Raw genomic sequence first — 72,089 nt, 5'->3', positions numbered from 1 at the left:
CTCGCCATTGCCTAAATCAAGACAAGGGCAACGAGGTGAGGCATAATGGCCCTTACCCGAGAAGCAAGGGTGGCTGTCATGTTGCTCCTCCTCTCTCCCCCTCTCTAAAATTTTTATATTAAGTTTTTAGGCAATTTTTATTGACATTGCACCTGCTTGGCATTATACTAGCGTTGCAATTCTTGAAAATTTTTACAAGAAGCCTTGTTAGGTTGTTCTATTGGTCATAATTGACAAAACTAATTACATTACTTGATCGTACTTGATAGTTAATTTTTAGGATTTAATTAAATTTACCTTAAAAATATTATAGTTTCTCTTGCACTTATTTTTATTCCATGTTAAAGCATTTCATGCATAGAGTAAAAATTCATAGTATGTACTCCATTTATGGACAATAAAATCACACAGATTCAAGAATTGCATAAATACTTGCCTTGCCAAAATAATGAGATGTATGTCATGTGATTGAAAGATATATAGTCCAAATACTTTGTGATTCTCCTTGGATGAGCTAAAAACATAAAAGAAAAAACATTATGTAGTATTAAATTATGTAGATATTTGATTTTATTAATCGCTTGGTGTAACCAATGTATGGTTTTCTGCGACAGTATTGCCAGATTTTTTTGCCAATGTTATATCCATAATTTAGGTTTGAAAACATGGTGTATCCAAATTTATGTTTATATTTGATGGATGAGTTATGAAAACTAAGTCTACTTGTACAGGGCTATTGTACGTAACCTGAATGTTACTATTTGTCCAGTATGTAACTTAGTGACATAGCTATTACAAAACTGATATTTTAAAATTCTCATACATTTTCTAATGGCTAAGATAATAAAGGAGCGCACACAAGTGCGCAGGGTTCTTGTACATTAGGTTAGACTTTTTAATTTGTTAGGAAGACTAAAGCTCCGTTTGTTTTGTGAAAAACGAATGGTTCCCCATCGATCTATATACCTTGGAATTTGGAACGAGACAAATTTCCCACCGGTCTGGTTTTAGGTTCTAGATTCTACTGAGGAACCATCCTAACCCCTAGATAAAAATTTTATATAATAGTATAAAGCAAATGGAAATTATATTAATAGTTGCCTAGAAGGATGAACTCATCAATGAACGTGTCTATGTGGTTTTAATTTACACACACGATTCTACCAAACTTAACGCAATCAACATGCCTAAAGTAAAACCGTATTAGCATCCATAAAAATAATATTACAATTATCAAAAACTTCTATCATTTGATGATATCATGTGAATCGATAGATACATGTGAACCGTATGACTAACCCAATATCGTGTTGTACCTAGCAATATCACCTAGAGGTGTGAATAAGTTGATTCTGAATAATTTGGAAACTTAATGCAAATTAAAATAGTTTTGAAACACAATCCGAATAGAATTAGTAAGAGAATGTGCAAATGAACTAAACACGGTAGTAAGACTTTAGGGAAGAGAAAACTGCATGCAGTGTTTATAGTGGTTCAACTTAGCAAGTCTACATCCACTCTCCCACGGTGACGACCTATTAGCTGGATTCCACTATATGAATGAATAGAGATTGCAAGCGATATCATTCTCAATCACTCTTACAAAATCTCTCAAAGATAAAACGTTTAGCTCTCTAGAAGTATGTGAATTTGAATAACTCAAGAACTTTTGAATTGTATGTCCTGATCTCCCTTTGCTGGTCTAATAGATTTTGAAAAAGAATTGTGAGTAGAATATAAACATAGAAAAGAATTCACAAGAATGTTAACTTTTAATTTGAGTGAATCTCATCGAAAAGATAAGCATCTGAATAAAATGTAGAAAGTAAATGATATCACCAAGTAAATTTGCAAGTGAATTCCTCAAGTAAGTTCATGTAAGATACTTCACCATTTCACCATTGTGTATGCTTCTCTAAGAGGTAATAGTGGATTGCGTAGATCCTGCAGTTCTGCAATAAAATAGAGACTAGCTACTTCTCCCACTTTTTGTCATCAGCAAGAGAGATAAACAGATAATATAGCATACAAACCATACTTTATTTAAGAAAAACTATCAACCCATAACAAGGACGTGATAGAGATAGTCATAATAATCCAAAGATGTTCAATTCAAAAACAAAAATAACTCAAACACTGACTTTTGAAAAACAATGTCAAATAGACGGAGATGGAGATGGTTTTGTTGAAGAAGGAACATCCAAGTGCTCTTTATCACCCTCTTGAGCACCTTCTTCAGGCTGATGATCTTCATGATCCTTGGCAATTGTAAGAATGAAATCTCGTAGAGCCTATAGATGAAGGAACTCCTCAGTGATCTTATCATCCCGAATCAGCGTGTAAGTTCCTAGGCTTGCCATCTCTGAGCAGAAGAGACGACAATATTGATCGAGCATATTATGGAATCTGTTCATCCTCTTTAAAATCGAGCTTTCCAAAGCATCCATCCTCTGAAGTACTTCCATCTGAAGCTTCTCCATGTCCTTCTAAACAACATTCTGAGAAGATTTCGTGTCCAGTAGTTCTCCAATGAAAGCATTCAAAGTTTCTGCTAGTGATAACTTTCTTGCAGGAGTTGTGCTTGTTCCTTTCTCAACTGCTAGTGCCTTGCCTTTGTTAGAGAAATCTATAACTCATTGTAGATCAATCTCCCCCTGAATCTGAGCATGGTCTGCATATGAAAGTTCTTTTACAAGCTCAACTACAACTAATTCATTCCCTTTCTAACTCACTTCTCCAGCAATAGCAAATTCTTTTAGCAAAGCTTGCTCCCCTAGAACATTTGCATTTTTGCAACATCCTCGGCCTACATCAGAGTGCATTGTTCTTGGGCAAGTTTTCTATCTCTTTCTACTTTCTCAGCATATGTCTCTTCCTCAAAAACTTCCTTACTCTGTATACTAACACGAGTCTTATGGAGGTCATCTTCTTTTTCTTTATGGTCCTCCTGCTCATGTAAAATCCCAGCATCTCCAATAACATATGCTTCTCTCTTATCAGTAATAGTAGCAATATCTGTTTGATCTCCAGGTATATCTTCAGATGAGACTAATAGAGTGCCTTCAGATTCCGAATCTTCTTATTCAACTTCCTCTTCTTCAAGATCATCTTCCTATGAGGACTCAATTTCCTTTCCCTTACTTGCAGCAGTCTTCCTTCTCTTAGCTAATCTTTATATCTCTGCATTCTCCTCCTCTAGTTCAACCTGAATAATTTCTCTATTTTTGTTCAGCTACCCTCTAGCAGTCAGTTTAAATTCCATTTTCTATATCATGGGTTCTCCAGCCACCATGACTTTTGAGTCTCATTTTGAAGAAGAACATCTAGGATTTTGATGTTATGAAAGAACAGAACTCAAGAGACTAAACCTGCGTAGGGTAATTGTCCTTTCGACTTTTGTATAGTTCTATACATGTGGAGAAAAACAGTGTGAACCAAGGAGAATTTATAACTAGTCAGCAGACCCCACATCAACTTGGCTTCACACTTACAAATTTTTGTTTTTGATGTAGCCTTTGGTCTCAAACACTATTACAATCTTGTGCATTACAATGTGCTTCAGCAGGAAGTCATTGTAAGCAATGTGTGAGACCAAAGGCAAGAAACATCACCATTGCAAGCAATGTGCATTACAATGTGCTTTAGCAGGAAATAATTGTAAGCAATGTGTGAGACCATTATCTTTGAAAATAAATTAATTTTAAATAAAAAATATCAAAAACTATATTCGCATATATCATACCAATCAACAATACATGATTAGATTTTAAGGGAAACTTACCTCAAATCCTTGTAAGAAACATCACAAAATTTAATCCATTAACAATAATAAAACAATTGACCTCTATTTCTGAACGAATATTCTATGAATTGTGCTTCCGAACGTAAGTTTTGCAGATTTGCTTCTGAACTTTTGCTTCTAAGCAGTTGTGCTTCTGAACTTTGTTTCTGAGCTATGTGAGTAATCTATTCTCAAAACACTTCAGGATAAGGGATTAGTAATAGCTAATTCATTTCGAATAAAATTAAAAGTCTCTTTATCAAGAGGTTTGGTAAATATATCTGCGAGTTGATTCTTTGTATAAATATACTGAATGTGGACATCTCCATTCTGAACATGTTAGGAATAAAATGATGCTTAATCTCGATGTGTTTTGCTCTTAAATGTAGAATGGGATTCTTGGTAAGATTAATGGCGCTTGTGTTGTTACATCCGATCTCCACATTAGAATCTTCAACTCCATAATCTCTTAGTTGTTGTTTTAACCATAGAATCTGAGCACAACAACTTCACAAAGATATATATTCTGCTTTTGCTGTACTGAGAGCAACTGTGCTTTGCTTTTTGGAATACCAAAAAGTAAGGATATTTCTCAAAAGTTGACAAGTTCCAAAAGCGCTTTTCCTATCGATCTTACATCCATCGAGATCCGCATATGAATATCCCCTCGTAATGAAATTAGATTACTTAGAATACAATAAGCCATATTTGGGATATGTTCTAATATACTGGATGATTCTTTTGACGGTTGAGAAATGCGATTCTCTTAAACTAGATTGAAATCTCGCACATAAGTAGACACTATATAATGTATCGGATCTCAAAGTTGTGAGATAAAGAAGCAAGCCAATCATGCTACGATAAAGTTTAGGATCAAACTTTTTTTCCTTGTTCATCTTTGTGAAGTTTGGAGAAATGAGACATAGGAAGTTTTCATCTTCTTACAAATTTCCAAACCACTAGTGCATATTTCTCCTTATAAATAAAAATTTCTATCTTTGTCTGATGTATCTAAAGTCCAAGGAAGAATTCCAGGTCTCCCATCATGCTCATTTCAAACTCATCTTGCATCACTTTTGAAAATTTATTTCACAAAACTTCATTAGAACAAAAAAGAAATAATATCAACATAAATAATTACCAACAACCACCAATAAATTCACCACATCCGACATTGTTTGACGTAGGAATCCCTACTCCCAATATTCTCAGAAGTAGGTGAATGAAGATCTAGGGTTGTACAGGCTCGACGACCCACTGTCTGGCATTGCCTAAGGTCGCCTAGGCCCAGCGACTACCTGCAAGGCGTCGCCTAACGTCTCCTAGGCCCGGCGATCCCCGTCAGGTGTCGTTTAACATCGCTTAGGCCCAGCACCATTTTTCGCATCTCTAAACATCACTAATCGAGGAGCAACTTCTTCTTATGGTTACTAGTTGAGATGCGACCTGCCTTGGTGGTCACACAACTCCGATGGTTGCTATTTGAAGCTAGTCGACTCTGATAGTTGCTGTCTAAAGTTGGTCAACTTTGATGGTTGCTGTATGAAGCTAGTCAAGGCACGACCGACCTTGATGGTTTTTGTTTGAAGCTGGTTGAGGCACATTGGAAGGTCCTGTGAGCCATCGCTTTTTTTAAGGTCCTGTGAAGTGAATAAGTACTCTGCAAGTTATGCGTAGCTACTGGTGTGTTTGAGGAAGGAAGAGCAATATTGCTTATGATGTTACGTGTGTTGGTGCTGATTTGTGGTTGAGAATGTGGTGATTCAAGGTTGTTGGTTGTGAATTTTTTTTTTTTAAATCCTGGATTCTGTTGTTACTCTTTTGTTGATGTTTATTATGTGTATCGAATTGTGGGGTCTTGATTATTGATTTTGGAGTCCTCGCTACTGGTTGTTGGTGTTGGCTATTCTGATTTATGCGAGGCTGAAGAAAATTAGTAGTGTTGTGATAGTTTGGGGGGTTATATTTGGTAGGAGTTCTTTGATTTCTAATTTACTGGTCCCAAGATTGTTCTGAGGTTTGGGTTTTGGTGGATGGCAAAGGAGTAGTGACTAGGGTTGTGTCTGCATCCTCTAGTCATTTAACAGAGGAAAAGTTAGCTGGTGTCACCAATTTCCAGCAATGGAGGAGAACTGTGGTGGAGGTATAAGTTGGGAGAAAGCAACATCATCATCTAGCAGGTGAAAAATCTAATGATGATACAAACTAAGATACAATGGATGCTAGAATTCTTGGGGAAATATGAAACTCTATGGAATCTCATGTGCCTGCCCTGGTACATGTTACTACAAGTAAGTATATGTGAGGTTACTTGAATGTCCTATATTCTAGACAAAATAACCTTTCAAGGATTTATGAAGTTTCCTAGGATTTCTTTAGAGCCGACGAAAAGGACTCGCCTCTTACTTAATTGTTTGCTAATTTTAAAGAAATGTATGAGGAACTTAAGTATATGTTGCCAATTACCTCTGATGTTAAGAAGATGCAGAAGCGGCGAGAACAATTAGTAGTTATGGGATTTTTTGGAGCAATAGGACCGGAGTTTGATGTAGTTTGTTCACAGATTATTGGAGGAAACATTATGCTTCACTAACGGAGACATTTTCTCAAGTCTTAAGGGTTTTGCATGAATTATCTGAATATATATCATCTACGGGTGATAGCTCTGCCTTGATAGTCTACGGGAACCGAGGTGGTGGTCGAGGTCGCGGTGGTGGTCGTAGTGGTTATGGCTTTATTAGTGGTGGTGGCCATGGGTTTGGTTGGGGCCAACCACGGTCATACAGTAGTACCTCTAGTGACACAAGGAGTAATACTAGATTTGCATGGAAATGTCGTCATTATATCTAGACATATTCAGCGTTTATGCTATAAACTTCATGGAAGACCCCCTCATTCGGCTACAACAAATGTAGCTAGTGCGGTTGAGTCTAGTATTCCTTCTCGATCCTCTAAAGGAGGAACATTGATTATAATGTCAGAAGAGAAACTTGTTAAGTACAATCGGTTCTAGATTTCTCAACTGGTTTCCTCCTCCACAATTACTTTCACTCGGATAGGTAATGCAATAGCGTGTCTCTCATCTACCTTTTGCTCCCGGGTCGTTAATTCGAGTGCTACGGATCATATGATTGGATCTTCATGTATCAATTCTACCTTTCATGAGTGCCCAATGTTACATTAGCCAACGGCCTTCTATCCATTGTAAAACGAATAGGCATAGTTCCCCTAACATCATATCTTTATCTTTTGTTATGTACCTCCCACATTTTTCGTTTTAACCTTATATTTGTAGGTCATCTCACCAAAGAATATAACCACTATGTAACCTTCTATCCCGATTTACGTGTCTTTCGGGATTTGAAGACAAAGAAGATGATTGGTAGAAGACATATGTAGGGGGGCTATATGTGTTTGATGATACTACCAGTGTTGCTTGTTCAACGGTTTCTTCACATCAAGTTCATTGTCTCTTAGGACATCCCTCTTTGAGAAGTCCGAAGAAGTTAGATTCCCGTTTTCATTCTTCATCTCGTATTGAGTGTGAGTCGTGTCGGTTTGGAAAATTGCACCGTATTAATTATAGTCCAAGAGTCAATAAACAGGCTTCTTGGCCATTTGCTTTAGTTCATTCCGATGTTTGGGATCCATGTCCTACTACTTTAAAGTTGGGTTTTAAGTACTTCGTTACTTTTGTAGATGACTATTCATTAGCCACTTTACTATATCTAACGAGAAGTCTTTGCTTGTTATTCTCTATTTTTTGTGCATTTGTTAATGAAGTACAAGCTCAATTTTCAACCTCTATTTGTATTCTTCGAAGTGATATTGCCAAAGAGTACTTTTCTAAGACTTTCTTTGAATTCATGTCCCAAACAGGATATTCTTCATCAATCTTTTTGTTTAGATACACCACAACAAAATGATTATCGTAAAAAAAAACCGTCACTCGTTAGAAATTACTCATTCTTTGATGTTTGAAATGAAGATAGACTAATCCTTATGAGTTGATGCTGTTATGACTACGTGTTATCTTATCAATCGCATGTCGTCCTTCATTCTTAAGGGTGCAATTCCCCACTCTCTTCTTTTTCCCTTGACCCCTTATTTCATTTGCTACATTGTATATTTAGTTGTGTCAGTTATATTCGCGATCATTATCCACGACTTTCTAAACTTGATCATCAATCTCTTAAATTCATTTTTATGGGGTATTCTTGTACACATAAGGGTTATCGATGCTACTGTCCCTCTTTGCATAAGTATTTGACTACCGCAGATGTTTCCTTCTTTTAGTCTAATATTTATTCGGATAATCCAAGGGAGCCTCCTACATTGGATGATGATTCCTTGGCGTATGTTATTATGGAATCAGCACCCACTTTGGAACCTCCAGCTCGGTCTCCACCTATCCAGTATGTTTACAATAGACATCCTCGTCAACATGTGGAGCCCCCTGCATATGTATCTCAAGCTATCTCGTCTTCTTCGTCTTTTGAACCCGAGGTAAGTCCATACTGATCTTGATATTCCTATTGCACATCGCAAAGGAGTTCATAATTGTACGCCTATTGCACAACTTGTCTCATATTCTGGTTTATCTACCTCTTGTTGGGCTAGTCTAATGGCCATCGATACACATCATATTCTCAAATCATTTGCTGAAGCATTATCTAGTCCAAGCTACGGGACGGCTATGGAAGAGGAACTATTGGCACTGGACCAAAACTAGACTCGGGATCTTGTTCCTTTACCTATAGGAAAGACGACCATTGGTTGTAATCGGGTATTTATTATCAAGACTAAACCTAACAGTTCTCTCGCTTATCTCAAGGCCAAATTGGTTGCTAATGGGTAAGCATAGGTTTATGAGATCAATTATGGTGATATCTTTTCTCCGATGGCTAAGATGACCTCCGTTCGTCTTTTACTTTCTTTGGCTACTTGTGCTAGTTGGCCTTATCTCAACTCGATGTTAACAATGTCTTTCTTCATAGAGATTTACAAAAAGAGGTGTATATAGAAACCACCTGGGTTTGTTGCTCAAGGGATTGGCTATGTCTATCGTTTAAAAAATCATTATATGGTTTGAAACGGTCTTCCAAAACCTGGTTCGGGAAGTTTATCGGAGGTAGTACTCCAGTTTGGAATATGTAGATGTACGTAAGATCATTTAATGTTTTACCAGGCTTTCAAAGCTGTTCGGATATTTTTTATAGTTTATGTGGGTGATATTGTCATAACTGAAGATGATTCTACATGGGTTAAAAAGTTGAAACCGTATTTACAACAGCAATTTTATACAAAGGATTTTGGATCACTTAGATATTTCTAGAGTATCGAAGTGGCATGGGTGAAGAAACGTATTCATATCTCAAAATGGATGTTTTGGATTTGCTTACTGAGATAGGTATCCTAAGAGCTAAACCACTAGATATATCAATGAAAGTGGGCTTGAAATTGATGGCAAAGGATAGTGAACTATTAGATGATTCGAAAAGGTCTCGAAGGCTTATTGGCAAACTAAATTATCTAAACTATCACTCGACCTAATATTTTCATTTCGATGAGTGTTGTGAGTCAATTTATATATTCCCCGTACGTTACATTGAGATGCCGTAATAAGAATTCCGAGATACTTGAAGAAAGCTCTAAATTGTGGTCTCATTTATAGTGATCATGCCCACAAAAGGGTGGAAGCATTTCTCAAATGCTGATTGGGCAGGATCTCCTCTAAACAGAAGATCTATATTAGGTTATTGTACCTTTGTGGAAGGAAACCTAGTATCTTGAAAGAGTAAGAAACAAAGTGTTGTAGCTAAATCAAGTGCAAAATCAGAATACAGAGCTATGACTCAAGCTACTTGTGAGTTAATCTAGATGCGTCGGTTATTAGTTGAACTCAGATTCAAAGATCCTATACTAATAGAGTTGTGTGATAATCAAGCAAATGTCCATATTGCTTCTAATCCAGTATTCCTTGGCGTACCAAGCATGTTGAAGTTGATTGATATCTTGTCTGTGAAGCTCTAGAAATAATAGGAATTGGTTGATCTATTTCTCAAAACAAACAAAAAAGAAACGAAAAATGAAACATAAATCATGGATCAACTAAGCCCTCTCGGGGCTTGCTTAAGAATAAAAAAGAGAAATCCCATGTAAATACCATGAAATAAGGTTTAATAAAAAAAAATATACATTAGTTCCCGAATAATGCCACGTTATCCCTATGAATATAGGAAAGAAGAACAAGATCCTTTTTTTTTTCCGTTCCTATTCTTCTTTATGAAAAAGGGGGGTTTCAAAAAAAGGATTGTACAAATGGTACTTTGAACTTAGAATGAGCATGAAGAAATTAACGATATTTTTTCATCTTTTGAGTTGTTCTCGCAGATTGATCGCTTAAGACCTTTGGTCTCTACGCGGAACCAATGGAAAAAAATGAGATCACTTCTTATGGACTCGTTGAGAATGATTCCGATCTCGGTCATGGCCTATTAGAAATAGAAGGCGCATCGGTGGGATCCTTGCGGACAAAAATAGATTACAGTCAATTTGATAATAATCATTGAGAAACACACGAAATACGTGCAAGATCATTATTAGAACCATCATACTTGCTGCCCATCGATGAACCGATCGAATTAACCAACCAAAGTTAGCTTCAGTCATTATGTTTTGAACAGAGCAAAAAGATTCAATAACAGTTGGACAAGAATAAAAGTCATAGCAAACCCCGTAGTTACTTGTACTAAAAAACAAGGAAGAGTAATTTCTCCCGCACAATAAAATATAAACCAGTTCACCAGTCATACAATAACTATCCTAGCTCTACCATATCCTTTGTTTCATTTCTTCCGGAACAATCACAAACACTTTTTTTTGTTATGGATCTACTACTAGAAATTCAATGCGTAATCTTAGCAATCAATGTGTTTTCCCGAATAATCTCATTTTTTAATTATTCAATCATTTCATTTTACCAAGTTCAATATTAGCTAGATTAGTCGGCATTTATATGTTTCGACGCAACAAGATGTTATTTGTAACAAGTAGTTTTGTTGGTTGGTTAGTCACATTTTTTTCATGAGATGGGTTGAATTGATCAGAAATTTCTCGAATTGGTTTGCCATTTCTGTAAACAATATAATTAACTCGAAGTTGCATATTATCCCTTTCTTGTAACAGATCCGGGGGAAAGAGTGTTGCTAAATTTATACTGTCCTATATTTCATGTCACTACTGGGTCGAACTAAAAAATATATACTTTTTCTTAGTTAAAAGAGTTGAATAGGATCCCAAATAAGGAAAGATATTTAAAAAGCAAGTCCGACTACGCCTATTCCTAATCCTAAATGGAATGAAACGACATAGGGATCCATATGTAAACATAGTATCCATTTCGATACGCTCAAATGACCCCTTCTCATAATGAGAACGTATATAACCCTATTCCGGGCAAGTCCTGGGTTAGCTATACACTTCACATGTTTCTAGCGATTACATGGAATTATTAAATGATACAAGTGGGACCGGTGAACTGGCCAATAGTTTCACCAAATCACTTTAGTAGGATTGAATATATCTATAGCAAGCTAGGCATGCTTGATATTCACGCTCCAACTTGAGGGAGAGTGTTGAAAAAGGGTAAAATGATCTTTGTTGGTTTGTGGATTTCGAAAGTTCACCCTAGTATGTATATATACGATGTTCTCTCCATCAAATAAAATGATTATTGTTTACAACTTATAACAAGTTACTTTAATGACGTAGATCTCGATATTTCATATTCAATGAAGGTGGATTTAAGATGACTAATGAGGCTTCATCATGGTCCCTACGACTTCAAGTCAAACAAAGAAAACTTTGTTTACTATGTTTATGATGAGTAAGGTTGCTAACGAGACTTCACCATGATTGACATTCTTGTCTTACATACAACTCCCTATTTAGTTTCTACCAACCTTTTCTCTACATTAGGATAAGAAGTTCACCTACTACTACAACAATAGATCTTCCGGGTTCTTTCATGTAGGCCACACTATCAGTGCTACATATATATACTAATGCTGGGAGCATTCACTTCTCTTCAAACCATGTATTTCAAATACCCCTAAAAGAGATGCATTGTTATAAAGCACAAAATTAGGGAAAAGGACACTTTTAGTATCAAACTTTATGTACGGTAATCACTTTAATGTTAAAAATTTCAAAATGATCATTTAAGTGCCAAATTGGAAACAAAATGATCACTTTGGTGCCTCGGACGAAAAATTCCAATCATATGTAATACGCGGTATTTTTAATTAATTTTTAAATTTGATGGCATTTAAAACAAATAAAGTCCACGTGGCATGTGGACTTCAAAATTTAAAAAAAATTAAAAAAATTAAATAAGATTCATAAAAAAGAAAATTTAACAGAAAATGTTTAAAATAAAAATTTTATTTAAAATAAATTGAAATAAGCTAAAAAAATTACAAGCAACCTCAAAAAAAAAAAAAAAAAAAAAAAAAAAAAATAGTAGGGGCAACAAAGGTTTGTTGTAACCCTCGTTGTCACTGCCCCACCATGGCCGGTAATGGCCAGTGAGGGCGGGGCATGGCCAACGGGAGTCACCAAGCCTCGGCCAAGGGCCAGCCACCCTTGCCGGCTGCAGGCGAGGACCGCCAGGATAATCAACAAAGAGATTGCTAAGTCTCAATGTCATAACATGTACACGAAAAACATTGCAACTCTTTTTATGCCATATCCATATTTTCCTGCAAATGCTCACTTGCATGTTACTTTCCTAGGTGGTTTTGATATCAAGCCAATGATGTACAAAGTGAATTACAACAGCCAGTTTATTGGTTCAACCAGGAACCAGACCAAGGTCCAGACCTCAAAGCAGCTAGGGTCAGGAACAGGTTCATGCACATCAACTAAACCAAGAACCTTTTTGGCCCTGTTCATCAGAGAAGAAAAGCAAAAAGAAATAGCAATAGCAATGGAGACAATTCAAACCAATAACAGTACTAAAAACGTAGTGCCCGTCTAGCCATGCGTCACCTTCACTAAGGTATCAACTAACTTAATAGATGACCAACAAGAATGTGAGTCGCATGCGTCAGAAGCTCATCAAAGGCTTGACTCTGAACATTCCCTGTTCTTTACAGGTCTTCTGCTCTTCATGTTTTTACTTGACTCTGTTTTCTCTATCAATTTCTTTTCTTTTGATGATTTCACTCAATAAATTGAAGACAGGTTCTTTAGATTCTCTTTCTTGAAGTAGAGTTTTGATGGAGCTGGTGATAGTGAGATAAACACAATGGAGCAGAAATTCCGAGCATTCGAGGGGAGAAATTAAGATTTTCCTGTATTCTGCCGTCTTAAGTAATATACCAACAAGTCAACATAGGTCCTCCTTCCACTTAAAATAGCAGGTGATTTCTAGGTCAGATGACTTCTAGCAAATACGTGGAGGAACTTTTCAATACAAGTATGTGACAACATTTTAACATGCAAATCAAATTTTAATTAGGACAAGCCAGTCCTGTATGTCCTCCGAAAATGCAATCATTTCCATAGCAACAATAGATTTGAACCACGAAACCGATACACACCATAAACTTGCAGTCCTCACAACCGATTTTAGTGATGATACCCATTTTTTTTTAGATGAAGATAATTAGTGGACAGGCACAATATTACTGAAAAACAGGGTGCAAAACTGCAGATATAAATATTTCAGACCAGGTACCAACATTTGCTGAAGAGAAATAATCTACTGACCTTGTATTTCTGCCTTTTCTTTCAACTCATGTTCCTTTCTCTGGAAGAACTCTCTGCATCTTTAGAGAGCTCTACACCAGTAAATTGGTAAAGGTAGACCACAATAAATATCTCTGCCATGCTCTTCTCCATTCATTGCGAGTAATTCCTCCATGAGATAATAAACATCCTTAATCCATTGATGTGAAAGTATCGATGTAAGATTTTTTATAACAAAATAAGAAGATCGCCAAAGGAGCACCTGCTATTCCATGCATAGAAGTCCATGCCCCCAAAAATCTTTCAGGTTGATTAGCTGCGATTTTAAACATGTAATATCAGTAGCACTACTTACAAGTAACCAACCGCCCATCCAAAATCCACTCAAGATGTGCACAGATGGTAACGAACCCTAAGTTCATCACTTATACAAGGTTAGGTCATAACCTCCCAATTCATTGGATGCAAAGTGAATAGTTTGTTCATAACGAGTGACTTCAGCGACGATGGTCCATTGAATGTGAGGATTGACTAAAGAATTACGTTCATTTTATCTGGTTTTGTGTTCTTTATAACTAAAAATGCGTTTTAGTTAAGGCCAAAGTATATTAACACTAGATCTTCCTATATTATTGGAAATGTGGACCATGGAAACCAAAGTCACAAGAACCCTAGGTTCATCACTTATCCAAGATTGGGTCATCACCTCCCAATTAATTCGATGCAAAGTGAACAGTTTATTCATAACAAGTGACTTTACTAACGTTGGTCGCCACACTTCCTAATCATTGAAGGGGGGATGGACTAAAGAACTACATTCAATTTATTTGATTTTTGTGTTCTTTCTAATTAAGAATTCCTTTTACTTAAGGCCAAAACAACTTAAGACTTCTTACAACCGAAACCAAAGTCACAAGAACCCTAAGTTCATCACTTATCCAAGATTGGGTCATCACCTCCCAATTCATTGGATGCAAAATGAATGGTTCATTCATAACAAGTGACTCCGGTGACGTTGGTCTCCCCACTTCCTATTCATTGAAGGGGGGATTGACTAAAGAATTGCATTCAATTTATTTGATTTGTGTTCTTTCTAACAAAGAATTCTCTTAAGGCCAAAAAATATTAAGATTTCCTATCTTATTGGAAATGTTGACTATCGAAACCAAAGTCACAAGAACCCTAAGTTCATCACTTATCCCAAATTGGGTTATCACCTCCCAATTCATTGGATGCAAAGTGAATGGCTCACCGAAAATAAGTGACTAGTGATGTTGGTCCCCACACTTCCTATTCATGGAAGGGGGATTGCCTCAAGAAACTACATTCAATTTATTCAATTTGTGTTCATTCTAACTAAGAATTCTCTTTAGGCCAAAATATAAGACTTCCGATCATTTTGGAAATGTGGACTATCGAAAGTAGAGTCACAAGAACCCTAAGTTCATCACTTCTCCCTGATTGGGTCATTACCTCCCAACTCATTGGATGCAAAGTGAATGGTATATTCATAACAAGTAACTTTAGTGACGCTGGCCTACACACTTCCTATTCATTGAAGTTGGGGACTGACTAAAGAACTACATTCATTTTATTTGGTTTTTGTGTCCTTTCTAGCTAAAAACGCATTTTAGCTAAGGCCAAAGTATAATTAACAGTAGAGACTTCCTATCTTATTGAAATTGGGGATCATTGAAACCAAAATCACAAGAATCTTAAGTTCATCACTTATCCAAGATTGGGCCATAACCTCCCGATTCATTGGATGCAAAGTGAATGTTTTATTCATAACAAGTGACTTTAGTGTTGTTGGTCCCCGCACTTCCTATTCATTGAAGGGGATTGACTAAAGAACTACATTCAATTTATTTGATTTTTGTGTTCTTTCTAACAAAAAATTCTTTCTACTTAAGGCCAAATTATATTAACACTAGAGACTTCCTTACAAATCGAAAATGCGAATCATCGAAACCAAAGTCTCAAGAACCCTATGTTCATCACTTATCCAAGATTGGGTCATCACCTCCCAATTCACTGGATGCAAAGTGAATGACTTATTCATAACAAGTGACTTTAGTGACCATCGTTTATTGAAGGGGGGATTGACTACGGAACTACATTCATTTTATTTGGTTTTTGTGTTCTTTCTAACTAAAAATGCTTTTTAGTTAAGGCCAAAATATTAACACTAGATTGGAAATGTGGACCATCAAAACCCCCATCACAAGAACCCTAAGTTCATCACTTATCCAAGATTGGGTCATCACCTCCCAATTAATTGGATGCAAACTGAATGGTTTTATTCATAACAAGTGATTTTAGTGACGTTGGTCGCCACTATCCCTAATCATTGAAGGGGGGATGGACTAAAGAACTACATTCAATTTATTTGATTTTTGCGTTCTTCCTAATTAAGAATTCTTTTTACTTAAGGCAAAAATATATTAAGACTTCCTACTATCGAAACCAAAGTCACAAGAACCCTAAGTTCATCACTATCCAAGATAGGGTCATCACCTCCCAATTCATTGGATGCAAAGTGAATGGTTTATTTATAACAAGTTACTTTAGTGACATAGGTCTCCATACTTCATATTCAATGAAGGTGGATTTAGGATGACTAACGAGACTTCATCATGGTTCCTAGTAAGTCGAAGAAAACTTTGTTTACTATGTTTTAGATGACTACTAACGAGATTTCACCACGATCGACACAGACTATTGTATTGCATACAACGCCCCATTTAGTTTCTACAAACCTTTTCCCTACATACCTTCCAAGGGAAAAAAAGTTTATCGACTACTATAGCAATGGATGTTCTGGGATCCTTCACGTAAGCCACCTTATTAGTGCTACATATATTTCCCAATACTGGGAGAATTCACTTCTCTTCAAACCACGTATTCAACTACACCTCAAAGGGATGCATTTGTTATGAAGCACTAACTCACAAGGATATCTGCAGGCGCACGGTGGATAAATAGTCTCCTTTGCGAAGCCATTCAACTGAGGTCACGGTCTGCACAAACCCAAGAAACCACCACCCATGACTTTACTGAAAAGGTCTGCAGATAACGACGACTAGAGCACAAAATAATTTGAATAAATCCTATAAGGGTACCTTCAAATGTCTAAATTTGATTGCCTCATGCTTGTGCCTATCATCTCGAAGCCAGCTCACCAAGAGCTGCTCAATTATGCACAGCCATACATCCGACAAAGTGAAAATTAACTTCAAACGAAACTTTAAACAAACTTGCCGTAGGAAGATGAGTTCCAAAATAATGAGCCCAAATTTTTTTAGAAGAGTGACAACGAATGATATCTCAAAAGGATTACCACTGGGTTTATAAAGCATTTATTGCATCACATGCTTCCAAAGAAAATGACTGCTAATATTCAAACCAAATTGAGTAGAATATGTCTCCACAATAGAGCATGTGTTTACATACTATTAAATGCGATTTCAAGTTAGGGTAGAAAACCTCTAAAGAACAAGCGATCTAAGTAGGAAATGTCTAAACACAAAACAAAATGACTCTATTAATAATAGGAAAAAGAAACTTAATGAATTCACACAAAAATTTAAAACTAAGAATACTAATTATTCTGAAAATATCAACATCAATATCACCTTTATTCCAAACTAGTTGGGATCGGCGATCGATGAACCCAAAAATAAATAAAATAAAAGCAAGACCGATTGAGGAAAAACAAATAATTATATAAAAATAAATATATATAGGAAAAAAAGACTAAAAAGAATAGTCCGGAATATAGGAATTCTGCCTCTCCACAATGCTAATAGCTTTCCTCCACTCCGTCCAAAGACAAACCGTGCCAGCCTATTTCCCACTTCATTAAATTTTGTTTTACTACTTTCCCCCAAGTAAGTTTCGGCCGACCTCTTCTTTTCTTCATGCCATGCTCTCGATAACAAACTTCTGCTCTTACCGAAGCATCTAAGGATCTGCAAAAATTATACCCAAACCATCTCAATCTATGTTCTCTCATCTTTTTGCCACCGATTACTACTCCAACTTTTCGTCGAATATCTTCATTTTTTATCTTATCCATCCTTGTATGACCCCACATACACCTTAACAACCTCATTTTCGCTATTTCCATTTTATGCTCATGTTGCCTCTATGCTGGCCAACATTCAGCTCCATATAGTATTGCGGGCCTTACTACTGTTCTATAAAATTTTCCTTTTAGCCTAAGAGGGATTTTGCAATCACACATCCAACATGTTCTAATTCTATGGCTTACATCCTCATCAATCCCTCCCCCTTTTTGCAACATTGATCCTAGATATCTAAAAGCATCTTTCTTGGGTACCTCCTATTCTAGTATAGTCATAGATTCTTGATCTCCTCTTTTTGCCGTGTCGAATTTACACTTCATGTATTCGGTCTTACTTCGACTTAACATAAATCCTCTGGACTCCAACGTGTTCTCCATAATTCTAACTTAGCGCCAATCCCAGCCCTAGCCTCATCAACAAGCACAATATCATCTACAAATAGCATACGCCACGACACCTCATCTTGGATATCTTTTGTTAGCTCATCCATAACTGGGGCAAAAAGATAAGGACTTAAAGCAAAACCTTAATGTAAGCCTACCGTGATTGGAAAATAACTTGATGTGCCATTACAAGCCTTCACACATGCAATAATACCATCATACATATCCTTGATTGCCTTTACATACTTTGAAGGTACTTTTTTCTTCTCAAGAACCCACCATAGAACCCTTATTGAAGCCCGGTGATACGCCTTCTCGAGATCAATAAACACCATATGCAGATCATTCTTTTCTCGGTATCTCTCCATCAACTGTCGTATCAAGAAAATAGCTGCCATGGTAGATCTTCTTGGCATAAATCCAAATTGATTTACGGAGACCTTGGGCCCTATTCTTAAACGATGTTCAATAACTCTCCCACAACTTCATTGTATGGCTCACAAGCTTAATACCTCTATAGTTGGAACAATTCTGGATATCCCCCTTGTTCTTGTAGATTGGCATAAGCATACTCTTCCTCTATTCTTTAGGCATCCTATTAGTTTGGAGAATCTTGTTAAAAAAGTTAGTCAACCAACTTATTGCCACATCCCCTAAGCATCTCCACACTTCAATAAGGACACCATCGGGTCCCAAGGCTTTATTAGTCTTCATCTTCTTTAATGCCTCCTTAACTTCATGCGCTCTAATTCTACACACAAACCTTCTGTTTACATCATCAGAAGCGTCCTCCAAATCCACCTCACTTATATCGCTCTCTCCATTAAAAAGCTTGTTAAAATAACTCATCTATCTTTTCTTAACTTCTGCATCTCTTACTAAGAGTTTTTTATTTTCATCCTTGATGCATCTAACCTGTGTCAAGTCTTTACTTTTCTTGTCCCTTATCTTTGCAAGCCTACAGATACCTTTTTCTCCCTCTTTGCTCCCAAGTTTTTGAACATATCGGAGAAAATCTTGCCTCTAGCCTCTTGCACAGCTTTCTTAGCATTTTTTCTCGCCAATCTAAACTTTTGCAAATTCTCTTCATTAGGACATTTATGCAAACACCTAAAACACTCCTTCTGTTTAAGTGCCTCCTGCACCTCTTCATTCCACCACCAAGTTTCCTTTGTTTGATGTCCGTTCCCTCTACTTTCCCCTAACACCCCGCTTGCCACTCTCTGGATGCAATTAGACATCTCGTTCCATATCATATTTACTTTGTCCTCTAGTTGCCACGGTCCTTCCTGAAGCATTCTTTCCTTGAAATATGTTTTTTTTTTCCTCTTTTAACTTCCACTATCTTATTCGGAGGTTTTGAGCACTTCTCTGCATTTTTTTGTACTTTGTTATACCGAACCTTCAAGACCACCAACTTATGCTGCATAGCCACACATTCTCCAACGTAGACTTTGCAATCTACATGCGTGGCTCTATCCTCTTTTCTAGCAAGAAAGAGAGTTACTATAGGACACCAAGGGGATAAAACTACTCACTCATTGTGGGAAAGAATCCCAATCCAACGAGGACTCCTCATTGAATTGTTAAATCGTGCTGAGCTCAATCTTCACCAAGTCAAAATGTCAGCAAACATGTCTGAACTTCAGAGTTGCATAAAAATGGTAACAAACCAACCAAAGTCACCTGCTGTCCCAGATACTTCAACCTGGAGAAGTTCCTTAATCTTCTCCTGATCTTTTTCATTACCAGTCCTGTGTTAGGAAGTAGGATATCTTGGCCCCTGCAGAGACAAATAAGGCAAAAGAACATCAGCATAAACATGTGAAGCTAGGACAAGGATAGGAGATCAAACACCAAATTGCTAAAACTCACGCAGCAATTGCCAAAAATTGGAAGCTTGGACAATGGATTCCAGGATACACACTGGACCAGTTCACCTATAGTCCACACCCCTCGACATATGCCAGTTTCAAACCTCCCAAATACGAACAGTTCCATCAGCAGAACCTTCATTTGCCACAATAGAAGACGAGAATGAGATTTGGTGAGTCTAGAAGTCATGAAATTCAAAGAAAGAAGAATATGTGAGATCACATGCACCTGAAGCAATCCACTGCCCTGAAGCTTCAGTAGAAATTGACACCACTGCACCCTCATAACCTTTGCACTCCAGATAACATGTCACTTGACAAGGCTTAAGATCCTTCCGGCTAGGTAACCTGGGCGTCAAAGACTCGGGCTCAATGTTAAGCTGAGGCATTACATTGCAAAAATCAATTCATTGATGAATTTTGAATTGCAGTTTCTATTTGCTAGAAAGTACATAATCATACCCAAAGGCAGCATTGGTCTCCTCTCGTATCATCCAGGCCAGCTATAACGATTTACACATTTTTTCCAAGGCCTATACGACATGTAGAGATCCATACATCGCTGAAAAGAGTCATTAACAGCATTTTCATGAGCTGGTACACTTTTGAGAGATCCCTACCTAGATAGAAAGAGAAATAAATGAATAATCAGGAAGCATGACAAAAAGAAGGCCAGCCGAGAAAATGGGAAATTGGCGCATTTACCTTCCAAGAATGAATTTAGGGCTATCTTCCTCATACATAAGCTGGCAGGAATTTATCTCTTCCTCTGTGGGTACATATTCTAAAGAAGGATTATAAGATTCTTCATGCCCTGGCAAAGAGGACAGAAGAAAGGGGTATTACTAGTGTTTCAAAATGAAACAAGACATTAAAAAAATACCAGATTGACTATTATGAACTGTGAAAGACGGATCACCTGGTAATTTGGGATTTGGTGCAGGGATATAGGCTAGGCTTAGATGATGATCCCCGTCTTTTGAGTTGGGATCATCTCCCCACAGGTTATAGAAACGTTGCTCTTCTTTTGGCCTGCCTAACAAAATTAATCCCTCCCAAATTGCCCTAACATACTTTGCAACCTGCATATGTTCGGTGACCTACATGAGCCATGCTCACATGATCATTCTGATGCAAGATGAAATGCATATTTCAGCATCCATTGGTTGTCAGGCGAATGGTAAAGTAGAAAGAGTATAGGCAGGTTATTGAGTGCTTCACTTTTCCCACCTCAGCGAATATATTCGGGGCTTCCCCAGTATAGCTTAAAGACACTTAAATTGAACAGTCAACAAAAAATTAAGAGAGGAAAAAAAAAGCAGTAGCGAATTGGATAAGAGAAACTAGAGTATCTGAAAAGGATGTCACCTATTAGGACTAGCAAGCAGCAATCGATAAGCACAGTTAGAAGCCAACCGCAACAAGAATAGAAGCTATCAGGATCAAGACCCCAATAAAGGATCTCAAATGAGTTTAGGGACTACTGACTTCGTCCCATACGTCATTCAAATAGGATGCATCCGCATTGCAATCAGGATAATCGCATAGCATAGGGCAAGATAGCCCGCCAAATGAGAATTATATGCTACTTTTAACACCCAACCATAGTAGATCACATATTTCATGCTTTCAGAACTTATTTGCAATCCAGTGTTTCTCCCCCAAACCTATTGCATGAGCCCCTTTGGAAATAAGAGGAGTCCAAAACTATCGGCCCACCTCAAGGGGAGGACGATTGACCATCTAAAAGAACAAGACAATTATGAATTTCCCTTTTATTTAAAGAGCATTCCAAGACGAGGTTGGAGGAAAAAAGGGAAGTGGCAACTAATTATCACGCGCGCGTACACAGAGCCCATGGCAACATCCTAAGGAGGTCCATGAACTTAAATATTTAGATCAGTAGCTTGTCACATCACTGCCTTTTTGTTTTTGTATATTTCTATTCTAAATTCTACTAAAAAAATTTTCTGATGGCCGCTATATTATCAACATGTCATAACTCTGAATTACTGAACAGTTAAGAAAAACCGTAATTTGGGAGAAAATGATAATTCCTGGTTAAGTAACAAATCCCTCACACAAACAAAGCTGTATGTCTTAACATTAACGGAAACCCAAGTCTCACTGAACTTTAGCCACTAAACAAACAACTACATATTTCTCATACAAAAAGAATAAGCTCATAATTGACATTAATTCACCTAAAAACAACCATTTTTCAGCAAAAGTCACCCTTGTAGAACTTATTCTTCTTTAAAGCATTTGCAATAAGAGCAAGGAAAATAAAGCAGATGTTAGGGGATACCCAAAGCTTGTCAATCATACAAATGAAATAGTTCAGAACGATTTTGTCCAATTTAAGAGGTCAACTTATATTACAATTATTACTTTAAGCACCTCCCTGTTGTGAGCAGACTGTCTCTCAAGAAGACTCTTCAAGACAATAAGTAGAAAGTCACCCTGTCATGTGGAAAAAACTGGTCAACGATTTTCTAGGCCACATCCTTCAGTCCAGCAGTACAAATAACATGCTGAAGTTCCTCGGACATAGGTTCAACAACAGGAAGTAAACATAGTCAGAGTGAAGAGGATCAAATAGACATAATTGTTAACTGTGTGATCCAGTCGTGTATTCACACCGTACGAGAAGTTTTCCCACTTCATCCATTACTCACATCCATCAAGTCCGATACGCGACATAAAGATGGGTCAGATCAACATTAAGATTAGGCAAGAGGAATTGATCTATTGAATCCTGAGTCCAACCTGCAAGCTTTATTACTTTAAATTAGTGGCACCTACTACTGATAGCATAAGGTACAGGATTAGGAATGGGGTATGCTGCACGTAAAGAGCACAGTACATTAGGGATAGCCTTTAGTTCGTTAACTTCGCTCGGAGGTACTTTTTGAAGAGTAATCGGGTTAGTCCCCCCGTGTCAAAGGAACTTCACAGCCTTTTGTGATATATTTGCTTTGAAGTTGCAAGGTGTAGTCTAATATAATAGAGGCCACCACTCATTGAACTTGCTCCCAACAAATCCAAAATCCTAAATTAGGTTCAAATTATGCTCTAAATTAAGCTAAAAATATTACTTGCCATCTTTTGACACGAATCATTCACATTTACCACTAAATCATATGAGACAGAATCATTAAAAGAGTTAATCAATCAGAACTCAGAGTTTGAATCAAATCGAGTAACATGATTTTAACACAGCTGATTCGAATTGCTCAATTTTGACAGCATTTATGCTGAATACTGGGGTTCGAGGAAGGAAGTATTACGAGGAGAAGCAATGGTTCAGAGCAGAGAGGATAGGAGATGAGAGAGTTGTATATATGAGTTGGAATGGAGCTTACGATCGCTACGGAGAGGATGCAGCCGGGGTGACTGTGAGGGATAGCACAAGCATCTTGTGAGCTGGAGATTGCAAGAGAATAAATCTGCAGATGAAGAAGTAAACCAAGCTTAAGCAATCAACGTCAGAACAGAGCTAAAGGGAAGATGAAAATTGAAGTGGAAGGATGATTCAGAAAAATTTATACTCACTTCAAAAGGGGAAATGAAGATGATTATTTTAAAGATAGACATCCACCGCTCAGATATCAACAAATACAGATACAGAACAGTACAGAAGTAAAATTTTTATGTTGGAAAAACAAAGCAAATACGTACGCTCATCAGGTTGTTACTAATTGTAGGACAAGGATGTACTCCTTGAATTGGGTTTCTCAACCCCGAACTTCCTTCTTCTTTGAAGAGGATAGAGACCAAAGGCTTTTAAGAAAATTAAGTACAACTTTCACCTGAGTTGTCTTGCCAGAACCTGTTTCCCCACAAACAACAAGAACATTGTTCTCCTTCAGCAGTTGGAAAATCTCTCTCTTTGAAGCAGCAATAGGCAGCGCAGCTCTAGCTCTGAGCATTTCCTAAACAATAGAACAACGCTGTTTATGTATACTGAAGTATTAATAATTAAATAAAGGGAAACTAGTTGAGGTTTTGCCAATGGATAATCAAGCTAAGTCTCAGTGTCAGAATATGTATACGAAACCAATAACAGTACTAAAAACATAGTGCCCCTATCTAGCCATGGAAAGGTCAGGAACAGGGTCATGCACATCAACTAAACCAAGAACCTCTTTGGCCCTGTTTATCAGAGAAGAAATGCAAAAAGAAATAGCAATAGCAGTGGGGACAATTCAAACCAATGACAGTACTAAAAACATAGTGCCCCTGTCTAGCCATGCGTCACTTCAACTAAGGTGTCAATTAACTTAATAGATGACCAAGAAGAATGTGAATCGCATGCATCGGAAGCTTCACCAAAGGCTTGACTCTGAGCATTCCCTGTTCTTTTCAGGTCCTCTGCTCTCCATGTTTTTACTGGGCTCGGTTTACTCTGTCAATTTCTTTTCTTTTGATGATTTCACTCAATAAATTGAAGACAGGTTCCTCAGATTCTCTTCCTTGAAGTAGGGTTTTGATGGAGCAGGTGAAAGTGGGATAAACATAATGGAGCAGAAGTTCCGAGCATTCAAGGGGAGAGATTAAGAATTTCTTTTTGAGAGCTAGTTTGTTTGATGGGAAAATGGACTGACAAGTCATGTGGGGCAAGGGAAAGAGAGAGGTGACAAAGAAATCATATTAAATAAGAAGCAAGAAAGCTAAAATAAAAAATTTAAAAAAAAAAGAACTTTTCTTGGTATTCAACACTGCAACCCGGGGCAATAGATAACCCTCTCCGATTGAAATCGAACAACAAAATTGTCCAATACCATCGTCACAAAAACTAGGGAAAGTTTCCTGTATTCTGCCATCTTAAATAATATACCAACGAGTTGACATAAGTCCTCCTTCCACTTAAAACAGCAGGTGACTTCTATGTCAGATGACTTCTGGCAAATCCGTGGAGAAATTGTTCAATACAAGTATGTGACAACATTTTAACATGCAAATCAAACTTTAACTAGGACAAGCCAGTCCTGTATGTCCTCCGAAAAGGCAATCATTTCCATAGCAACAATACATTTGAACCATGAAACTGATACACATTATAAACTTACAGTCCTCCTAACTGATTTTAGTGATGATACCCTGAAGATAATTAGTGGACAGGCACAATATTACTGAAAAAAAGGATGCAGAACTGCAGATATAAATATTTCTGACCAGGTACCAACATTTGCTGAAGAGAAATAATCTACTGACCTCGTATTTCTGCCTTTTCTTTCGACTCCCATGTTCCTTTCTCAGGGAAGAACTCCCTGCTTCTTTAGAGAGCTCTACTCCAGTAAATTGGTAAAGGTAGACCATAATAAATATCTCTGCCATGCTCTTCTCCATTCATTGCGACTCTTTCATGGGATAATAAACACCCATAATCCATTGATGTGAAATTATCAATGTAAGGTTTTTTATAACAAAATAAGAAGGTCGCCAAAGGAGCACCTGCTATTCCATGCATAGAAGTCCATGGCGCCAAAAATCTTGCGGGTCGATTAGCTGCGATTTTTAACATGTAATATCGGTAGCACTACTTACAAGTAACCAACTGCCCATCCAAAATCCACTCAAGATGTGCACAGATACCTTGACATGCTAGTTAATCAGACATTTTTGGCCCATCCATAATCTGAATGTTTAAAAATGCTGAGCTGTACAGACAACTAGTACTTAGATTGTATAATCTTGCGATCTACTTTCGCCACCTTCAACGTAGCTGCATACTCTTACTTTCAAATTCCCATAGGCAATGTTTCTTTTCTCCAATGGGCCTATCCTGCCAAATTTGCATAGAATGGTCTATTCATAACAACTGAGTTTAGTGATATTTTCTCCACACATCCTCTTCATTGAAAGTGAGGATTGACTAAAGAGCTACATTCAATTCCTTTTTTAAAATTTTGTGCACTTTCTAACTAGAAATGTTTAATATTAACACTAGACTTCCTATATTATAGGAGGTGTGTGGACCATCAAAACTGAACTCACAAGAACCCTAAGTTCATCACATATCCAAGACTGGTCATCATTTCCCAATTCATTCAACGCAAACTCAATGGTTTATTCACACAAGTAACTTTAGTTACATTCATCTCCACATATCCTATTCATTGAAGTTGGGGATTGACTAAAGAACTACGTCATTTTATTTGGTTTTTGTGCTCCTTCTAACTAAAAACGCTTTTTAGTTAAGGCCAGAGTACATTAACGCTAGACAAATCTATCTTATTGAAAATGTGGACCACCGAAACCAAAGTCACAAGAACCCTATGTTCATCACTGATCCAAGATTGGGTCATCACCTCCCAATTCAAGGGATGCAAAGTGAATGGTTTATTCATTACAAGTGACTTTAGTGACGATGGTCTACACACTTCCCATCGATTGGAGTTGGGGATTGACTATAGAACAAGGTTATTTTATTTGGTTTTTGTGCACCTTCTAACTAAAAACACTTTTTAGTTAAGGCCAAAGTATATTTACACTACACTTCCTATCTTATTGGAAATGTGGACCCTCGAAGCCAAAGTCACAAGAACCCTAAGTTCATCACCGATCCAAGACCGGGTCATCACCTCCCAATTCATTGCATGCAAAGTGAATGGTTTATTCATAACAAGTGACTTTAGTGACGTCGGTCTCCACACTTCCTATTTAGTGAAGAGGGGATTGACAAAAGAACTACATTCAATTTGTTTTTTTTTTTTGGTAAATAACTACATTCAATTTGTTTGTGTGTTCTTTCTAATAAAAAACGCTTTTTACTTAAGAACAAATTATATTTAACACTAGACACTTCCTTTCGAATCGAAAATGTGAATCATCGAAACCAAAGTCACAACAACCCTAAGTTCACCAATAATACAAGAGAGGGTCATCACCTCCCAATTCATTGGACGCAAAGTGAATGGTTTATTCATAACAAGTGACTTTAGTGACATTGAGGCCAAAATATATTAAAACTTCCTATCTTATTGGAAATGTGGACCCTCGAAACCAAAGTCACAAGAACCCTAAGTTCATCACTTATCCCAGATTGGGTCATCACCTCCCAATTCATTGGATGCAAAGTGAATGGTTTATTCATCACAAGTGACTTTAGGGACAATGGTCTACACGCTTCCCATCGGTTGGAGTTGCGGATTGACTAAAGAACTACGTTATTTTATTGGGTTTTTGTGCTCCTTCTAACAAAAAACGCTTTTTAGCTAAGGCCAAAGTATATTAACGCTAGACAAATCTACCTCATTGGAAATGTGGACCACCGAAACCAAAGCCACAAGAACCCTAAGTTCATCACTTATCCCAGATTGGGTCATCACCTCCCAATTCATTGGATGCAAAGTGAATGGTTTATTCATTACAAGGGACTTTAGTGACGATGGCCTACACCATCGATTGGAGTTGGGGATTGACTAAAGAACTAAGTTATTTTATTTGGTTTTTGTGCTCCTTCTAGCTAAAAACGCTTTTTAGTTTAGGCCAAAGTATATTTACACCATGCACTTCCTATCTTATTGGAAATGTGGACCCTCGAAACCAAAGTCACAAGAACCCTAAGTTCATCACTTATCCCAGATTGGGTAATCACCTCCCAATTCATTGGATGCAAGTGAATGGTTTATTCATTACAAGTAACTTTAGTGACGATGGTCTAAACGCTTCCCATTGATTAGAGTTGGGGATTGACTAAAGAACTATGTCATTTTATTTGGTTTTTGTGCTCCTTCTAACTAAAAATGCTTTTTAGTTAAGGCCAGAGTATATTAACGCTAGACAAATCTATCTTATTGAAAATGTGGACCACCGAAACCAAAGTCACAAGAACCCTATGTTCATCACTGATCCAAGATTGGGTCATCACCTCCCAATTCAAGGGATGCAAAGTGAATGGTTTATTCATCACAAGTGACTTTAGTGACGATGGTCTACACACTTCCCATCGATTGGAGTTGGGGATTGACTAAAGAACTACGTTATTTTTTTTTTATTTTTTTTTTTTTTGTGCTCCCTCCAACTAAAAACGCTTTTTAGTTAAGGCCAAAGTATATTTACACTAGACACTTCCTATCTTATTGGAAATGTGGACCCTCGAAACCAAAGTCACAAGAACCCTAAGTTCATCACTTATCCAAGATAGGGTCATCACCTCCCAATTCATCGGATGCGAAGTGAATGGTTTATTTATAACATGTTACTTTAGTGACAAAGGTCTCCCCACTTCATATTCAATGAAGGTGGATTTAGGATGACTAACGAGACTTCATCATGGTTTCTAGTACTTCAAATCAAATGAAGACTATGTTTTAGATGCCTAAGATTACTAACGAGACCTCACCATGATTGACACAGATTCTTGTCTTGCATACAACGCCGCATTTAGTTTCTACAAACCTTTTCCCTACATACCTTCCGGGGAAAAAAATTTACCTACTACTACAGCAATGGATGTTCTGTGTTCTTTCACGTAAGCCACGCTATTAGTGCTACATATATTTCCCGATGCCGGAAGCATTCACTTCTCTTCAAACCACGTATTCAACGACCCCTCAAAGAGATGCATTGTTATAAAGCACTAACACACAAGGATATCTGCAGGCACACGGTGGATAAATAGTCTCCTTTGCGAAGCCATTCAACTGAGGTCACGGTCTGCACAAACCCAAGAAACCACCACCCATGACTTTACTGAAAAGGTCTGCAGATAACGACGACTAGAGCACAAAATAATTCGAATAAATTCTAAAAGGGTACCTTCAAATGTCTAAATTTGATTGCCTCATGCTTGTGCCTATCATCTCGAAGCCAGCTCACCAAGGGTTGCTCATCTATGCACAGCCATACATCCGACAAAGTTAAAATTAACTTCAAACAAAACTTTAAACAAATTTGACATAGGAAGATGAGTTCCAAAACAATGAGCCCAAATTTTTTAGAAGACTGACAATGATATCTCAAAAGGATTACCACTGGGTTTATAAAGCATTTATTGCATCACATGCTTCCAAAGCAAATGACTACTAAAATTTAAACCAAATTAGGTAGACTATGTCTCCACAATAGAGCATGTGTTTACATACTATTAAATGTGATTTTAAGTTAGGGTAGAAACCCTCTAAAGAACAAACGATCTAAGTAGTAAATGTCTAAACACAAAACAGAATGACCTTATTAATAATAGGAAAAAGAAAATGAATTCACACAAAAATTTAAAACTAAGACTACTAATTATTCTGAAAAGAAAAGAGATATTTAATATAGGACACCAAGGGGATAAAACTACTTGCTCAATGAGGAAAAGAATCCCAATCCAATGAGGACTCCTCATTGAATTGTTAAATCGTGATGAGCTCAATCTTCACCAAGTCAAAATGTCAGCAAACATGTCTGAACTTCAGAGTTGCATAAAAATGGTAACAAACCAACCAAAGTCACCTGCTGTCCCAGATACTTCAACCTGGAGAAGTTCCTTAATCTTCTCCTGGTCTTTTACATTACCAGTCCTGTGTTAAGAAGTAGGATATCTTGGCCCCTGCAGAGACAAATAAGGCAAAAGAACATCAGCATAAACATGTGAAGCTAGGACAAGGATAGGAGATCAAACACCAAACTGCTAGAACTCACGCAGCAATTGCCAAAAATTGGAAGCTCCGGCAATGGATTCCAGGATACACACTGGACCAGTTCACCTATAGTCCACACCCCACAACATCTGCCAGTTTCAAACCTCCCAAATGCGAACAGTTCCATCAGCAGAACCTTCATTTGCCACAATAGAAGACGAGAATGAGATTTGGTGAGTCTAAAAGTCATGAAATTCAAAGAAAGAAGAATATGTGAGATCACATGCACCTGAAGCAATCCACTGCCCTGAAGCTTCAGCAGAAATTGACACAGCTGCACCCTCATAACCTTTGTACTCAAGATAACATGTCACTTGACAAGGCTTAAGATCCTTCCGGCTAGATAACATGGATGTCAAAGACTCGGGGTCAATGTTAAGCTGAGGCATTACGTTGCAAAAATCAATTCATTGATGAATTTTGAATTGCAGTTTCTACTTGCTAGAAAGTACATAATCATACCCAAAGGCAGCATTGGTCTCCTCTCGTATCATCCAGGCCAGCTGTAATGACTTACACATTTTTTCCAAGGCCTATATGACATGTAGAGATCCATACATCGCTCAAAAGAGTCATTAACAGCATTTTCATAAGCTGGCACGCTTTTGAGAGGTCCATACATATTCTAAAGAAGGATTATAAGATTCTTCAAGCCCTGGCAAAGAGGACAGAAGAAAGGGGTATTACTATTGTTTCAAAATGAATCAAGACATAAAAACATACCGGATTGACTATTATGAACTGTGAAAGACGGATCACCTGGTAATTTGGGATTTGGGGCAGGGATATAGGCTAGGCTTAGATGACGAGCCCTGTCTTTTGAGTTGGGATCATCTCCCCACAGGTTATAGAAACGTCGTTCTTCTTTTGGCCTGCCTAACAAAATTAATCCCTCCCAAATTGCCCTAACATACTTGGCAACCTGCATATGTTCGGTGACCCACATGAGCCATGCTCACATGATCATTCTGATGCAAGATGAAATGCTTGTTTCAGCATCCATTGGTTGTCAGGTGAATGGTAAAGTAGAAAGAGTATAGGCAGGTTATTGAGTGCTTCAGTTTCCCACCTTATGGGGCTTCCCCAGTATAGCTTAAAGACACATAAATTGAACAGTCAACAAAATATTAAGAGAGGGAAAAAAAAAAAGCAGTAGCGCGTTGGATAAGAGAAACTTGAGTATCTGAAAAGGTTGCCAGCTATTAGGACTAGTAAGCAGCAATCGATAAGAATAGAAGCTATCAGGATCAAGACCCCGATAAAGGATCTCAAATGAGTTTAAGGACTACTGACTTCTTCCCATACATCATTCAAATAGGATGCATACGCATTGCATCAAGTCCAATACGTGACATAAAGATGGATCAGATCAACATTAAGATTAGGTAAGAGGAATTGATCTATTGAATCCTGAGTCCAACCTCCAAGCTTTATCACTATAAATTAGCGGCACATACTACCGATAGCATAAGGTACAGGATTAGGAACGGGGTATGCTGCATGTAAAGAGCACAGTACATTAGGGATAGCCTTTTCATTAACTTTGCTCGGAGATACTTTTTGAAGGGCAATTGGGTTATTCCCCCCGTGTCAGAGGAACTTCACAGTCTTTTGTTATAAATTTTCTTTGAAGTTGCAAGGTGTAGTCCCATATAATAGAGGAGGCCACCACTCATGGAACTTGCTCCCAACCAATCCAAAATCCTAAATTAGGTTCAAATAATGTTCTAAATTAAGCTGAAAATATTACTTGTCATCTTTGGACACGAATCATTCTCGTTTACCACTCAATCATATGAGACAGAATCATTTAAAGAGTTAATCAACCAGAACTCAGAGTTTGAATCAAATCGAGTAACATGATTTTAACACAGCCAATTCGAATTGCTCAATTTTGACAACATTGATGCGGAATACTGGGGTTCGAGAAAGGAAATATTATGAGGAGAAGGAATGGTTCAGTGCAAAGAGGATGAGAGGCGATGAGAGAGTTGTATTTATGAGTTGGAATGGAGCTTATGATCACTCCAGAGAGGATGCAGCAGGAGCGACTGCGAGAGATAGCACAAGCATCTTGTTAGCCGGAGATTGCAAGAGAATACATCTTCAGATGAAGAAGTAAACAAGGCTTAAGCAATCAACATCAGAACGTAAGGGAGGACGAAAATCGAAGTGGAAGGATGATTCAGAAAAATTAATACTCACTTCAAAAGGGGAAATGAAGATGATTATTTTAAAGATAGACGTCCACCGCTCAGCTAACAACAAATACAGATACAGAACAGTGCAGAAGTAAAACTTTTATGTTGGAAAAATAAAGCAAATACATATGCTCATCAGGTTGCTACTAATTGTAGGACAGGACGTACTCCCTGAATTGGTTTTCTCAACCCCCAACTTCCTTCTTCTTTGAAGAAGATGAGGCCAAAGGCTTTTCTGCTGTAGTTGGGATGTAAACTGTTGGGTTTTGAATCTTTCCTAAGAAAAGTATTTTCCATTGTGCTGGAAAAATTTAACAAAGAAATCACTGCCCCTCTACGCATGGACAATCTATCAATGCATGAAAGTTTAAGCAGCAACCTCACAACTCAGCTTCAACGAACAGTGTTAAGAAACCACAGAAGCCATAATTAAAAATGAGACAGGCATAGATATAAAGGAAAACCACTAATGAAGCAAACATTAGGAATCTACTCTCCCATGAGCAATTAAAATGTCACCACTGAGAGAATACGTTGAAGAAATTCTCAACTGACCGCTATTCTTCCTGGCTGTGCGCATATGATGTTATGATATCCACCACATCTGGATTCAATCAGGTAATCCAATATAAATTGGGGAACATGCAACAAAGGCCATTTGAAAGCAAATAAGGAAATGCCCGACCAAGATGATATCACCGCTTGAGAATATGGTAACAATCGGATTCAATCAAGCACATCTCAACCCATCCACAATCATGTTTTTAAATCATCAGAGAGCAGACAATCTTTAAGAAAATTAAGTACAACTTTCACCTGAGTTGTCTTGCCAGAATCTGGTTCCCCACAAACAACAAGAACATTGTTCTCCTTCAGCAGTTGGAAAATCTCACTCTTTGAAGCAGTAATAGGCAGCGCAGCTCTAGCTCTGAGCATTTCCTAAACAATAGAACAATGCTGTTTATGTATACTGAAGTATTACTAATTAAATAAAGGGAAATTAGTTGAGGTTTTGCCAATGGATAATCAACAAAGAGATTGCTAAGTCTCAGTGTCAGAATATGTACATGAAAAACATTGCAACTCTTTTTATGGCACATTCATATTTTTCTGCAAATGCTCACTTGTATGGTAATTTCTTAGGTAGTTGTGATATCAAGCCAACGACGTGCGAAGTGAATTACACCAGCCAGTTTATTGGTTCAATCGGGAACCAGACCGAGGTCTAGACCTCAACGCAGCTATCGTCGGGAACAGGGTCATGCACATCAACTAAACCAAGAACCTCTTTGGCCCTGTTTATCAGAGAAGAAATGCAAAAAGAAATAGCAATAGCAGTGGGGACAATTCAAACCAATAACAGTACTAAAAACATAGTGCCCCTGTCTAGCCACGCGTCACTTCAACTTAGGTGTCAATTAACTTAATAGATGACCAAGAAGAATGTGAATTGCATGCATCGGAAGCTTCATCAAAGGCTTGACTCTGAGCATTCCCTGTTCTTTTCAGGTCCTCTGCTCTCCATGTTTTTACTTGGCTCTGTTTACTCTGTCAATTTCTTTTCTTTTGATGATTTCACTCAATAAATTGAAGACAGGTTCGTTAGACTCTCTTTCTTGAAGTAGAGTTTTGATGGAGCTGGTGAAAGTGGGATAAACATAATGGAGCAGAAGTTCCGAGCGTTCGAGGGGAGAGATTAAGAATTTCTTTTTGAGAGCTAGTTTGTTTGATGGGACAATGGGCTGACAAGTCATGAGGGGCAGGGGAGAGAGAGAGGTGGCAAATAAATCATATTAAATAAGAAGCAAGAAAGCTTTCCCAAAAAAAAACTTTTCTTGGTATTCAACGCTGCAACCCAGGGCAATAGATAACCCTCTCCGATTGAAAGCGAACAATAAAAAGGTCTAATACCATCGTCACAAAAGCTTGGGAAAATTTCCAGTATTCAGCCGTCTTAAATAATATACCAACGAGTCGGCATAGGTCCTCCTTCCTCTTAAAACAGCAGGTGATTGCTACGTCAGATGACTTCTGGCAAATTCGTGCAGAAACTGTTCATTACAAGTATGTGAGAACATTTCAACATGCAAATCAAATTTTAACTAGGACAAGCCGGTCCAAAACAACTTCGTGATCAATATCACAATCCATATGTTGTAGGAAAGCTCAAACTGAGGTAACAATGCGATTGTTACCTGCAACAAGGAGAGTGCGATACCGCGGCGTTGAACAGATAAAAAGAAACCACACATCCGAAGACACATTCTGGCCGCATTGAACAGTTCAAAAAGCTAAGGTGGAATGCAGAGAGAGATACCTGCGCGACGAGAGAGGCTTGGAGATAGTCGCCGTTGCCGTCTCCGTCGTCGACGCCGCTCGATCTGCCGCCGAGACTCCCGCCGGAGCTCGCGATCGACAAGAAGAGAATCGAGATTGGATATAGGCTTCAGAGTACACGAGTTGGGGTTTGGGGCTCAAACGGTTTGTCAGCTGGGGACGGAAGGAGACCACGTTGGAACTACGAGAAGAGAGACGTCGTTTTGGAAAAGTAAATTATCCACAATGACGTCGTTCAGCAGCAGATATTTTTATTTGCCAAAAAATTTCAATGAAGTAAAACTTATCAAATTGATAAAATATCCCATGGGTGTCCCATACCAGCTAGCCCTGCTTGCCTCCTTTGTTTTTATTTTTTTCGTCTGTGTTGTTTTCTCTTTTAAAATGAGATTTTTTTTATAATTTATTTTTCAATTTAATTTACATAGGATCTCAATAAAAGTAATAATAAAAAATGCAATATATGATATATATAAATTAATTTAAAAATGCCACATCATGTTTAGTTAATCAAATTGATAGTGTTAACCAAAGGAATTGATTTTATCAATTTGATCAATTTTAACTAAAACACCAGAAACGGGGGACTACCCAAGCTAATGATAGAGGCAAGAACACTTTCCGGCCATTTCCCACCAAAAGATCATTCCAATAAGCTATGGAGTCATCATTATCGAGATCGATCTTTCTCTTTATAGCTTATTTTTTAAGGCATTAAAGGTATGGGAGTGAAAGCCCTTTTTGCATATGTCTTCTAATTGTTCATATAGCTTTTGGAAAGGGATGCTTCTAATTAACAAGAGTCCCGAAGATGCTATAGTTATGGACGAAGCTTTACATGGGGAAAATTAAAGGTGAGCGGTTTCCGATCCGGTCCGGTTCCTATACAAAATTGGGAACCGGACCGGTGGTCCCGATTCTCACTTTTCGAAACCACAGACCGGACCGGCCACCCTCGGAATCGGGAACCGGACCGGACCGTCGGTCCGGTTTGGTTCCCGGGCTGTTCTAAGGGTTTCCTGTCAGCAGCTCCGAAAAATGTATGCACACTTTAATAGAAGACGTGGTCAAGCTCAAGGTTGAGGAAACAATGGTCGGTGTACCACGAGCTCGGAGAAGTCAAGGCCTTTGCAATTGGCAGCTCTGGATCAAACTCTAAATGACCTAAACCTAAACAACAAGTAAACGTTAGGTTTGTTTTTTAAAAAAAAATTAAAAAAAAAAAAGACCGGTTCGGTCCTAGGCCCTAAAATCGGGAACCGGACCGGATCTCCCTAAAATCGGGAACCGGACCATCGATCCCGGTCCGGTCCGGGCGATCCCGATCCGGGTGGTCCTTTTTGCTCACCCCTAGGGAAAACGACAATATCCCTTTTATGGAGTACTTCGCTTCTCAATGAAGCCTCTAACACTAAAAAAAAAAGCTTGATTCCCATCTTTTCTCCCTGGGAAAGCCTACCATTGTGCTTCAGTCCCTTTTTCTGCATTTAGATATGGTTGCACTTTTTGAAAATTTTAGGACTTAATCACATTTTTGTAATAAGTTTTAAGAATTCTAGTGCATATCGCCCTCTTTTTAATCACTCTTTGCCATGTGGAAGAGAGAAATGATTAAAATAAACCACATCGATTAGTGTGTTCCGTTAGACAAATTTGACGAAGCTAACGGAAGGAGTCGACTGCACCAATTTGGCAAGTTTTGGGACTCAATTGTGCTTTCGCGTTAAGTTTTAGAACTTTCAGTATACTTATTCCAAAAATTTAGTCTTAATCCAGTAATGATGGTTCTACGTATTTCTATTGTTGGGATTTCTTTTCTTTGAATGGACTGGACTGTCCATTTCAGTAATGTTAAGAAGTTCAATGGGATCACATAATTAATGTTATTTAAAATACTTAAGTAGTATGCTAAACTGAATTAGAGGCAAAATAGCCCGTGCAGGCAAGAGTCAACATTGCTCTGCATTCTTTCTTTTCCATTGTAAATATTAGCCTACAACAACTTACAGTGGCCCTTCGTCTGGTGCCAAGTTTTCAGTTTAACGATCTATGTATTTGTGCTGGCAATTCTTTTTAATTTGTTTAAGATTATTTATACAAGTTAGTTTATACTTTCAAACTAAGAAGCACCGACATTCTTCGAGAAGCTTCGTGTCGTGTCATATCACAACACTATCCATCCCTCTCCGACATGCCGAAAATACATGATCGGCTCTCCGGACACTCTAGTGACACGCGAGTCTAGCATTCCAACATGCCATACGATTTGGGGAAAGACCCATGAGGTTTGATTCTTGCGTGGTGAGTTCGCTAGTTACATGGGTGTTGCCTGACGTTGGGCAGATGGAAATTAAAGCTGGCTCGTTTGATGGGTCACTAGTTTGACGCGGATTGGAATTGAGTCTATAAGGGCGTTCGGCCTTAATTTGGTGAAGGGAAGGTTCAAAGTGGTTTTGTGGCCCTGTCATGTTCAATTTAGCTCATGGACACTTGATTGTCTTATAACCCTCTGTGCTTATGTTTTGTGGTGATTTCCAATTAGTGTTGTATTGCTTTCCGATTTATAAGTTGTGTTTGAATGAATGGCGAATGGATTGCCTAGTCATTAGTTAGAAGTCTTACCTATTGAGCTTCGACTCACTCTATAGTTGTTCCCTCTTTTCAGATACCTAGGTACCCAGATACTACTGGCTAAGGAACAAACTAGCTTGGCATGGGAGTACGAGACGGTGCTCAATGTAGTATTCTAGAGTAGCTTTTACTTTTTGATTCCTCCCGGAGCATTCCTTTGTTTTGTTTTAAATATGATGTACTTAAACCTTTTATGAAACTAAAAAGTACCTATTTTCACAATTTGCTGAATGATCTAGCTACATGAATGCTATGTACATATGATATAGATTAGCGAATCCTATTAATACCATACATTTTAAGAGTTGTGCTTTCCGTTTTGTTTTGCATGCATTTGTATTTTAGTTCAATCTTCCGCATGCATCCTATTATATACGTAATAAAAGATTAAAACAGAACGTGTTTATAGCATGGATTATGGTGGGGGTCCTGATAAGGTTGGCATTAGAGTTGGATTAAGGGCAGGCGCTGACACTACTTTACTTCTTTTTCCATAATGATCCATGTACTGTTTAAGAGTGTTCACCACAACACGCGCTGCGGTGTCCAACTTGACATTATAGTGACTAGATTAAGGGAATGGCCAATGGTGGACATTTTAAAATGTATATGGACCATTTTGAACTAACAACAAGTAGCGGGATAATTGCCAACACATGTATATGGACCACTTATAACATTGTCCCTATGTATCGACTATCTAGTAACAATCACTACATTTGCGATCAAAACGTCATTCAGAATGCCACTGCAATGCTTTCAAAATCCAGGGTGTTAGAGTAATTTATGCCAATATATATAGAAAGAAATCGCAGGGTTGAGGCTCACATGGAAAATACCGCTCATAACCTGCCACAAGCAACAAAAGAGGGGGTAGAGGAAATATATGGATTGCTGACTGGATGTTGATCAAGAAGAATGTCACGTCAAAGGAAATCAAATGAACACGTGAAGCCTGCCTTGACCATTAATTGCTTTCATGTGCAGAACAAGTATTCCCTTTCCAATTCCACTTATGCTTAGACATACATTCTCCACCGGAGTAGCTCAAATCTGAGTCATCTTTTCCAAGTAATATTTGATAGTATATAAAAGGAGAATTCGAGGTATGGACATCAATACATGCAAGGGACTCTCATTTGCTCATTTCCAGGATCTCTTTTCTGCAATGGCTCTGTTCTTAATGCAAGCTCTATAATAATCTTTGCCGTTTGGATGATTTTGTCGACAATCGCTGTGACCAAGCTATGCCACAGAGGTATTACTTAGCACTGCCTGTTTCTACTTCATTTCTTTACTCTATTCAACCTCCTTATTCAACAATCACTGAAACTGGCTTGTTTATGGATAAATGAAACCAAACGTGAAGCAGCTAAATCTACCATTGACTCCAGATTTGAAGCCGCTCAATCTGAGCGGGAAATGTCTTCGAGGTACTTCCGCCTAGACGTCATGAAGTAAGTGCAATACATCACCAGAAGATTTACAGTGCTGTTGATTTCGAATTGCTTTTTGTTTATGCGTCTTAAGATTCACTGGTCAGTATGCTGCAGTAAGTTTGGCCCATGGCATCTTCTTGGGAGCACGTGCAACAATTAACGTGTGGAATCCAACAGTAATAAGCCGGCAGTCACTTTCTCTCAAATTTGGGTGACATCAGGCTCCGGAGAGAATTTGAACACTGTGGAGGCCGAATTGCTTGTAAGAACATAAGAATGATAGAATCTGATCATTTTTGTTGCGCGGAACAAGCGATCGAACAATAAATAGACAGAACAAGAAAATAAATCGGACACCGGATGTACGTGGTTCGATCGTAGAGACCTACGTCCACGGGGAGAGGAGCAACGAATTACACTATAGAACGAGCGATACACGGAGATTACATAACCACACTCGAGTCACTCAAACACTCATAGTGTTTCCCAAGCCCCAATTACATTCAAGAATGCGCACGTTGTTTAGCCTCAAATTCTTAATGAAATAATCTCTCAATCTTGCAAAGGAATTAAAATAAATCTTAGACTCACAAGATTTAATCAGCTTTGACACTTGAATATTTGATGTAATTCCACGGAATAAATCCCACGAGCAAGCACTCGATAACCGGTGCTTCAAGAACTCTGCATCAACTTTGGCACACCAAGCACTCACATGAAATCAGTGCTTCAAGGCCTTCGTGCAATCAACAACGACGCTCTCTGCAAATATATATGTCACTTGCCAGAAAACCACCCTAAAGAGGAAAACCCTTAGATACGTTAATATATGCCACCGCCTGAGGAAGTCCCAACTTTGACCGGTCAAAGAAGTCCAATAGAGTAAAAATAGGAAATAAAATCCAAGTGAGATTCGGTTAACAATTCTTGCCCGTAACTTCAAGAAGTCAAGAAAGTGCACATAAATTTGTACTTTGACGAACTCCAGTAGAAAGGAAATAGTGTGCCCATATTTCCTTTTATTTTTTTCCTTCGTAATCTTCACAAAGAATCCATGCACTTCACGTGTCCATGCACTCGGGAACTTCACTTTGACCCGAGTTTTATTTGATAAGCTTAAATTCGAGACATCTCTTAACAATCTCCACCTTGGCTCGATATTTGAGCCATGTCACAATCGCTTCACTAAATATTTGAATATCATCGTTACTACTCTCCCAACAGCCCTGATGGGCTCAACCGCCACAGATATTTTTCAAGTTCAAGCCGCGCTTGAACTTCGCCATAACCGAAGACCTCATCAGAACACCAACTCCATATGCACATTTAACCGCTCCACAAGAACTTTATGATACGAGCTCCTTAACCACGTATAAAGCAAAACCACCATTGCATCCATAACTGTCGGAAGATCGAATACGTAACTTGTCAATATCAGCGATTCAAGCAACAATTGGCTCTACAAGCTCCACCTCGCTATAAGCACCATCCGTGTCGATTACAACGTTAGTATTCGCTACCTCGGGAGTTTCGGGTTGCAACTCCATCTCAAGCCGAACACCGTCCGGATCCGTATGAACACTACTATAATCACTCCTAGCCTGAAGTACTGGAGACTTGTCAAAAGTAACTTTTCTGCTATGAACAGGTGAATTTATATTCGGCCACCACAACCGATAGCCTCGCTCACCTCGTGCATAGCCATGGAATATGCACCTTGCCCTCACATCGAGCTTACCATCACTTACTCGATAATAACACGGGCAATCAAACATTCCAAAAGTAGAATAATCAAAGCAACATTACTCCGACCACACTTCTTTGGGAGTCCAAAATCCGATCGCATCGATGAAGATATATTCATCAGATAGCTCATCATACCAAGCGTATCTGCTAGAATTCTCCTAGCCATACCAAAGCACTAGAGATCATTTTATGGCCCATCCCTAGTAATGTTCCCGCTCATCAATTCCGCAAACTGTTGTGGTTTATTGGCACAAGGCGATGTTTCACTATGCCCTTTGTCATGCAGAATTTATTTACCAGCTTTCGAAAGGGATTCCATGCTACTTGTCGGTCGCATATGCTTGATCGACTTACTAGTTTCCGTCTCGATCAAAGCTCTCGATCGCGTGTTCCCGACAACAAGATCAAACTTGTGCTTCGGCACGTACACCAAGGTCTTTCTCAAGCATTCGTTAGACTCTCGAACGGATGCCGACGTCTCCGGAGCGAAGCCTGTCAATGTCTCACCTTGAAGTTCATACAAGCTACCATGCTTGATTCCTTTCATTATCACCGGGGCACCTCGAATAATCTTCAGAACTCCATCTTGTGAAGAATACCTGCATCCAACTGAATCTAGAGCACCCAAGGAAATTAAGTTCTTTTTCAATTCCGGAACGTATTTTACTCTAGTCGGTGTCCTCACAATACCATCATGCATCCTAATTTTAACATCACCAACACCCACAACATCGCATTCAACGTTGTTCCCCAACCGCACTTTACTACTATCCGTGCACCGATAAGTAGCAAACCAGTTCCTATTTGGTGTAGCATGAAAAGAACAACCAGAATCCATAATCCATCCGTCAAATGACGAATTCTCAGTGACAGACAAGACCCTATCGACACCGTCAGAATTTTCTGCTAGAGCTGCAATATCATCCGCACATTCAACTCTAATTTCCTTACCTTTCTCGTTTTTCAGCTTTAAGTAATTCCTTCTAAGATGCCATCTCTTGCCACAGTTCCAACAAACAGCATCGCCGATCCTAAACCGATTGCGCCTATTCGAGTTCATACTACTTCTACTACCACGAGTATCGGTTCTTCCTCTATTTTCACCTACTAAAACAGTATATACATATTTGCGAGATTCTCTTCTACGGATGTCCTCACTTAAAATGAAATCTCGAATATCATCGAACATCAAACTTGTTGACCCAGAGGAATTACTAACAGCAGTAATAGTAGTATTCCAGCTATCGTGCAATGATGATAATAGAATCAAAGCACATACCTCATCTTCAAAGTCAATATCAACCGAACTCAATTGACTAACAATCACATTAAATTCATTGATATGATTAGCAACCGACGCACCTTCGCTCATCTTCAAATTAAACCGACGTCGCATCAAATAGACCTTGTTGATCGCAGAGGGCTTCTCATACATATCCGATAGGGCTTTCATCAAACCCGCAGTGGTCTTCTCTTTGACGATATTAAACGCGACGTTACGAGCCAACGTCGGTCGAATAACACCCAGCGCTCGTCTATCCAAGAATTCCCAATCAGCTTGCTTCATCATATCTAGTTTCTCCCCGCACAGGGGCAAGTGCGGCTTCATCCGATATAGATAGTCTTCAATCCGCATCTTTCAGAAACCAAAGTCATTTCCCTCAAATTTGTCGATTTTCACTTTTATTTCTTCTGTTGCCATCGATTCGCTTCAACTCGATAAGCCTAGCTCTGATACCAATTGTTGCGCGGAACAAGCGATCGAACCAATTGTTGCGCGGAACAAGCAATCGAACAATAAATAGACAGAACAAGAAAATAAATCGGACATCAGATGTACGTGGTTCGGTCATAGAGACTTGCGTTCACGGGGAGAGCAGCAACGAATTCCACTATAGAACGAGCGATACACGGAGATTATAGAACTACACTCGAGTCACTCAAACACTCATAGTGTTTCCCAAGCCCCAATTACATTCAAGAATGCACACGATGTTTAGCCCCAAATTCCTAACGAAATAATCTCTCAATCTCGCAAAGGAATTCAAACAAATCTTAGGCTCACAAGATTTAATTAGCTTTGACACTTGAATACTTGATGTAATGCCACGGAATAAATCCCACGAGCTAGCACTCGATAACCGGTGCTTCAAGATCTCTGCATCAACTTTGGCACACCAAGCACTCACACGAAATCGGTGCTTCAAGGCCTTCGTGCAATCAACAACGGCGCTCTCTGCAAATATATATGCCACTTGCTAGAAAACCACCCTAAAGAGGAAAACCCTTAGATACGTTAATATATGCCACCGCCTGAGGAAGTCCCAACTTTGACCGGTCAAAGAAGTCCAACAGAGTAAAAATAGGAAATAAAATCCAAGTGAGATTCGGTTAACAATTCTTGACCGTAACTTCAAGAAGTCAAGAAAGTGCACATAAATTTGTACTTTGACGAACTCCAGTAGAAAGGAAATAATGTGCCCATATTTCCTTTTATTTTTTTCCTTCGTAATCTTCACGAAGAGTCCATGCACTTCACGTGTCCATGCACTCAGGAACTTCACTTTGACCCAAGTTTTATTTGATAAGCTTAAATTCGAGACATATCTTAACAATTTTAGTATGATTGACATTCCAAATGTGTGTAGACGTAGAAGATAAGTGGTTTGTATTCTTATTGTAGGTCGATTCAAGGTCTCCTCCCATCAACCAGGCAAGGATTTTCGTATACTGGATAGTGGGTTGTGAACTCTTTTGACTTTTACAATTTTTTTACAAACATATAAACATTCACATGCATTCCTTGGGCGGAATTTTAGAGGGATGCCTATCAGTGTACCGGCTCCTACGATCTCGGATGCAAGGGATTCGAACTAAGAAGTAGCAAATTTCGTCCAGGCTCTCCGCTTGCACCAGTTTCCACCTATGGTGCACTCCAACATGACATAAGTATAGCCATAACGAAGGTAATGGACCAAACTTTTAGGTGAATATCCATGGGATATTTTCTTAGTCTTATGTCTTTTAACAAAAATATTTCAGGATCAAGTCATTGGAAATTGGTTGCTGCGCATTGGGAACGAGGATGTAGGATACTGGCCCAAAGAAATCTTCACTTCTCTTAGTAGCCATGCCGATGCAATTCAGCAGGGCGGGGAGACAATCAATACGGAACCGCATGGCCAACACACGAGAACCCAAATGGAGAGCGGCCACTTCCCGTCCAAAGGTTATGGAAGGGCGTCCTATTTCCGCAATCTTAAATTCGTCAACGACAGATCCACAGAGAGACCCGGAGAATCTCGAGAAGCATATGACATGACCCAGTACAGTTGGAGTCAATTTCTATTATGGGGGCCTTGGATTTTCGGCTCAGTGTGCACTATAGCGAACATAGCATAGCATGGTTTCCTTTTCCTTCTCATACCCTAATAAAAAATGGCTAGTCAAATGTTAGCAATAGCAGTGAGGACACTGGTGCTTTTGAAGGAATTACTGCTGGGTGGTTTGATGTATTTAAGCGTTGTTAAAGTCACTCATGAACTGGTAATCATTATGAAAAGAGAGGATTTGGCCATAATCACACTCTTTGATCACAGCTCCTCCTTTTGCCCTAAACGCAAGTCTTGTTGACTATGGGCAAGGTGGTCTCTACTTGAATGTTACATTCACTACGAGAAACTAACCATCAGATGTAGAATTGATTGAAAGGCTCCCAACCGCAGTTCTGCAGAGTCATCATAGACTGACCCGTTGAGGAAGCGGCAGGATTTTATTTTATTTTTTGTCGAAAAGCAGCGGGAAAGTTCGAGCAGATAGAATGTGGAACTAGAGTCCTAGGATTAATAGGATATAACGCCCGTCTTACAATGGTACCATTTCAAACTAACGGGCTGTTTTGGACAAACATGATTTTCTATATTATGTCTCCGAAATTGTTATTGCGGCAATTCCCTACTTAGTTGTTGAATGAGAAAAAGGTTGAACAAGTCATTCTTGAAAATGAGATGAGGTATGCCTATGTCCACAGAGTACTAACCATGTCATATCCAATTGACACTGCTAAATTGGCTTCAACAGAAAACTTGCACTAACACAAGTCACCCGGTTGAACTTTGTTTTTCGTCTATTCACCTAAACTGCAGCTTCTAAACAAGCACATGAATTGAACTAAATAGCATAGAAAACTCTCCATAAAAAATGTAATTAGAGTAAGTAAGAAAATCTCCGCGGCACCGTTTAAATTTGTTTTACTGTGGACATTTGGTATTTCAGTTGTTTGTTCTATGTACTGCTGACTGTTCTTAAGTGATTTGGTGGCTAACGTATCTTGTAGCTCTCTAGTTTGCAAGTCTGGTTTCAACGACCAAAGGACATTGTAAGAAAATTGTTATCTGGAGATCTAGACATTGGAATAATGGGTTTTGACACAGTTAGTGGATTTGGATATGTAAGCAGAAGATGTTATGTGCTGTATGTTTGATCATCGGTTGGATTTTTTACTCATCATTTTTTGTTAATTTTTCATGTTCATTCAAAGATTTATACTCTGAAGTTGTGAAAACAATTTATTGCACGGTTTTCCCCTGCTTTGGATGAAGTGGAAGATCAAGAGCGCTTTACCAAGCAAAAAGTCATATTTGCTTTCCCACTGAAACCAAAAATATTGGAACAAGTGTTCATGCTAAAACCAAAAAATTATGAATAATTCATTTCTGATTTTAAATGTTAATGTTCACAGTTTTCTCAAGAGTAGGTGTGTTTGGTATCAAACAGAAGTTAAACGTGAAATGCTAAGGGCAACGGCTACGGCCAAAACGCTAAAACTAAAGCGACACCAGATACCCCTCTGCAAATTGAAAATTCTGCATGTTGATTACACATTGACTACTGTGAACAAAATTTGTTTGGGAATAGTTATCTGAATAATTTAACTGTAAGGAGTCCCTGTGAGCATCTGACAGAAGATCCTAGTTTTTCTGTTGTCTTTAGAAAGTGTAGGCCATCCTTGATACGTGAAAAGAGGTGAGGGCAATTTGTAAGTTCAGTTGTAGCCTCAGTAGTATGTCATCCTTTCCCTGATAGTTTATGATCAGTGTTGTCCTAGAAAGACGAAAGATTGACTTGGCCTATAGATCCCTGCAACTGTGCAGATTAGTAGTTAGTAGATGACATTGGTACTTCCTATGTGTCAAATACAGCAGAGAAGTTGGATCACAGATCTTACCTGAATGGATGACAAAAGTAGTTGTGGATCACATGCACTTGTTTTATGAATCTGTTTGGGTTGTTTTCTCTTTTCCATGTAAACAACTTAGAAAAATGGCTTGGATTTGCAGAATTATTGGATGATGTCCAGTTTCAGTATGTACCTCTGAAGTCTTCAGATCGGTTAGATGGTTAGAGTGTTCATCTATCATGTGTTTGCTCAGATGTGTGGACAGAAAACTATGGCTTGAAATCCTAGAATGATGGTTGAGTGGCCACATTTTGAGGAATGCTGGACATAGACAAAAACTTCCTGACTGCTTAAACTTCATCTATCAGAGCTTTTTCTGATCTTTTTGTGATGTTTTTGTGTTTTCATCAAGCTTTTCAACTTCATGACATCGTAAAATGTTGATTTTGCAACACTAACTTCACATGGTATAATGTCCTAAAAGAGCTCATGCTCCTGATATTCAGGGTAACGAAGAACTTATTATCGTTCATGAAGCTCTTGAATATGTGGACTGCCGTTTGTCTCTTGCAGTAAGAAAGTTTATGCTCTCAATTTTGATATACTGATAGAAGTTTTTCCAATTGGTTCAATGCTATGGAGATTTGTAGTGTTGATATGTTCTTTTGATCTTCTATTAGATTCCCCACTATGGGATCTTTGAGAAGATCCAATCGGTGAAGGAGCTAGCACGAATGCTCCAATGGACTAACCACTCAGAGTTGCTTGCTACTGGCTTTACCTACGTATGTTTGAAATTTCAGATCTTAAATGTCATTGTTTTTTGTGCCACCTGTCCTCCTTCAATAGCAAATTTCCTCATGGGGAGCCAGAGCGATTGCTCTTTATTAACTGCTTAAGTTTCTTTCTTGGGTCTCTATGGCTGGGTCCTAAGTTCATAAAAGGAAGTGGACTGAAGCATTTGAGCTTTTCAGCTGGTGAAGGAGCATTGGAGGCAGCTCCTGCGGTAAAATTACCAATTTCTTTCACTTATTTGACATCTTTTCTAGCTTACCAACTTATTAACAGTATTGGCAGATGTTTTGTGATTGTCATGATGATTTTTTCATTAAGCGCATGTTGTCTTTAAACTAACAATGGAGTTCATACGTCCTTAAACCCATATTCTAGTAGAGGAGTGACAATCTTGTGTGTTCAACTAGAATTTAGAACCTAGAGGCTTAAACCATTTCATTTTTCCAGTTCGATAAAGGTTCATACTGGTTGAGTATTTGTTTCGAAAAACAAAAGGCGATGAAATGCATGGAGAGTCTTATGGCTCTGGATTCAAGTCCCTTCTCTTTTTCCACCTAGACCGTTAGAAGATCGGTACTGAAAGTGCGGCTTGGTGAATACAAATACTTTTGCTCGGTCTGGCAGGGTTGTGTTATTCTTTTCATCCTGCTTCAACTTTTCACCACATCTTTTACGTTATTGGCAAATATCTTGATTCCCACCAACTTTCTAAGTTGGTCTATGGAGTGCAGCCCTTTATGTCATTCCTGAATGTGGTGCATTTAGGAGATTAAAAATGGTGTCTGGGAAGCTAGTTACATGAGAATCTTCATCAAACAAGAAAGGAGAGACATTTCGAACTGAAGTGGGGAATGTTGGGGTTTTGCTCTTACTCTCTTGTGATAGGAAAGCACATGATTCCCGATCCATGCTAAGCTGGTGGAGGTCTAGGGGAGCTGCTTCAGCGGAGATCTCAAGGGGGTAGCACCCCCCTGAATACAAGAGGGCTTTTACGATTTAAGCCCATATTTTTCGTTAGTAGTTTGGACTTGAGCTCATAAATAATTATTATTATATATACTCTTTTTCTTTTATAATTGAAGGATGCAACGAGAGGTGCGAGATGCTAATTATAGTGGAATCTTCTGCTGGACGTAACTCTAGTCAAAGGGTGAGCTAGAATAGGATCTCGTGCCATGATTTCTCTTTCTCGCTGTTTTATGCTTTATTTTGTTGTGATTATGCACCAAATCTTAATAGAAACGAGAAAAAGAAGGGAGTGGAAACTACTGTCTCTTTCTTGACGGGTAGATGTAGTGAAAAGAAGGACAGACTAGTGTACATCCCACCAATTTTCGTATTCCAAATGTTGGTACATTGTGCTTATAAAGAATGCATATTTGAGACTACATCAAGCCACCATAGTTTTAGGAGCAGGATCCTTTTTAAAAAGCACTTGAATATATTTTTTTTTTGTTTCCTTCGACGATGCAATGGTTAGATCTATTTGTCCTTGCCTATGGATATTGTGGCCATTCACTTTGTGATATGACCCGTTGATGTGATTAATCCATGAATTGCAGGTTTTTTCTTTTTGAATGATTGAAAATTTTATCCCTCGGAAGGAAATAGTTCTAAGAACATTTGCTTCCTCCGATGTCAAAAAGAATCTAAAGTACATTTATGTCCCCAAATATTAAGCTATTAGGAAAGCAACCTCATGAGCATATCAACTGTAGTCCAATTCATGTATTTGTTCAGAAGCTGCGTTTTAGGTGAACAGGAAAATACGTATGCCATTATATTTTGGCATGTGGCGCACTGGCATCTGCAATGGCATCTCCATGAGGGGAGGTCAAGGATTTACTTAAAACTGATGCTAATTGATGGCATTGGCAGGGGAGTATGGATGCTGTGCCTGCATGATCTCCAATTGACTTCTTTTCTGTTCTTTGGTCATCTAGATGGGGACTGCTGATGTTATTCTGTACCTTGTAAGTAGTGGGACGACATTAAAGGTAAATAACTTAGAAGAAATTGAAGGTGTTCTTCACACAACTCACGAGATTCTTGAAAGATTGGAAACACATCTTAAGGCAGTTTGCCAGTTCACGGTTCGTAGATTATTGTATATATGATGGCGAACTTTCTGTCCAGCATTCAGACATACTCCTCCATTGGTCGTTGAATTTCGCCACGGATAGTCGAATTCCATCGCTTGTTGAGGTATTTCACAGCGGCCGTTAGTCCCCAAAATGGTGGTTTGCTATTGTTGACGAGAAGCATTTTCTCATTGAAGACCAAAATTTCTTGCAATACAATCCAAACTATTGTAAAGGAGATCGGTCAGAGTGGGAATTCATTTGAGAGGAGCCCTCGTCCTGGAACCGAACAAGGGCTTATTGGCTATACTAGTTTGAGGTCTGTGCATAGCACGGACATCAATCATATCTTTTTCTTTTTTTTTAGTTAGTTAAAACTACGATAACAATAATATCAAACTAATTTCCAAAATAGATTCATGATTATGTGATGAAGGCCAGGACTGTCATCCTATGAGTTGAGTCTTACCCGACATATGTGAACGGTACTATTTGCTTATAATATGACGAAATGGTCCTATGGTAATTTTCGTGCTTTGCCATAATCCGGAAAATACAATACAGTAAATTAAACATTAACGATTTTTCAAATTGAAATAAAAATGAAAGAAATAATTTATCCGACAAGGGTTTTTTTTTTTTGGTCGAATATGTCACTTCAAATTCTAGCAAGCCTTGTCTTCTGGTCATCGCCCCACCTCTTAGGTTGTACTTTTTTTATATGAAAACTATATCTAGATATATCCAAATTTATTGTCTCGCCAAATATCGAATATGATAAAAGTTATCCGATCTATACTTATATGTGATTCATCAAACATGGCCCAAATGAATTAATCATTGCCATTTGGTTGCAACAAATACTGTAGCCGGTAATCTAAGGTATAAAATCATCATAAATGATTCTTTCGGCAATGTGATTTATGCGGAATGAAAATTATATCGATTCCGAACACCACCATGTATTTATCATCATTCTTTCAAAAGTATGCGAGAAGATTTCATAATTAGTAAAACATAATCTGAAATGACAGTACCAAATTCTGCTGTAGAATAAATTATGTCATAAGGCTTTGTTAAAGACATCTCATGTAGTTTTAATATTTCTAAACTAATCAAATGTCACTCTTATCACAATTTGATATTGTATAACTTTTATAAGTGATAATTGATAGTCACATCTGTGACGCTCCGGAACGTCACATGCGACACGTGGTTTTTTTTTTGCTAATTAATTATTATAAGCACGCGGAAGTACAAATTACATACGATCAACTAATTTAATAATACACATATGCATAGTCTTCTATATTAAACATTAGTATGACAACTTTGGTACATCAATATTACAACTTTAATACATCATACATGCAAAATATAAAACACAATAGTCCAGGGAAGGGTTAGGGTTATCTATCTCCAATACTATAATTCTTCATCCAAATGCCTATATGACCAAACATCGAACCATCAGCTAAGGGTCGATAACTTCGCCCATCGACGCATTATTGCCATCAAAACTAGGAGGACCATCAAAGTCTCTAATTGGTCTAACTAGCCCACTCTCGATGTTTTGATACCAAGCAACATATCAATGAGGAATCCATTCGGCCAATCCAACATCGACCCATACTATGGAGGTACACCTTGTATGCATTATAGCTAACTCAGGAACAATCGCGTCATCATAAATATACTCAACATGCATAGCAACTCCAAATAGTGGTGGTCAATGGATATCCATCCTACACGTCCGAAAAATAAAGGAATGAGTGGAGACCCAGTAAATGAAATCCTTAATTCTAAAGTAGAAGATCATCTTACCGATCCGCAACAACAACAATATGAGCTCATGACATAACAACTAATGATGAGTGCATGAGTAATATTTTTTTCATGACATATCATTGAAAGATCAACAATATTGCATAAGATCAATCATTCAATTGCAAACGGATAACATCTTATATATTAAAACTATAACACAATATCACATCGATCCACACAAATGAATTCATATTCGTCACTGGTCGGGACTATCTCGATTCACAAGACATTTCGATAAATGAGGTATCGCCACCACCAACTCATGGGGAACGGAATCATGCATTCCCATTTGCCAGGCCTTTTTGCCTATTCATCACGGGTGTCCTCTACATTGGCGACGATGAATACACCACTGTACATCCATGTGATGATGGCCATTTCTTTATTCCAAAATGGCATATTGAGTTCTAGAGGACAAGTATTTAAACTGATTACATAAGCAAAACCAAAGTGCCCAACTTGTCCCAATTCCATTAGCAAAGCTCTTTGTAGGAATTTCCAACAGAGTCATTTCATCAAACACTTGAGGTTCGCGCGATTAGTAAAAATGAACTAGTTAAAGAAAGTACTTTCCACTCATGAAAAAACGTACCTTCACAAGTGAGAAATAGGCCTAATACCCAAAAAAACAAAAAAACTTCAACTTTAGCCTCTGTCCCAAATATATTAAAAAAATTATCTCATAAAAAACCCCAAACTTTATCCTCTTTCCCAATTATATTGAAAACTTTCTTTTGTCTCATAAAAAAATCCCAACCTTTTTTTTTTGTCTCAATTCTACCGGCCCTACACCAAAAAAAAAAAAAAAAAACCTAACATTAGCATTTGTCCTAATTATATCCAAAAAAATTATCTCATAAAGAACCCTCAACTTTTACTTTTATCCCAATTCTACCATGTTAGCCTTCCGTCCATAATCACCATTAGTAAATCCTATATAGCTTGAATTTTCTCATGAAACTTACCAATTAATCTTCGAAATTCGAAAACAGGTTTTAGGGACAACGAAATTTGAGATGTTCATTCAAATAATCAGATCCCTATATCTAACCGTTCTTTGGGCTATTAAATGCCCGGGAAAATCCGAAACGCATCGTCTTGAGTGGTTCTGTTTCTCCCAACAATGTGTAAAAGAAGCAAACAACTGAAGAGAAGTTGTTGGATTTATTCATTTCAACTTTGGTGAGATGTAATTCATTAACGATGCAGAAATGCCACGTAAGATTAACTGAAAATGATTATGAATGAAAGGCTAACTGTGATGGAATTGTGATAAAAGTAAGAGTTGGAGGTTTTTTATGGGATAAAAAAAGTTTAGATATAGTTGGGACAAATATTAAAGTTGAGGTTTTTTTTTCAAGTAATGAGCAATGTGAAATATGTTTCCTCTTTTCAAAAAGATGAAACAATTTTCCCTCATCTTTGGTCCTTGTATTCATTCACATTCCTCTTTTTTTATACTATTTTTCATTTTATTCTTTTTATTTATTTCTTTGTTGTTTTATTTTTCTTTTATTTTCTCCTTCTTCATCATTCTTCCTCCTTCCTTCGCCGACCGCGGACCTCGACGATAGTTGGCAGCCCGAAACAAGCAATGATGCTGGCCAACGAGCCCCGAGTTCACCTACGGCTAGTCACTGGCCACCAAAAATAAAATAAATAAAATAAAAGAAAAATTTAAATAATTAAAAATTTAAATTTTTTAAAAAAAGAAAAAGAAATTATTGAAAGGCATACATGGAGAAAAAAGCAAATTCGATTTTTCATACTAAATGACAAAACATATTTTTCGATTCTTTTTCATATTCCAAACGTACACCAAAAAATATTATCATTTTTATAGAAAATAACTTTCCGAAATATATTTTTCAAAAATGTAACTATTAAGATTAGGGGCGTAGTTGAGTTTTGGTTGTAGAGTTTCTTAATGACACTATTAAGATCATTGCTTACTTTAACTTTTATTGAAAAAAAAAATTCAGCTTACCTGTGATCTCGAACTTGACTTCCCACTACTTTCCAAATCACTGCGTATATAAAAGTTAATACTCACATAATAACTCTTATAGCTTTGTGTACACACGCGCCTATCATGACTTGGTGCTAGTTTCTCTAAATCTAGAGGTTCTTTAATCCTTTTTCAGGATGATCGCATGTGTAATTATCTCTATTTGCAAAAAAGGCTTTTTATTTTTATTTTTTCAAATTTCAGTGGTTGGGCCACGAGTGATGTTTCGATTAGGGTAAAAGAATTGAAAAGTCCATTACAAGGTGGAAGCCCAAAGAAGCCCACCATAAGTTTTTGTAACTTTTTTTTAGTAAAACATCAATACTCCAATCATTTTCCTGGCTGACCAATACTCCTGAACTAGTTGCAGTGACGCGAAAATACCTTGACCTCAGACTTTCTTTTATAACGGCCGTTAAAAATTCGAAATGGCGTTATATGGCAATAGACACATACTACAATTGTCAACCAAAAGTGTAGTCACGTCAAACTTTTATAGTCACTTATGCTGCCACGACGAATTTTTGACAGTCATATAGACGGAAGGTACTTTTGAGTTGTTAGCATGAGATGGAGGGCATTGATGAGACGGACAAAAGCTTGAGGTATTTGTCTTCCGTGGAGAAAATTTTAGAATTTTTTGTGACATTATTACTAAATAATTAAGGTAGTTGGTGTCTTGTTGACAGTTGTAACTAACTAATCCCCCCTCTCAATGTGCACTTAGGGTACCTTGCAATCTAAATATAAACTGAAACTCACTGGTGGACTCAATCATGAGTTAGGGGACGCATGGGCTCATTTGGCCCTAATCAAGCTCCACCATGCTGGAAGAATCGTATGTAAGAATTACGGGGTGCGCAAGTTTAGATGAGAATTAAGGTCAGCCCAATGATCACCACTATGTTGTTGGTGGCTCTAAGGGCAGTGTAACATAGACATGCCTACCACTTGAGCAACCTTGGGTTCTTTTCACACGTTTATTTTGTACTACATGGTCCTTCAATAGAACGTTCCGTTCTCGTCCTTGCAGAAAAATCAACTTGTTGCACGCGAAATTAGCCTATTTGATGGAGGATGCTTATCTCAACCTTCTCCATGTTTGTCGAGTCAATTATGGACATTCGATCATCCGAAGCGAGTCTCACCAAATTGGAAGGTGTGATTACACTCAATTCGAGAATTCGAATAGATTATTCCTATTTGAAATGATCAATAATGTATGAAGGTTAACAAGTAGGTTACTCAAAAGTCTTGGGCAAAGTTGAACAACAGGTCTATACAAGTGACTCGAATAAAAGTATAGAGGAACCGACATTGAACCTTTTCTAATTGAGAGGGAAAAAAAGGTTTGGGGCTTGGATTTGAAGTTTTCGAGGAATCTATTACTAATATTAAGAGAGAGATCTATTGGAGTTGGCGAATATTTCGGGGACCCTTGTTTCTCACACCGGGCATGCCCACGTGAGCTTAGGGAAACTGAAATATGATCCGACGACATATGACCCCTGCGCACGGAATGCGGGGGTTCGGGGGCAGCGCCCCGACACGGGTGTCCCGCTGCCGGTCAACATGTCCCTGGTGACAGGCAACGGCGATGGTGATGGCGAGGCTGGTGCGCCAGATCTGTGCTGCCTTGGCTCTCTTCTGCGTGTCCCTGGTGACAGGGGACGACCCTTATAGATTCTACACTTGGACTGTGACTCACGGCACCATCTCCCCACTGGGTGTTCCCCAACAGGTTCGTGATTGCCTTACTCGTCCCTGCGTTTTGAAGTGTGTTTGGAGGTTTAGTGAGCTGGGGAAAGACCTCTCCAGATTTCTCTGACTTTTCTTCTTTCTGATGAGTTGTTTTGGGGGGTTTTGATTTTGAAGGTTATCCTGATAAATGGTCAATTTCCTGGGCCAAGTCTTGATGTGGTCACCAATGACTAACTTGGTGCTCAACTTGATCAATAAGCTGGACGAGCCTTTTCTTCTTACTCGGTGAGCGTTCGTCTGGTCGCATAAGCTGTTGTTTTCCTTTTTTTGGGTCCGCAGTTAAATCCATGTTCAGTACATCTGCATTATTTTAAGCTGAGGGTGTTGTTAGCAGCAATATTCGCTTTCGGATGCTCTGTATTTTCTTAGGTCCTTTATTTTGAATAGCAAAGTCAAGCAGGATATACTTTCTTCTCGTGCATTTTCCTGTTCTAGAAATCCTTGATTTAGAATGGAGCTAACACTTCCTCGGCATAAAGATGTCGGTTTCATGTCAATTCGTGGATCTAGCAGCGTTTGCAGAAGCAGTTGAATATTTTGTTTTTTAAAAGAAGTACATTTGAATATGTTCTTCCTTTTTGTGGAGTCTCTACGCTTCCATCACATCGAGTTCTGCCAAATGTTTGATGCTTTGCTCGAACGCTTACAAGACATAAGAGAGAAAAAGAACACTAATCAATTGTGTGAAACTGCATTTGGCCAAGTTAATGAGACCGCTTTGTGTCCTGAAATATCCAAAACTAATAAACAATCTGACCTCGGATTGTTTAATTGGGCTTCTCTCCATAGTTTTTCTCGCTGTATCATGTGTCCTACTTAGATTCGATAATCACGAAAGTTGTGTGGTATTGTATCAATAGACTTATCCCAGAATACTTTATATAAGGTTTGAAACGGAGAGACTGATCTGTAACTCCGTGAGCATGAACTTGCTGCTTCTTTCTTGCATACATAGTCATCTTACTCGGTATAATTTTAGTGATTATGACCCGCTTGGTACTTCGCAATCAGGAACGGGATCAAACAGAGGAAGAACTCATGGCAAGACGGAGTCCTGGGCACAAATTGTCCCATCCCTCCAAACTCTAACTACACAGACATCTTTCAACCCAAGGACCAGATTGGTTCTTTCACATATTTCCCGTCGACAGCCCTGCACAAGGCTGCTGGTGGATATGGAGCGCTTAACGTCTATCAGAGACCTAGGATTCCTATACCTTATCCACCTCCTGCTGGAGAGTTTACCTTGCTTGTCCACAGATGGATACGTGCGTAAAAGTGTGTTCGCAGTTCGCTTGATGTTCTTCCATCAATTGAAGTGCATTAGACTGCGAGCTATGCATCTCTTGTCTATAATCTTGATAATGACCGCCCGCTACTTCCTAAATCGACGCATACATGAAAGTTAATACTCACATAGTAGCTCTTATAGTTTCGTGAACACGTGCTTAGCATGAGTTGGTGCTAGTTTATGTAAGTCTAGAGGTCCTTTTATCCTTTTTTTTTTTAAGGATAATCGCAAAAAAAAATTATATAATTCTAGAGGATCTCTATGGTAAATGACATTTCCCTGATCACAAACTCGAAGATCGAGGCCGAATTGACATGATCATTTACCCTTACAGCAACAACAAAAAAAAAAAGGCCTAAAGTCAATTTTTTTTTTCAAAAATCACATTTTCCAGTGGTTGGGCCACAAGTGATGGTTCGATTTGGGTCAAGAATTGAAAAGTCCATTAGCATGTGAAAGCCCAAAGAAGCCCACATGCATATTTTCAATCCTTGGTATTCCATTAATAGAAAAGATGAGATTCGCATAATCAAGATATTTTATAGTTTTGTAGGAGAATGTCGTACTTTTCAAAGGCCTGAGGTCAATGTGTGACAAACAAAGAAGAAGATGCTATTAAGTTTCAACAAAAATTGTCAACAAAATTAGGGTATACAGATGGCAAAGGAGGATTTGATCCAATGGCTCTCGGCCTGGATTATATAAGCTCGATGTGTGATACTCTAAATAGATGAAAAACAAAAGCATGCAAGGAATGAGGAGTCACGCGCAGTTTTTACCAAAAACTGACGTAAGGTAAATTAACCTTTACCAACTTGGATTCGATGGGAAAATACTAAAGTTTTGGCATTTGAAATCACCCAAATGGCTTTAACTTGAAGCTTGAAATTAGCAGAAACCGTTTTTTTTTTTTTTAAAGTTTGTTTTCCTTTTAAGTAGTTACAAACATCGATTGATTTTGTATCAAGTAACCTTCATGAATGGGAGGGGTAGATTCGGCCTTCGGTCTAAAATCTCTTGCCTAGACCAATTCATGGTTAAGAAGAAAAATATTTTCATGCATACTCGATCAAAGTCTGATCAAATTTGAAAATATCTAATTAAACACGTGAAACTTAATATAAGAATGACATGTTTAGACCCAGTAATTATGCGAATCTGATTGATCGCTCTAGCTCAATCATAGCGGGCCACCATGAAGAAAACAAGAAATTGAGTCGCCGAAGCATATTTTTCATTAATACATTGTATAGTATAAATAGGGGTATTGTTACCTATAACTATGGTAGAAATAAAAGATAATGATATGATTTACACAATAACAAATCAGAAAAATATAACGACTTGATTTACATGATAAATAAATAGCAAATCAGAAAAAGATCTCCAAATGTTCAACTCGCAGATAGTCCGCTTGATGTGCTATCTTCATGATCTTCATGATTTGTAAAAAATTCTGTATTGTGACCATTCTAAGTTTTTGCCTTTTGATTTATTACTTCAATACTCCCCTTCAAACCAGGCAATGGGGAGGACCAGAGACCGAGTTTGGTTCGTAAACCGAAAAACCCGTCTCGAGTCAATGGTTTGGTGAAAATATTAGCAACCAGCGAGGAAGACGGAACATATCGAGTTACAATAGAACCAAGAGCAACCTTTTCCCGAATAAAATGGTAATCGATCTCAATATGCTTTGTCCGAGCATGAAAGAGGATTAGTTGTGGGATGTAATGCTGACATTTTGTTAGAGAAAAGTAATGAAGGTTGATGTTGGTAGATCCCAATGTCACGCAATATGTATAAAATCCAAGTGAGTTCAGTAGTTGCGGGAGCAAGATCTCGATATTCAGCTTCAACTGTAGAGCGAGCAACAATAACTTATCTCTTATTACAACATGAAATATAGTTCGAGCTAAGAAAAGTACAATAACCGGTGGTAGAACGTCGGGTGAGTTTGCACCCATCCCAATCTGCATCGGCAAAGCCAAATAAATGGAGAGAATTACGAGATAAAATGCAAAGTCCGAGGTGTAAAGTATTGTGTGCATATCGCAAGATACGTTTTACCATCCGATAGTGAGCAATAGTTGGAGCATGCATATGTTGGCATACCATATTGACCGTAAGTGAGAGATTTGGTCGGGTGAGAGTAAGATATTGAAGAGCGCCGACAATGCTTCGAAAATGGGATGAATCATCATAGGGCTTATCACCATTTTTGAGTGGTGGCTGCTTGACAGCTATTGGAGTAGAAATCGGTTTACATTGCGCCATTGATGCCCGATTCAAAAGATCCAAGGCATATTTTTGTTGTGAGAGAAAGAGTCTATCGGTGGATTGATTGATCTCAATGCTCAAAAAATAATGAAGACCACAAGGTTTTTCATGAAAAATACTTGACCAAGTTCCCGCACAAGACGGTTCAGTAATTTCAAGGAATTACCAGTGAGAATTATGTCATCCACGTAGAGTAATAGAATAATAATATGACCCTCATAACAATAGACAAATAGTGATGGATTGGCACTATTGCAGAAAAATCCATACTCAATAAGAAAATCACCGAACTTGTTGAACCATGCCCTAGGAGCTTGTTTGAGGCCGTAAAATGCACGCTTGAGTAAGCGGACATGGTCGGGATGAGTTGAATCTCGGAAGCCCAGTGGTTGTTCCATATAGACAGGAACATCGAGGTCACCGTGTAGAAAGACGTTCTTAACATCTAATTGGCGAATTTCCCAATTCTGAACAATAGCAACCTACAAGACAATGCAAATAGTGGCTTGTTTGACTACCGGACTAAAAGTTTCCATGAAATCAACACCCTTCTCTTGATGAAAGCATTTTGCAACAAGTCGGGCTTTCGATCGATCAAGGGAACCATCTACATATAGCTTTTCTTGTACACCCATTTACATCCAACCACATTCATTGGGAGATGACGGCGAACGAGTTCCCATGTTTTGTTAATTCTAAGAGCATCCAACTCCTCAAGCATAGAGACTATCCAACCAGGGTGTTTTAAGGCTGAATGGATAGTGTGTGGCTCGGGAGGGATATATGATACTACTATATTGGCATACCCGGGATTTGGCTTCGAGATCCCGACCTTTGAATGTGTAACCATCAAATGCACCGAAGATATGGAAGCTTTGAGTTGAGTCTGAGCGATAGAGTCGATCTCCGCCGGTTGTCGCACATGATTTGATGAACTATTTGAGTTTGGTTCTATCTCGGAAAATAGATGTGCATGTTCACCGGGAGAGTCAAGATTTGTTGATAAGCAACCATTTTGACCAACATCTAGGTTGGATAGGGGCAAAGTTGAAGATCACCAGAGGCTTTTGTTTGTGGTGGACTTAGAGTTGAACTCCATTGCAATATCTCCTCCTCAATCATAGTAGGAAAGTAATGCTCATAAAAAATAACATGTCGAGATATGTAAATGCGACCGGTAGATTGATGAAAGCAGCAATATCCTTTATGCTTTTCACTATATCCCAAAAATACGCACGGTAAAGAGAGCTTGTCAAATTTGTTCATCGCGTAGTTGCGGAAGTATGGGTAACAACGAGAGCCAAACATTCGGAGTAATGAATAATCAGTATCCTTCTTGAATAAGATCGAGTATGGACTTCGGTTGCCCAAAGCAATTGAAGGAAGCTGATTTATCAAATAATTTGTTGTTGTAAATGCTTCCACCCAATAGTTAAGTATAGATGCCTCAAATAATGTAGCAAGCCCCGGTTCAACAATGTGTTGATGTTTTCTCTCAGCATTACCGTTTTGCTCACGTGTACCTGGACAAGAAAATTGGTGTTGCATTCTGCATTCACGAAGATGCATAAGAAAATTATTACTCAAGAATTTGCCTCCTCCATTAGATTGGAAAACTTTACTTTTCGTTTCAAGCTGATTCTCAACCAATTTATGAAAAGATAGGAAAATCCAAAGGAAATCCGACTTTCGCTTCAATGGATACAACCAACAATATCGGGAGACATTACCAATAAATACCACGTAACATCGAAAATTTTGCATAGAAGAAATTGGGCTTGGTCCCTAAATATCACAATGTATTTTCTCTGATGGATGAGCACGTAGAGAATCAGATAAAGAAAATGGCAATCTTGAACTTTTACTAATCCGACAACTTGTACATAAAGTACCAATTGATTTATTTACTGAAATCAAATCATTAGATCGCAAAAGCTGTAAAATATGATTATTTGGATGGCCCAATCGTCGATGCCAAGTAAGTTCATTGGCAACCTTCTTTCTCCGAGAAAAGAATGACATGGATTGCAGATCCTTATTGGTATATAATCGTTGATGATTAGTTCATGTTAGTAGAACTCAGTGTGTCCTGGAGTCCTTGATAGAAAAACCAAAGGCATCAAACTCAAAATAGCAAGGATAATCTCTCATCAATTGAGAGATAGATAATAAATTTTTCTTAATTTTTGGAGCAACCAGAACATTATTAAGTGAAAATTGACCAATCTCATTGCCAAATTGACCGGTCCCAACATGAGTAATCGGCATTGATGCATCGTTTCTAACTATGACATTATCATGGCCATGGTAAGGGACTCCATTCACAAGATTATCTGGATTATCCGTCATGTGAGTATTAGCACTTGTGTCTGAATACCATTTTTCGTCTTTTGAGTTTGAGATATGAAGAGCTGCCAGGCCATGGGGTATATCACCACTCTAATAACTATTGTTGAAATGATAGCATCAATTCAATGCATCATGCCCCTTCTTATTACAAATCTGACGGATAAGATCCGACACTCAAAAGTTTGACTTTGGCGAAGTGCCGGCGGTTTTGTATTGCTGAGGAGCATAAAATTTTCCTGAAAAATACCGATCATTGTGGTTCGTTTGAGAAAAGCCACGACCCCTAGAATTAAATGTGGGTCTTCTACCCCTTCTTCCGGGGCTATTTACGTAGCCACCGTTGCGTTGTTGTGAGATAAACACTATTGAACTATTCTGGAGCATGATTTGAGTGTGCGTGTTTCGTAACTCATAACTTTGAAGTTGTGCAACCACTTTAGCATGAGATAGAAGAGGAGGCCTAAACATAGTCGTTTTAAACGACTCATAACTATCATCAAGTCTTTCAAGTAATCTAAAGACTTTATTAGCATCCGATACAGGTTTACCAATGGAATGTAATTGATCACAAATGGGTTTAAATTCGCAAAGATAAACAGATAAAGGCTTATTTTCTTTCTTGATGTGTTGGAGTTGTCCAAGAAAGTCAAGTTCACGAGTCACCGAGCTTTGGTTGAAATGATCGGTGACAGCTCTCCACACTTTTGATGCTGTTTGGAGACCAACGACATGTCCGAGATCATCTTCCGAGAGTGTGCCCACGATCCAAGACTTCACAAGACGATCGCTACACAACCCATGATGCATAGTCTGGATTATTGACTTCAGTTCCATTTTTTGATGCTCGAGTCTGCAGTGGTGCCTCTATCTCTCCCGTAAGGAAACCAAATAGGTCTTGACTTTCAATCGGGGACAATACCTATGTCTCCCAAAGTAAAAAGTCATTTTCATTGAGTTTCAACGTGACAAAATTTGCCACATTGATGTTTGTAGGAAATGGAAATCTCGACATGATTGTATTGTTTTTTTTTTTTTGGAAGAAGAAAATATTAGCGTGCCTTGCGTTGCTCTGATACCATGAAGAAAACAAGAAATTGAGCCGCTGAAGCATATTTTTCATTGATACATTGTATAGTATAAATAGTGGTATTATCACCTACAACTATGGTGGAAATAAAAGATAATGATATGATTTACACAATAACAAATCAGAAAAAGATAACAACTTGATTTGCATGATAAATAAATAGCAAATCAGAAAAAGATCTCTAAATGTTCAACTTGCGGATAGTCCGCTTGATGTGCTATCTTCATGATCTTCATGATTCGTAAAAAAATTTGTATTGTGACCAATCTGATTTTTGACCTTTTGATTTATTACTTCAATACACCATGCCTACGATTGTTTTCAAGAATCAATTTCATAAGCATCTTCTTCAAACGTTCATGTGAACACGGTTCCTATAATAGCATCTCAATTTATAAATGAAATCACATGCAATCGAGCTGCTAACTCTAATCTATTGAAATGGCTTTGTTCAACATATCCGACTCATTTCGCACGTTTTTGCTCGCTTCATCTTTTGTCGACCGTCGATTTGTCAGTCCACGTTCATATAAAAGTGAAATTGTCTACTCATATCCCTTTTTCCCCTCTTTGTGAGTATAATTGGTATAAGCGATAATTAGAAAACTATTTTCTAAATCTTTCACGTTTCTTGAATCAATTGCAGATTAATGGATAAATGACTCATTAAAATCGATCGGAGTAAGTTAGTTTCGATCTCATAAATCTTACTAAGTGAATAACCTGGTTTTTGAATTAGCTTTTTCATTCTTTTTTTGATCAAGTCTCTAACTGTTAAAATGGCACATATATGTGTCAGCTGTTACTTGACATTTCATTTAGCTACAAATCCTTTAGATGATATTCAAGAAAGCTTGGAACTCTTTTCTATTTGAAAAAAGTTCTTCTCTCAAGCTGCAAAGGTTGACTGTCTATAAAATTTTGAACATGCATATCCTAGTCTAATTAACATATGCTAGTCTCAAGCTGTTATCATATGCTTATCATTTGTGTAATTATATTATATGTATTGAGAGAGAGAATCCTCGACATTTGACAATAAAAGGAAAAGGGTAAAAGACGAGCAGCCACATGACTTGGAAATCTCCACAAGCCTTTTTTTTTTAGGGGACAGAATTTTTTTAAAAAAAATTAAGAAAAGCTGACTTTTGAAATATCCCTCTTTTTCCCTATTTAAATTTGTTCCTCTATCTATGCTTTGTGCAGGTACCATAGGAGTTATTCAATCATCTTTATGGAAATTGTTCTCGGAGAAATTAAAAGTAGGAAATTGCAACTCATAAATGTCGGCAACTCTGAACACTTATGCTTGTACGCCGATCATTTTCTTTTCAGAATTTTTAAACCAAAGTATGCTATGAGCGTAGCTGATGTCTTCATCATCGTGGCATAAATCGCTCCAATCTCTCTCTCTCTCTCTCTCTCTCTCAATTGGGTTTGCTTCGAGTCTTCGATTAGACTGGTTTTTGGTAGCTGATATTGTTTAGATTCAGTCGCTTCATAATGTGAATTATTCACTCATCACGTGGGTAAGCCAAATCTCCGGGAAAAAGAACGAATTGACTATTTTCTTTTCAATTCCAGAGTCCATGTTGATTTATCGTATTTGAGTGTCGATTTTGCACGCTTTGTGGCCACTTGAGGTAATTGAAAAAGAAGTTCCGGGGCAGCTAAAGCTAGGGTGTTTTGCATGCTTCTGTCTTTGATTTTCATGTGAAGGTTCCTCAAACTGGTGTGCGAGTGCATATGGCTTTGTAGACTGGTCATAGGTGGCTCTTGGTACTTGTTCATTGCTGAAGCAGTATCTTCAATTGTTTGAGTAGAAAAAGAGTGCCAATCAAATAGCAGACCAAGAACTGGTATTAGCATGATAAATTTTTCTTTTAGAAATTGTCTGAGTGGGATCCTAATCCCTTTCAGTTACTCAGTAGTGAAGAAGAAGAGAAAAAGGAAGACGGTAAAGAGAAATCGAAATGTTTCGGACCTCAGGATGGACAAAGAGAATTACCTTCCTCAGAAAATTTCGTCGGGGAACGTGATTACATCTATCTTTACCTTGCCCCGCTGACTCCAGCTCAGCTTCCCTCGAGAATTCCAAGGTTCAGCCATGCCATGAATGAAATCCTTTACGTGTAAAGAGAAAAGTAGAAGAAAGGAAGAAGAAAAGAAGGATCCAGGTTTGGCCCTAAGGCGCAAGCTGGTCAAAGGTTCAAAACCCTCCCAACGCGTTTCTCGGACTTAAGTGGGGGGCCCTTGCTGGTGGGTTGCGGGGCTAGCCTCCCTCCAGGTATAGTCGCCATCAGAAAGGGTCTTCGCCGCCCTTCGGGTGGTGGTGAGTTGACCTGATTACGATTGGCGGATCCTGGATTACCAAAAAAAAAAAAAAAAAAAAAAAAAAAAAAAAGATCCAGGAAACACGCACTACTCAAGTTGATACTGGCGCAGAAGTCCCACATAGTGTTCATCAAGCTAATGAGCCGGAATTTAAAAATAATACAACATGTTCCTCTGGCAATTCCCATCAAAGTTTGGAGCATGAGACGATCCGACCAACTGGTAAAACAAACCGCCTTACCATGAAGCAAAAGAGAAAGTTGTCGAAGAGGAAGAAAAAAGAGAGAAAATCCGAGGAAAATGTTTTTGGGAACAGCGATACGCTTGGCCAAATCCCAAATAATGCTTTGCAAGTTGCTGAATTGGATGAAAGTGTTATGAAGGAATTTTCCTGGACCTATGGTAAGCAAAGTGACATTGAGAGGAATGTGTGTTATAAAAAGAAGATGTACATGGAGAAGCTCACAACAAAGAGGCTTAATTCCTTTCATTCTAATGAAGCCCGTATCTCTCGTCTTTCAGATGGTAAACCAGAACAAGAAGAGAAAGAATACAAGCTACATTAGACCAGGCTCCCATGCGAATCTTCGATTTTTTTTCTCAGCCTTTCAAGTATTTGAGGAATTAGGAGAAGAAAGACACGCGGGGTAATGAGTGGGAAGATCGCATGAGTAGTATTGACATGGAGGACGAGGAAGTCGAGGAAGTTGTGGACTAATGAACTCGCTGTAGGAAAGTGTTGAAAACATCCATTTTATGAACATACCTTATCAAGAAAGTGGGGTGCCTCAATTAGAAGTGTTGGACAAGTTGTCCAGAGAGACCACGAAGCCTATGCTCGTTTCATCCAATTTAGCTTTATGTTTTTTGGTGAATTCATGTAAATCTTCACTTGATCCAAAAAATAGATCAACCACCTCTGCAAGTTTTTGCTCCCAACTCAACTCAACTTCATGTGCTATTAAGGTTGTTTGATGAGAGACTGACGGTCGTGTTCCGCATTGGGAGCAATATGTTCAGATATCACGTGTTCTGTTAGAATCATACAGCAAGATGGACAGAATCTTGATTTGAATAGTTCGTACAATTGTCAAAGTATAGGATAAGTCCATAAAAATAGAGCTATTTTATCTATTATCATCATTTTATTACTTGTTCGACACATTCACTTGCGTTGAGGATTTTACGAATAATATCCCAAGAGCATTTTGTTTTTCAAAACCTTATGTAGATCTTCTTCATCTTTAACTTAGAAGACTCTGTTCTTAATTTCGAATGCATTTGTAGTTGATGTACATCGAGGTATCAATCGAGACACTACATAGATAGAAGTTCCTCGTCCATAAAACACCCCTCATTCTGCGCAGGACCCGAGTCCGCATTGACCGTTGTTATAGCTTGATTGAGCTTCTAGGTTAATAGGGGTCTATATGGTAACCATTACATTCCCAAAAAGTAGTTTTGCTTAGGAGTTGCATGATAACCATTCCACTTCTCTGTTTTTATTCCAAATTTATTTCTAGAATAGATTTGCAACAGAAAATCGTTTGATAACGTAATTATATTTTTCTATTTCTAAAAAAAAAAATTGTTTCAGAAATAGATTTGGAAGGAAAATAAAAAACAAAAATTTTTAGCTTCTCCGAGAAATAAAAATAAAAAAAATAACTCTCACTTTTTCTCAAGTACCCCTCGTCACTAACCACCATCCGCTGCTGCTCGCCGCCTCACCGCCGGCCGCCACCACCCATCGGTGGCCACCGTCGACCCCGCCACCATTGACCACCGCCTACCACCAACCACCGCCAACCTTCGCCGACCGCCTCAACCATCGCCGATCGCCTCAACCATCACCGACCGCCGCCAACCTCCGTCGAACCCCCCTCAACCATGGAGGGCCTCCGCCAACCACCGCCCATTGCTGACCTTTGCCGCCACCAACCACCGGCCTTGATATCCCACCGCCGGCCATCGCCGCCCATTGTCGCCCCTTGCCTCACGCTCGATCTCCGCCACCCACCTCCGCCACCCGCCTTTGCCCTCCACCGATCACCACCACCCATAGCCATGACCATAGCCCACCACCGACCGTCACCACCGCTAATAGCTATCCTAGGTCACCGGTCGTCGCCCGCCGACTATCGATTGGTCACCACCCACTACTTGTCGCCATCGACCCTTGCCTGCAGCCAACTACAGCCCACCGCCAACCTCTTCCACCCACCGCCACCCTCCACCGATCGCCACAACCATCGCCGGCCGCCGTTGCCCACCACCGGCTCTGCTGGAGTAAAAAATAAATAACAAATTTTTATTTTTAAATAGTAAATAATAATTTCTAGAAGTAAAAATTTTCAACTATTGTCAAACGAATTTCTATTTCATGATCGGGAATTTTATGTCATTATCAAACACATTTTTTTGCTCAAAAACTCATCCGAAAACAGAAATAGAAAAATCTATTTCTAGCGACAAATCTATTTCTGGAACAGAATGATTGTTATGCACCCCTTAAAATGACTTTTTCTAATTCCGTTTCTAGATGAGTTTTAGAGAATCGTAACGCGTTTGGTAATCGTGTAAAATTTCTATTCTTGAAATAGAAATGTGTTTGATAATTGCACAAAATTTTTATTTCTAAAAACAGTTGCTCTTCCCAATTTTTTTCATTTAAGTCAAATAATTACGTAGTTACTTTGTAACTACATTTCAAAATTAATCGAAAACTAATTCATATTGATTCTCTTATGTTACATATTGCTTATTGAAATAGAAAAATAAATATCAAGAATCATCATGAGTCATTTTCGCCATTTATTGTAAGGTTTCATCGAATTCTTTTGAACGAGTGGACAACCGACATGAGCGAATCCCCTTTTTGCAAGCAAAATGCACTGCACTGCCCCACATTGGTGTATGTTTTTTATTCTAGAAAATCAAATCTCAATCTTAATTCATCGAAAACTTAAGAACGAGAGCTTGCTAAGTGTTCACAATAGTTATTTTTTTTTCCCAAAATTTTATGAACTAGACTAAGTCTAAAGTACATAAATATAGTCAAATCACAATTAATGAACCAAGTGCACAATCAAGGAATCATGACATTGATAAATATTATTATAAAACCCTAATGAAGCCCTAAGGGCTTATAGAAATGTGATTCGAGTTTAATCGCAAAGGTGTTTAAAAAATCTGTAAAATCTAGGGAATCTAGGCACAAATTTATGAAAATGAGGTCAAACTAGCCTAATATAAGCTTCTTTTATTTTTAAGAATTTTCTGAAAATTTTCTTATTTTTTTTTAGAATTTTCCAAATTTTTTCAAATTTTTTATATTTTATATTTTATTATCTTATATATATTTTTTAAAATGAAACCTCCTCCTGGTTTAGTTGGAGGAAAAATTGACGAGAGAACCGACAAAACAAGTGAGAAATGTGAAACTTTATTATATTTTGTGATTATAAAAAATAGTTCTTTTTTCCAGAATCAACTTTTTTTTTTGTTCTTATTTTTGCTACGTAACCTGTTCCGGAAATAGAATTGGAATCGGAATCTTTTACGTTATGAAACAGGATTCTTATCTTTTTTGTCCTAGAGAATAGGATCGGAGAACCGTAATGGTTACCATACGGATAATGGGCGTCTTCCTCATTGTAGTAAAAAAAGAACGAGTTCTTTCCAATTAATCCTTTGGCGAAAATTGATTTTCTTTTCACTTTGGGTCAAAAGAAATCCAAATGAGAATAAAAGGCTTTTAAGAAGTTACGGGCCTCGGAGGTGAAAGAGCCCAAGAATTTCAACTCGACACGTATTCTCAAGAGCTAATTCTCAAAAAAAGCATAAATTTTAGGTCTAATGACGATTCTAGCCCGAACTTTTTTTTGTCTCATAAAAAAACACCAACTTTAGGTCTAATGACGATTACGGTCCAAATTTTTTTTCATTCCATGAAAAAGCGCCAACTTTAACTCGAGTCCTAAAACTAGCCCCCCTTAATTTGAAACCATTACTTGTCCAACGTGGCAATTTCACATCATTAATAAATCCACGTGACTTGTTGATGTGGATTTGATGCACTATTCATCGTCTTCTTAGCACGGAATTTGAAGTTGTTTATTTGCTTCACCTCTAACACAACTTGAAGGATTGATGGTTAACCTATTCATTGTCTCCCATCGCTTGTCTAGTTGGAACTGGAAGCTGTGTATTACCACCCATGGAGAGATGCCATGGACGAGATCGCCAAGCTCACAACTAGAGCCTTCTTTTTTTAACAAGCCCAACCCTACCCCCTTCACGAAGCGGATGAACAACTTCATATTCCATGCCAAAAAGACGACGAATAGTATCTTAAATCCACGTTAACAAGCCACGTGGATTTATTGATGATGTGGAATTGTCATATTGGATAACTAATTTTTCCAAATTGAGGGCCAGATTTGAAACTTGAGTTAAAGTTTATACTTTTTTATGGGATGAAAAAAAGTTCGGGCCAAAATCGTCGTAGAACCTAAAGTTGGTGCTTTTTTAGGATGTTGGCCCTAGTCTCAAAGACAAAGTCCCCTGTTTTTTTCTTAGGAACCACCAAAGCTGGAGCGATAGCAGTCGGGTGCTTCTATTTCCTTTTGGGCAAAGCAAGATCCTCCGCCCAACAGGTTCCCCTCCCCCCTCTCTCTCTCTCTCTCTCTCTCTCTCTCTCTCTCTTGCTGTGCGGAGAATGCTAGATGCTGCTTGACTTTTCTTCTGCGTTTTGTTTTCCGTTTTGATGGTTATGCTTCTTCTGGGTAGTGAGCTCCTTCAGTTTTTGCATGATGATGTCGCCTCTCTCTCTCTCTCTCTCTCAATTGGGTTTGCTTCGCGTTTTGGATTTGACTTTTTTTTTGTAGCTGATATTGTTGAGGAGATTCAGTCGCTCCATAATGCGAATGGTTCATTCATCACGTTAGTAAACGAAATCTCCGGGAAAGTGAAAAAATCGACCATTTCCTGTTCAATTCCGAGTCCATGTTGAGTTATAGTACTCGACAACTTGAATGGCGGACCTGTGGAGTTGGGAAAGTGGGATATTCTCCATATTTCCTTCTTATAACTTTAGTTGCAATAATCTTCATGACTTTAATCTCGTCATTTTGCTGCTGGAAAATTTATGATCCACGTGTGTAGGAGACGTGGGTGCTAATTTTGCACGTTTTGTTGCCACTTGAGGTTATTGAAAAGAAGTTCCGCTGCAGCTAAAGCTGGGATGTTTTGCATGCTTCTCTCTTTGTGAAGGTTCCTCAAACTGGTGTGCGCGTGTATATAGCTTTCTAGATGGGTCATAGGTGTCTTTTGGTACTTGTTCCCTGCTGAAGCGGTATCTTCAATTGCTTGAGTAGGAAAAGAGTGTCAATCAAATAAAAGACGAAGAACTGGCATTAGCATGATAAATTTTTCTTTTAGAAATTGTCTGAGTGGGATCCATTTAATCCCTTTCAGTTACTAATGAGGATAATTTTTGTGAGTCGAAATGCCAGTCAGCCCAATCAGCTTCAACGTTATCGCTTTACGGTGACATGAGTTCTGAATCCCCATTTCGTCGTGTTAGGATGAGCAAGATCTGATAGATTAAGTCTCATGCATATGAGTATGGACTCGAGAAGGGGATAATGTGCACGACGGAAATGGTTGCTTAATTGAAAGGATATTTGAGTGGCCCTGTTATAGATTTGACGTCATTTCTTGGTCTAGTTTACACTTATCCGTGCTGTATTATTTCCCCAATCAGAGAATTAGTAGTTTAGCAGAACTGACTGATTGCATCTTACTGTATATGCTTGCTTGTATAATTTTGCTTTTTAGGTAGGAAACGTATTCAAGGGCATATATATCAAGCTTACGTGTTGGTTCCATTTACATTCACGATGCAGCTTGGGAAAGGTCAAAGGGGCATTAAGGATTGGAATAGTTTGAATATCCATCTCTTGGAAAATTTTATTGTTCTACTGTGAAAGAGGAGATCATTGCACGTGGACAAATCTCTTATTAATATTTCTTGAGGGACCGCGCTGCAAAGTTAGGACACTGGACTTTTGGGTTGAACTAATAGTCCAGTGATATCGATCAATTGTTTTCTGGTCTTTGTATTCTTCAACAAGTTATGGAGACAGAGCTGTGCAGTGGTAGTAGTTCCATAGTGAAGAAGAAGAGAAACAGGAAGAGGGTAAAGAGTAATAGAAATGTTTCCGATCTTAGGATGAACAAAGAGAATTACCTTCCTGAGAAAATTTCGTCGGTGAACGTGAGTATATCTTTACCTTGCCCAGCTGATTCCAGCACAGTTTCCCTGGAGAATTCCGAGGCTCAGCCATGCAATGGATTAAATCCTTTACCTGCTGAGAGAAAGAAGAAGAAAAGAAAGATCTGGGAAACAAGCACTACTCAAGGTGATAGTTGTGCAGAAGTCCCATATAACATTCTGCAAGCTAATGAGCCGGATGTTAAAGATAATATAACATGTTCCTTTGGAAATTCTTGTCAAATTTTGGAGCATGAGGTGATTGGACCAACTGGTGAAACAAACTGCCTTACCATGAAGCAAAAGAGGAAGAAGGATAAGAGAAAGTTGTGGAAGTGGATGAAACAAGAGGCAAGAGCCATGGAGAAAATCTCTGGGAAGAGCTTGCAAGCTAATGAGCCGGACGTTAAAGATAATATAACATGTTCCTCTGGCAATTCCCGTCAAATTTTAGAGCATGAGGAGATCCGACCAAGCGGTGAAACAAACCGCCTTACCATGAAGCAAAAGAAGAAGAAGGATAAGAGAAAGTTGTGGAAGTGGATGAAACAAGAGGCAAGAGCCATGGGGAAAATTTCTGGGAAGAGCTTGCAAGTTAATGAGCCCGACGTTAAAGATAATATAACGTGTTCCTCTGGCAATGCCTATCAAATTTTAGAGCATGAGGAGATCCGACCAAGCGGTGAAACAAACTGCCTTACCATGAAGCAAAAGAGGAAGAAGGAGAAGAGAAAATTATGGAATTGGATGAAAAAAGAGGCAAGAGCCATGGAGAATGTCTCTGGGAAGAGCAATACTCTTGCTGAAACTCCGAATAATGTTTCACAAGTCGCTGAATTGGATGAAAATATTCTCAAGGAATTTTCCTCAACCTGTGGTAAGCAAAAAGACATTGAAAGGAAGTTGTGGTCATTCGAAAAAGAAGATGTACTTGGAGAAGCTCACACCCTTTTGAGTGATTTCAGCAATATGAGTATCTCTGCAAGCAAGAAAAGGGGCAAAAAACTCGAAACCGATTGGAGTGATTTTTCTGAGGACCATGTTCATAAGGAGACTTCATTTCATTCTAATTATGCTCATATCTCTTATCTTTCAGATAGTAAATCAGAACAAGTAGAAGAAAGGATACAAGTTACACTAGCACAGGCCTCCATGGGAACTTCGAGAGCAGAAGCCTCTGTTCATGATCCAGAGCAGAGGCTTGATCTTCCAGAAAGACCTGAGACTATCAAGCTGCATAGTGCAGAAGATGGTTCTGCTGAAGTTGTTCTAGTTGAAAGTATGGATGTGACCGAGGCTACGAAAAACAAGAATGCTAAAAAGCTTTTCCGGGTTCAGATAGCGGAAGACATTGGGTCTCGTGTGGATAAAGAAATTGATGCTGCATCCAATTGTAATGGAGAAGATTCAGTTGATTCTGGGCTTGTTACTTGTTCTGAGCACTCAAACGGGAATGGTTTCAAGGTAAATAGGCAGATCGATGGAGTAAATCCTTTGTCAGAACTGTTGGTGTCCGAAGGTGATATTAAATTAGACATTAATATCAACCAAGGAAGCATGCCTTTGCAAATTCCGGATATATTGTCAGAGAGGACTAGTGTTGAACCTTCTAGAAAGAAGCTTCTTATACTTGATCTGAATGGACTCTTGGTAGATATACTTCGAAATGTTCGCGGCAGATGTGAACCGGACTTAATTGTGTCAAGACAAGCAGGTAAAGAGTTGAGAATTGGCTAAAGGTTGTTGATTTCTCTTAATATAGTCTTAGAACATAGTTCTAGCTCATCATTTGCTATTCTTGCAGTATTCAAAAGGCCCTTTGTTGATGATTTTTTGCAGTATTGCTTTGAGAAATTTGCTGTTGGGGTTTGGTCTTCAAAGACAAAGTAATGTTATTTCAGTCTTTGACCTGCAGTATCCACGTTCTTGTAATTCCTTTAGCACCATCACAACTCTTCTCGCTCTGTGCATGTGTGCGCTGCGTGTGTTCATGGTTGTCAGGATCACGAACCGGACCGTAGGATCATGATCGTACAATCCTACTGCTAAGAGTCTGGATCCTAAGAAAACTATAGTCTGCTGGGATCGTGATCCGGATCGTAGGATTGCCATCCCAACTTCGATTCCACTGATCCAGATTTAGAAGGCAATTCTGCTTTTTCAGGAAGCGCAAACACGAAATTAGATGTCCTTCCCCCAGCCCATGGGCCACTTTCTTAAATAATGTTTTCAGTCCCCGTTTGGAAAATATACGGTTTGGAGAACTAAGGAAAAAGGAAGGAGATGCATGCAGAGTAGAAAACAAAGCAGAGCAGAGACACCCATCACCACAGAGGAGGACAAAATGAAGGATTAGAAATGAGGGAAAGGCAGGAAAGGGAATTTCATGCAGCCTTTTAATTGATTGTCACAGAGATTGTTGTGATCCTGGCAATTGGGGAAAAAACATAAAAGGAAAAACTAGGGGAAGGAGATTTTATTCTTTTACATTTTCTTAACTTTTTTGACATAGTGCTTTAACTGTTAATTGAAAAAATGGCAACCAAGAATTTATAGCCACGTGTTTCTGACAAGAGAACCCCACCTTTGTGCTTCAATACCTCCTTTTAAGGTTAATATGCATCTAATTACAGTGAGTTTAGTAAGAATTTCATATTCTAGTGGTCAATTCATGGATCTTATTATTGTCAATCTGATTATCGAACATTGCGAATGGATCCTACTTGGGATCCCGATCCTGACAACCTTAGTGTTCTGTGGATGTGTGTCATTTCACGATAAAGGCTGCCCAGCTTTAATATATTTACTGTGCATTAGTGGTCTTAGTTATTCCTTTTTCAGGACAAATTTGGATCCAATTGTACACTCTCTTATGGGCGACTCCAAGGGGAAATTGCTTTTCTGTTGGGTAAGCAGCTTTCACATGGAGCTTTTTGTTTCTCTATGTTGGTGTCC

The 72,089-nt window shown here is 38.4% G+C and overlaps 1 long non-coding RNA gene and 1 pseudogene across 2 annotated transcripts; one reads left to right on the top strand and one right to left on the bottom strand.

The window, feature by feature from the left end:
• Positions 1–29,029: 29,029 nt before the first annotated feature.
• On the bottom strand, positions 29,030–30,122 carry LOC115729932. Of its 2 annotated transcripts, none has more exons than XR_007198417.1 (3): positions 30,032–30,122; positions 29,516–29,894; positions 29,030–29,423 (listed from the first exon to the last, which is right to left on the bottom strand). It is a non-coding gene; the product is annotated as an uncharacterized LOC115729932 (long non-coding RNA). The 2 variants fall into 2 exon arrangements; XR_004014010.2 differs by lacking the exon at positions 30,032–30,122 and having other exon boundaries at positions 29,516–29,650; positions 29,744–29,826.
• Positions 30,123–53,350: 23,228 nt separating this feature from the next.
• On the top strand, positions 53,351–54,795 carry LOC115725920 (annotated as a pseudogene).
• Positions 54,796–72,089: the final 17,294 nt, after the last annotated feature.

This window comes from Rhodamnia argentea, chromosome 5 (assembly GCF_020921035.1).
Source record: "Rhodamnia argentea isolate NSW1041297 chromosome 5, ASM2092103v1, whole genome shotgun sequence".
In the NCBI taxonomy this organism is placed as follows: domain Eukaryota; kingdom Viridiplantae; phylum Streptophyta; class Magnoliopsida; order Myrtales; family Myrtaceae; genus Rhodamnia; species Rhodamnia argentea.
The sequence above is the reverse complement of the archived record's forward strand: the minus strand, read 5'-3'. Positions and strand labels throughout refer to the sequence as shown.